We start from the raw sequence: 72,089 nt of genomic DNA on the forward strand, positions 1-72,089 counted from the left end.
GTGTATCTGCCTGCCTCTCTGCCATCTCCTCTTGGATGTCCTCACGCTTTCTCAAAATTAACATTGCTAAAACCGAACTTATTGTTTTCCCTCTGTCTCAGTCCCCATCCCACATGGATCTCTCCATCACTGTCAACAACTCCACTATCTCATCTGTCCCCACACTCCGCTGCCTGGGAGTCACCCTCGACTCCTCTCTCTCTTTTGCCCCCACATTCAATCCCTTGCCCAATCCTGTCGCTTCCAACTTCGCAACATTGCCTGCATCCGGCCCTTCCTATCTCATGAAGCATCCAAAACTATTAACCACGCGCTTATCATTTCCCGGCTGGACTACTGTAACCTTCTCCTCACTGGCCTCCCCCGCTCTCGCCTTGCCCCCCTTCGTTCTATACTCAATGCGGCTGCGAGGCTTATCTTCCTTTCTCGCCGTTCCTCTTCTGCCTCCCCTCTCTGCCTTGCCCTACACTGGCTCCCCTTCCCTTACAGAATCCTTTTTAAACTTCTTACCCTCACATACAAGGCTCTCTCCCACTCCACTGCCCCTTACATCTCCAATCTCCTCTCCATCCACACTCCCGCCCGGTCCCTGCGTTTAGCCAATGACCGTCGCCTCTCCTCCACTCTGATCACCTCATCCCACTCCAGAATTCAAGACTTCTCCCAAGCTGCCCCACTGCACTCGAATGACCTCCCTCGCTCCATCCGTTTGTCCCCTAACCTGTGCTCCTTCAAACGGGCACTCAAAACTCATCTCTTCCGCATTGCCTACCAGCCTTCCACCTAACCCTCTCTCCATGCTCACTCTCCTCACTTCACTCCTCCTCAGTAGAGGGGAGCGCCTCTGTGCCTGTCGTCTGTCTACCCTCCCTATAGGATGTAAGCTCGTATGAGCAGGGACCTCCTTCCTCCTGTCTCGCTACCTTCTCTTCTGCTCCAACCTCCATACATTTGCCTTGCCTGGAGCCTCTGAAGTCTTGGTACTACTCGTTTATTGTATTGTACGGTTATTCCCTGTACTGTCCATTGTTTGTATTGTGTATGGCGCTGCGGAAACCTTGTGGCGCCTTATAAATAAATGATGATAATAATAATAATATATTCCACAACACTTATCCCCAAGATGGCGCGCTTCCCCCTCCCCGGCGGGAACACCACACTAGACCTGCAGCAGCAGTCAGACACTTTTTCTTCACCCCCGAGCAGCCTCCTCACCAGCCAGATAGATACCTGATCAGCGCGGACCACAAGACCCAGGCACCACCGGAGAGAGAGAGCCCCTTCCTCCTTTCCGCGTGAACTCTGCTCCAGCACAGCTCTGGAAACCAGCACCAACCACAGCCTCCGCGACCCGCCGTTGGCAAACCCCGGGCACACCGACCACTTATGTCTGGCACGCCGTCGCTGCTGCTGTCAGACTAAAGAAGCAGCTCAGTTTTAAGTATCTTCGGCTCCTTTAGTGAAGCAGCTCCCGTGGGTGAAGATGCAGACTCCAAAGTTAGGTTTGAGGCCTAGCAGGAACTGACTGCGCAGCTCTTGTGCCTAGGAGGAACTGGCGGCGCAGCTATTGTGCCTAGGAGGAACTAGCGGTGCAGCTATTGTGCCTAGGAGGAACTAGCGGCGCAGCTATTGTGCCTGGGAGGAACTGGCGGCGCAGCTATTGTGCCTGGGAGGAACTGGCGGCGCAGCTATTGTGCCTGGGAGGAACTGGCGGAGCAGCTATTGTGCCTAGGAGGAACTGGCGGAGCAGCTATTGTGCCTAGGAGGAACTGGCGGCGCAGCTATTGTGCCTAGGAGGAACTGGCGGCGCAGCTATTGTGCCTGGGAGGAACTGGCGGCGCAGCTATTGTGCCTAGGAGGAACTGGCGGCGCAGCTATTGTGCCTGGGAGAAACTGGCGGCGCAGCTATTGTGCCTGGGAGGAACTGGTGGTGCAGCTATTGTGCCTGGGAGGAACTGGCGGCGCAGCTATTGTGCCTGGGAGGAACTGGTGGTGCAGCTATTGTGCCTGGGAGGAACTGGTGGTGCAGCTATTGTGCCTGGGAGGCATAACATGAATTGGGGGCACAGCTATGTGGAATAGAAAAAGATTGATATGTAGTGTAGTGGAGGCCATGTCAGGTGATTTGGGTGAACATAGTTGGATACATATACCAAAAATATATCTTTAGACACGTTTTCCGTGATTAATAGAGAACTCACTTCTTATGATCTCCTCTCGGAGCTCGCTGAGCAGTTGAGGCTGTCGGTGACGGAGGTCGCTCCAGCGCCTCTGTAATTGCACCACCGTCCGGCGGTTAAATCTGAGGCGTAGATGGCGATGGACTCGTAAATAAGCCCGCAGCTTAACTTCGTTGTTAATATATCTTCCGGAGGGCATGTTATCCATGCCCTCAGTCAGAACTCTTAGCTCTCTCCTAGAAAAGATAGCCGACCTCATGTTTTATCTTCTCTGCTACTCTGCAATATTCCGCGCTCTGATTGGTTCTCTGTCCAAAAGGGAATGTCAAAATGATGTGGAGACCAACTCCAACAGATGAACTTGCATCTGACGCAAATACCTTGGCCTTGAATATGTGGACTTTGTATGTAGCATTTGTCTGTGTACAAAACAGAAAGAAGGTTGTTAGCACTTATCCTTTAAACTGCATATCTGTGTGTGTCTAGCAAAATGAAAACATGAGGTATTAGTTCATATTTTGATCAAAAGACTTAAGCCTGCATCCCACGTCAAGGGTACCTCATTATATGCAGGTCCTACACTGACCTATATGCTTTAAACAATATTAAAATGCAGTTAAAATCAGATGCACTCACCTCCCAGGTATAGGGGTTTACAATCTAGCTAGATGTATACCGTATATATCAAGAAACAATTGGCACAGTGAATCTCACCATCTGCAGTGACTGTTTTTGCTCACCTGTGTGCTGAGTGGGTGTGTCAGCTGTGGGTGGCTGTGGGAATGTCAGTGATGTGGGCAGGGAAGGACATCACAGGTAGCTTCTATAGTGCACAAGGTGTAAGAATAAGCAAAACAACAATATACTTAAGACTAATTGGAAATGTAAATGCTACGTACTAGAATGGTTTCAGAAACGTACAATATGCAATAGGATTTTAAGAAAGAATATTACAAATCTTGACACTACTTGGCATTAACAAATGATTTAAGCAAGTGTGGTCAGGGGAGGATATTGAAGAATAAGCTGGTGGACAGGAGCAGGGTATGTGAGGAACAAGCTATTGGGTGGGCAGGATGGCATGTGAGGGCCAAGATAGTGGATATCAAACAGGTGATGGGGCAGGAGAGGGGCATGGGAGAGAGAGGGTGGTAAATGTCAGGAAGGGGCATATTAGGGATGGGCTGTTGGGTGCAGGGGCGGATCTAGAAAACTACTGTACCCGGGGCGATTTAGGCCCCGCCCCTTTCTAACAGTTTAGACTGCCGACGGCTGCACAGTATGTGCAGGTCCGTCCAGCCGTGACAGTGTTATGCCCGGCTGCTCTGATTGTCAGAGCAGCCGGGCAGAACACTGTCCCTGCCTGTCACGGCTGGACGGACCTGCACATACTGTGCAGCCGTCGGCAGCAAGTGTCTGCTAGGGGGGGGGGCGATCCGCCACTGGTTGGGTGCGCAGTAGTGCAGAATGTGCTGTACAAACTAGTGGGTGGGCATGAGAGAGAGCATGAGAAAGGCATGTGAGCAAGGGGGTGGATGGTGACATAAGGGGAGCATGTTTGGATCAAGAGCAGGTGGGTGGACATGAGAGCACTATGTGGGTGACTAGCCCGAGGGTGGGCAAGTGGGTACAATATGAGGGACTCGCTGGTAGGAGAGTACAATGCGAGGGAGAGTTCTAGTAGGTAGGCAGGATGGGATAAGTTGGTGGGTGGGCAGGAGAGGGCATATGAAGTATAAGTCGGTGGATGGGCATGAGAGTAAAAAGGGAGGGAGAAGCTAGTGATTTGGGAGGAGCGTTCATGAGCCAGACGAAAAAGTGAATGGACGGCAGCATACCATGTGAGGAACACGCCAATGAGGCGGCAAGCTGGTGGGTCTGCAGGATGGAGGCATGTGATGGAAAATCTTGTGGGTGGGTAGGAGGGGGGCATGTCAGGGATAAGCTGGTGGGTAGACAGTAGGTTACTATGTGAGGGAAAAGCCGGTAAGTTGGCAGGAGGTGGAATGTGAGGGACAAGCTAGTGGGTGGGCATGAGAATGAGAATGGCAGAAGGGGGGTATTTGAGGGACAAGTTGGTAAGGGGGCAGGAGGGGGGCATGTGAAGAACAAGCTAGTAGGTGGTCAGGATTGGAGCATGTGAGGGAAGGGCTGTGTTGGGTGGACAGTAGTGGGGGTATGTCATGGAAAAGCTGAGTGCATGCTCTCTGAAAGAAGCTGGTAGGAGGACAGGCGGTTACCATGTGAGGGACAAGTCAGTAGAAGGACAGGTTACCATCTGAGGGACAATTCAGTTGGTGGTCAGGATGTGAGGGATAAGCTAGTGGGTGGGCAGGGGTGTACCATGTGAGGGACAAGCTAGTGGGTGGGCAGGGGTGTACCATGTGAGGGACAAGCTAGTGGGTGGGCAGGGGTGTACCATGTGAGGACAAGCTAGTGGGTGGGCAGGGGTGTACCATGTGAGGGACAAGCTAGTGGGTGGGCAGGGGTGTACCATGTGAGGGACAAGCTAGTGGGTGGGCAGGGGTGTACCATGTGAGGACAAGCTAGTGGGTGGGCAGGGGTGTACCATGTGAGGACAAGCTAGTGGGTGGGCAGGGGTGTACCATGTGAGGACAAGCTAGTGGGTGGGCAGGGGTGTACCATGTGAGGGACAAGCTAGTGGGTGGGCAGGGGTGTACCATGTGAGGGACAAGCTAGTGGGTGGGCAGGGGTGTACCATGTGAGTGCGAAGCAGGGAACATTGTGAGAAAAAACCTGGTGACTGGCTTTGAGCGCAGCATGTGAGGGATAATTTGGTGGGTGGCAAGAAGGTAACATGCGAGTGACCAGAAGCTGGGTGAGCAGGATGGTACCATGTGAGGGAAAAACTGGTGGTATATAACAGACAAGCTGCTGGGTCGGCAGGAGGGGACATGTGAGGAAACGATGGTGGGTGCAGTATGTCCTCATGTCCCTTCCTAGTAACACCTGATTCTCCGCTAGTACCATCAGCAGCCGCCTACTGTACAGTAACACTACAGCTGTCACGTGACCCGGTGACGTCAGGAGAAACCGTGATCTCTGAGTCTTTTAGCAGAGTCTCCTCCCCCCAGTCACGTGTCCCCGCCCAGTCTCCTCCCCCGTCACGTGGTCTCCCCGCCCAGTCCCCTCCCCCGTCACGTGATCTCCCGGCCACAGACAAGACGCAGCTGGGAGAAGCCGGTAATTATACGGAGGGGAGTGTTGTGTCCGGTTATACAGCACCGTGTGTATATGTGGCCCCATCATCTGGTTATGGGGCCCCTGAGTGTCAGCAGTGCACGTCTGGGGGGCTGTGTTAGGAAGTAGTTGGGTCTATAGTGTTTGCAGTGGATGTGATGTGTAGGAGGAGGGGGGAGCACTGACCAGGAACTTATACACAAGATAACGGGGAAGAGAGAGAGTGCAGAGGGGGAGAGAAAGCAGCAGAGACGCTGGATGGTGATCACAGCTGAGGGCTCCTGTACACAGCAGAACAAGTGACTGTGTCACACACAGACTGATATTATTGTCTGTACAGCTGTATTCCTGCTCTGTATTCTTATTATTACACTCTTACTATAGTCACCTCTATCAGTGCTCTCCCCAAGACATACAGTCACCGGGTCACATGGTTAGGGATGGGGTCATACAGTCACCGGGTCACATGGTTAGGGATGGGGTCATATAGTCACCGGGTCACATGGTTAGGGATGGGGTCATATAGTCACCCGATCACATGGTTAGGGATGGGGTCATACAGTCACTGGGTCACATGGTTAGGGATGGGGTCATACAGTCACTGGGTCACATGGTTAGGGATGGGGTCATACAGTCACTGGGTCACATGGTTAGGGATGGGGTCATACAGTCACCGGGTCACATGGTTAGGGAGGGGGTCATACAGTCACCGGGTCACATGGTTACTGATGGGGTCATACAGTCACCGGGTCACATGGTTAGGGATGGAGTCATACAGTCACCGGGTCACACGGTTAGGGATGGGGTCATACAGTCACTGGGTCACATGGTTAGGGATGGGGTCATACAGTCACTGGGTCACATGGTTAGGGATGGGGTCATACAGTCACCGGGTCACATGGTTATGGATGGGGTCATACAGTCACCGGGTCACATGGTTAGGGATGGGGTCATACAGTCACCGGGTCACATGGTTAGGGATGGGGTCATACAGTCACCGGGTCACACGGTTAGGGATGGGGTCATACAGTCACTGGGTCACATGGTTAGGGATGGGGTCATACAGTCACCGGGTCACATGGTTAGGGATGGGGTCATACAGTCACCGGTTCACATGGTTAGGGATGGGGTCATACAGTCACCGGGTCACATGGTTAGGGATGGGGTCATACAGTCACCGGGTCACATGGTTAGGGATGGGGTCATACAGTCACCGGTTCACATGGTTAGGGATGGGGTCATACAGTCACCGGGTCACATGGTTAGGGATGGGGTCATACAGTCACCGGTTCACATGGTTAGGGATGGGGTCATACAGTCACCGGGTCACATGGTTAGGGATGGGGTCATACAGTCACCGGGTCACATGGTTAGGGATGGGGGTCATACAGTCACCGGGTCACATGGTTAGAGATGGGGTCATACGGTCACCGGGTCACACAGTTAGGGATGGGGTCATACGGTCACCGGGTCACACAGTTAGGGATGGGGTCACCTGGTCGTAAGGTCAGGGATTATAAAGTATTATAGCTAGTAAGCTGAAATTTAGCATGCCAATGAGAACCGTCCATGGGTCCCGCATGCCAATTATCAGGAAAAAAAAGTATAAAAAATAGCAAATTAGTGAAAATCTAAAGTTGAAAATCTCGCTGTTCAAAAAGTCACCGTTTTTCAGTTTGGGGAGAGCATAACTCAGTGTACAGAGCGTTTTAAGACTACGGGTTTGTTAGAAAGCTATTATGACTGAGGAGTGCCTTTGAGGGGTGACAGTTTTGAGAAAGTTACAGGTTTTTTTTACAATACGCTAACATTTGCCCCATTTTAAAGATGCTGGATTTCATAGAATTTTGGTAGCGTTTTGTATGTCAAATAGAGGTATGTGCTGGGTGTACTCAGACTGGCTTCACATGAGTACAAATATGGCTGACTTCTCTTGCTAAGAGATTTTTCATCTCTGCGCTGGAGAAATTATCCATATTTTCTATCTACAGGGGGGCTCGTTAGTGTTTTGGGGCTGGGAGGGGACACTGTAGTATTATTAGCACTGGAACTTCTCATTTCAAAGTTTAATCCCTCTAAGCGATGCGAGAGCGGCTGTAACAGAGCCCGTTTTAATCTTCCCGCCCCTCAGTGACATCAGTTAATTTATTCACTGCACTGATCTGGGGACGGGAAATTTTAAAGTGCTATGAGCTTCCTGCAGCGATCACCTACCTATCTTCTGTGTTCTGCGCCCAAAGCCAACGAGGTATGCAGCGCGTAACATAAGACAGCTCTCCTTATAGCAGCCCACATGCTTCCCTCCTGTCTGCCTCAGAACCTGAATTTGTGGAGCATATGATATTCACAAGCTTTGCTTTACAGGTGGAAAACATGAGCCACTTGGTGTATGCCATTGCGCGGCTCACTAACGTGTCACATACTCGCTGTCCTCATACTGCACTACCTGTCACTCACTGCCCTGGTATTGCACTGTTTTACAAATACTATAATAACATAATATTCTCTTTCATGTCGGACCTGTGTACGCCAATAGATGCACATTTGTAGACATGTTTACATATATTTACTATATCCTGTCTCAAGTTTAGTACGCGTTTATTATATTCACAAAACCTTTTTCTACACCGAAAATGGATTTCTTTTTCACTGAAACTCAAGAAAAATATATATGGTGTAGTATATTCTTATCAGGCAATTACACTTCCCAAATATATACACAGAAAAGTTCCATATAAGCACCATGTGATGGTAATAAATATAACACCAAAAAATAGGAACAGAGCTCCAAGTGTCTTCTAGTCCACCTTGTCCCCAAAAGACATAAGCTTACAAGATTTCCAATGGATGTGAGCCTTCAGATAAAATATCACACATTCTTTCTTCCTTCCCCAGAAGACTATCCTTTTCTCCATTCAAATGCAAAACAACAAAAGAAAGAGATCTAGTGCATTATCTCTTTAAACTTTACTTGTATGAAAGATTAAAAACAATACAATTGTAATGGAAACGATTCCACAATAAAATAGTGCAGGGACTCGTACCAGATTGTGTCAAAAAGCAGGCATAGATGTAATAATGCAGATCTATTACCAGTGAGGTCCAGTCCCCGCTATCGCCAACGCGTTTCAACTCCAAAGTGAGTCTTTTTCAAGGCTGATGGTATTCAATAGACTAATATCCTGGGCGCTTTAAATAGTATTCCTCAAGATGAAAACAAGGCTTGGATATGTTCCTTTCTTCCGCAAATGTTTTTCCTACTTCGCTAAACCGAATGTGACGCCATTCCACTTCCGGTTTGTGTACCCAGCCAAACGGACATGAGTAAAGTTGCCATCATTCAAAATGACAAAGATTTCATTCACAATACACAGCATAATTATCATCATAACAAAGCTCTTCATTGTCCATGATAAATATTCTGTGATCAGTATTCTCCGGTAATTGATGGCCATAGAAAAATAGAAAACTCAATAAAAAACAAGTGAAAAATGGAGTAAAATAACAGAAAAGAAAAAGGAAACAGAAAATAAAAACACTAATGTCAGAACATGCCATTTCCATGAAACAATTAGCAGTCTAACAACATTGCATATTCTTATCATATATTCAGAAGGCTAAGTAAGTGTGGCTGCTGATTAATTCTTGCCACATGTGATACCATATTCAATTACTAAAACCCTTATTTTACTTTTAATTCAAACAAGGAGCACAACTAAATGTGTGAAATTCTATGATCCTATGACAATGAGTCGTTCTATCTTCTGGTTTTATCATGTCAATTCCTTTTTGTTATAAAAACCACTTCAGTTCAAAGTCTAGATTTAACCCTGTAGGGGCCAGCGTGTTAAATTCAAAAATCCACTTCATTTCTGCTTTTGCTAATGAAGAGATTATATCTGTATTTCTCTCATCATTCTCAATGAGCTGTATTCCCCAAAATTTCTTAATTTTTTCAGGATTACTAGTGATGAACTTTAAAGTGGTTGGACAGTGAATGCGTCTCTAAACCCCTTTTTATATTATATACATGTTCTCGCAACCTGATTTTTAGTGGACGGGAGGTTCTACCTAAGTAAGATAGACCACATTCACACTGAATGACATATATAACATTTTTTGTGTGGCAAGTGATAAAGTGGCCTATCCTACATTTCTGTCCATTAATTTCTACTTCTGTACATTTAGTTTCCTTAGATCTACATGTGCGGCACGCAATGCATACCCATTGGTGGAATCCCTTAGTTCTTATAGATTTTCTTTGTTCCACGGGTATATGACTCCTAACCAAATGATTTCTTAAATTGGGTGCTTTTTTGTATGTAAATTGGGGCTTGTCCGGCATATTATTTCCTATGGTACCATCCTTTTTAAAAATATCCCAATATTTATTAAAAACTTTTTCAACATTTCTAAAATCCTTACTATATTGGGATACAAAAGCCCAATCGAACTTCTTCGATATGCCCCCATTAATATCTTCTTTAGGACCAAGAAGTTCCTTCCTATCTGTTTTTAATATCTTTTCTTCAATTTTTTTCTAAGGTATCCCTCCTGTATCCTTTACCTACATATTGTGTTTTCATATCTTGAAGTTGGTTGAAAAAAACATGTTCCTCTGTACAATTTCTCCTTAGTCTCTTCATTTGGCCGAACGGTATATTATCAAGCCAAACTTTGTGGTGATTACTATCATATTCTATATAACCTCCTTTATCCGTGGGTTTACTGTATGTTTTTGTTTGTATCCCTTCATCAGTGACATAAACTGTAATATCCAGAAAATTTCTAGTAATTTTACTGTAATCAAACGTAAGTTCAATGTGATAAGTATTCAAATTCAAATATGTAAAAAATTTCTGGAAAAAGTTCTGGAGAGTGGTTTCAGAGCCTCTTCAAACAAAAAATATGTCGTCAAAGTAGCGGCACCACGATACCAGGTCCGCCCCAAAGTCATGACCATTCCACACCCATAGCTCTTCACACTGAGCCATGAAAATGTTTGCACAACTTGGGGCGAACCTGGTACCCATCGCCGTGCCGACACACTTACTTAGCCTTCTGAATATATAATAAGAATATGCAATGTTGTTAGACTGCTAGTTTTTTCATGGAAATGGCATGTTCTGACATTAGTGTTTTTATTTTCTGTTTCCTTTTTGTTTTCCGTTATTTTACTCCGTTTTTTACTTGTTTTTTATTGAGTTTTCTATTTTTCTATGACCATCAATTACCGGAGAATACTGATCACAGAATATATATCATGGACAATGAAGAGCTTTGTTATGATGTTAATTATGCTGTGTATTGTGAATGAAATCTTTGTAATTTTGAATGATGGCAACTTTACTCATGTCCGTTTGGCTGGGTACACAAACCGGCAGTGGAATGGCGTCACATCCGGTTTCGCGATGTAGGAATAAAAAAAGACTCACTTTGGAGTTGAAACGCGTTGGCGATAGCGGGGACTGGACCTCACTGGTGATAGATCTGCATTATTACATCTATGCCTGCTTTTTGACACAATCTGGTACGAGTCCCTGCACTATTTTATTGTGGAATCATTTCCATTACAATTGTATTGTTTTTAATCTTTCATACAAGTAAAGTTTAAAGAGATAATGCACTAGATCTCTTTCTTTTGTTGTTTTGCATTTGAATGGAGAAAAGGATAGTCTTCTGGGGAAGGAAGAAAGAATATGTGTGATATTTTATCTGAAGGCTCACATCCATTGGAAATCTTGTAAGCTTATGTCTTTTTGGGACAAAGTGGACTAGTAGACACTTGGAGCCCTAGTTCCTATTTTTTGGTGTTATATTTATTACCATCACATGGTGCTTATATGGAACTTTTCTGTGTATATATTTGGGAAGTGTGATTGCCTGATAAGAATATACTACACCATATATATTTTTCTTGAGTTTCAGTGAAAAAGAAATCCATTTTCGGTGTAGAAAAAGGAATTGCCTCAGACTCTGATGTGCTTATAATTGGCACCTAATGTATGTACACCAATCTTTGTTTACAATCTGTGGTATATGGGAAAAGTAAGAACCCCTTTCTAGTGTGTAGATATTGGGAAGCAGATTATATTAGCGCCGATAGTATCCAATTTGCATCTATAGCATATATTCAGAAAACGTCTTGCTGTTTCTGCGAGATATGAAAGGATCAGTGGTAGTATATCTATTTTGTCTTCTTGGGTGGACTTGGATTAAAAGGAATAGAAGCACGTGTGCTTGACTTTGCCTTTGTTTTTGCAGAGATATGATGCTTTTGTTGTATGGTTCTATGTGCTGGGGCTACTTGTGTTCCCGAGCCCAGTTACGTTTGATCTCTGCTAGGAGGAAGCATACATTGTATGGAAATGTCTGGCCTTATAGGTGGATATACGCTTCAAGTTGTCACACGGGCTGCACTCTGGGGAGATGTGTCAGATAGTGTCCAGTATCGTACTGCCAATCTCGGTGCATTGCAGAGTGCATGTATATCTAGCCAAGCGCCCATCTCATTCACTGCAGGATCTGGAAGTAACGTTCCGCAGTGGAATGCATAGGGTATAGAGAGATGCACTCTGCCAGAGAAATACAGAAGTAAGTTGCAGCACGCGCACGTGAGGGAGAGATGGCAAACTGACTGTGATTATCTGATAGTGGAGACAACTTGGCAGCGTGCAGACACTGAGAACACTCGTGGAAGATCTCCATTGGAAACCACAAGATAAACATCTGTCCACTAGGTAAACCAACAATAGCTGAACTTTGGGTAAGACAGCACAATTTACGTTTGCAATTTAAGGAACTAATAGACATCAGCTTGTCTGATACAGATCCATTCATTCTCATTGTTTCCATGGAGATTCTCTGAGGTGATTCTATTCAGATTGTTCATATTGACAAGAACTTTTCTGCCTTTGGTTACTATACTATATTGGTCCTGGCTTGTAGTGTCTATAGCTTAGTGGCACTTGTTTGTACTGGTATTACTATACCCCCTAGGGAAAAGTCAGCAAACATACATAGTGACATTATTCATTTATATTTGTGTACACTTATTACCATTTCTATTTCATTCACACATGGTCTATATTTACCAACTGCCCCAGACACATGACTGAATATTTCTCTGGTTTTCTTACCAAATACACAGAGTGTAGAGCTAACTTGTTTTCTTTATAATTGTGGTAAAAAAGGATGCTGGATACTGGTGAGTAGGCAGTGACAATTGAGAGAAAAGCTGGTGTTAATGGGGATGAAAAAGCTGGTGTGAATGGGGATGGCAAGTGAGAGAAAAGCTGATGCACAAGGGGGTGATTGGTGATAAAAGCTGGGGCACAAATGTGATGTGATAAAAAAGGCTTGGCCACATAGGAGTGATGTGAGAGAAACTTTGGTGCGCAGTGGATAACGTGAGAGAAAAGCTAGCGCGCAAGGGGTGACATGTGAAAGAAAAGCTGGAGAGCAAGGGGTGACATGTGAAAGAAAAGTTAGAGCGCAAGGGGTGACATGTAAAATAAAAGCTGGCGCGCATGAGGTGACATGATTAAGAGCTTGAGCACATAAGAGTGATGTGAGAGAAAACTTGGTGCGCAGGGGTGACATGTAAGAAAAGCTGTAAAACATAGCCATTGGATGTTGTCGATGTAGATGAGGTTGAAGATTATCCTTCTTACTGGCCTTTCTTTATTCGAGATGCAGCAGCACTCTTTCTCTTCATTACATGTTCTTCACGAACAGCTAAGGTTTGATCAAGTCCTCCTATAGTGCCTCTGTGACCCTTCTCCGGCTGCTGGTCTTCAATTGTTAAGATAGACATGGAGTCACGGTGATCCACATCAAACTGATCATCCAAGAAGCTGTCCCTGTAAATTTGCTGATTTAACCTATTTCTTTAAGTCTGACGATTTATTAGCTTCTTTACCTCTTGCCAGTCAGAATGAAGCTTGCCTATATGTTCTACCACATGATTTGGAGCCTTCGTCGGAAGTCGAGCTTTCTCCCAGATTGGCAGTAACAGTTCGGCAGTCTTGTAAATGCTCGTCTTCAGACTCATGTGTTTTTCATTACGGTAATGAAATAGCACTCTCAGGACATCTCCACAAGATAGAAGTTTTGAGTGTCTAAAATTAGCTTCCATGCCTCCAATAAGCCAGATTGCAGTTGCAGAACGGGTAACTTTTGTAACCTTCATTGTTGTTGCGATCTGCTAAATTTGAATATAGAATTAGAAATGGATTATAATGAAAAATAAGATTATAAAAAAAAATGAAGACTGAAATACTAGTAAATAAACAGAATGAAGAATAGGATTTGGTACAAAGTTGATTGTTGAAATTCCCTTTATTTCTCTTTCTAGTGAACTTTGTTTAAATGACTTTACTAAACCTACCGTAATAACAATGAATATCTCCCATATTATCACTCATTGACATGACTGCAGTGCATTAGGTTATTAATGTTCCTGCAATTATACAGCATTAATAGAAATATTTATAATGCATATTCTTAACATAAATTGTGTATTGGCAAAGTCACTACGTCTGATATTGTGGAAAATCCTATAACATCAAACTTTGACCATCTTGTGCAAGTTAAAAATATGTTCTGAATAAAAAAAATATTTATGATTCAATGTCAGTATACCAAGTGGAACCGAATGATGGGTTGGAGAAGTATGAAGAGAAATAAATAAATTGGCCATTGGAAATGGAATCACCCTAATATTTATCTATCTATCTATCTATCTATCTATCTATCTATCTATCTATCTATCTATCTATCTATCTATCTCTCTTAGTAGTGCGGTGTTGTGTGCATTTTGTCTATGTATTCTTTATCAGTGCTGTAGTATTAAATGTATAATATTTATCGATGTATTCTCTACCAGTATTATGGGATTATAGAGGATATTTTCACCAGCACTTTTGCAAACCTTTTTCCGCACTATCGCATTGGTTTCATAGAGTTTAAAAATCATTCACTGAGTGAATGTTCAGTTATTGATACAAATATGACCATATTCTCACTGGTTGAGTCCCTATTTTGTCCTTAATATATTATCGTAATATATCTATAATATAAAAGCCTAGCGGCGTGTGTTAGTCTGTGTGTGGAAAAAACTACCGGGTGACAGAGTGCTCAAGCTGCAGCGCCACCTGCTGGGCGGAGTTATATACTACATTGACCTACTAAATTCTTAGCATTATCTAATATATAAAAGTAAAAGCCTAGCGGCGTGTGTTAGTGTGTGTGGAAAAAACTATTTTCTCAGAAAGGGCTCATCCAATTGACCTGAAATTTGGTATACTGACATTATTTGACAAAAAAATTAGAATAGTGAAGTCAGTTAACTTCCATCATCCCCTGTGGGAAGGGTAGTAAAGGCTAAACTCATTTTCGTGAGGTAATTTTACCTCATGAACACACATTAAAAGGGCGCTTGCATCGGGAAGTAACGCTCTTCCCCTGAGGAGGCCTGGGCTAGGCCCAAATGCATGACAAGAACCTTTTTTAAGACCTTAAGTAGCTTGATTTGACTAGAATGCATGAGTATCATGCACGGGTTAACTTGTATAACCATAATTTATAAATAATGTAAATTAAGTTATAATAGTATTACAACTTTTTCTTGTTTTATATGTATAATTGAAAATCATAATGTTATATTATTATATTTGATATTAACAATCATTTTAGCTGTCTTCTGTAGGAAGTGAGAGCACCCTTTATTTCTTTGTTTTGTTAGCATATATAAAGGTGATAATAGGTGTGCAGCTCCCTGAAACTATAGAAATATCTTAAATATTACTCTATGCATCAGTCTAGCATTTTTTTCTTTTTTATATAGAAATGATGAACTCAGACTGAGAGAAATAGTCACAGATATATTACCAGACACACCAATGGTTTATATTTCATTTTTTTTAGAAATTATTCTTTAATTTAATTTTCTTTTTCTTTTCTGATATAACCTAAACCCAAACACCAAACCTACCGACGTCTCTTTAATAGGATTTTCCAATAACCCTGTATAAGTAATTTTCTTTCTGTCTCTTTAAATAATAAATGAGATGAGCAGGTTTCCAAAATATAATATTTCTATAATTTATTAAAAAGATATAATACATAGATACAGCCATACTGGACGCAGCAGACTACGCCCAGGGTCTCAAATGCAAATTTACACCCTATATTTGATAAACTTATTCTTTTATAGGATATGAAACTCCTTCTTACTTTAAAACACACCTTCCCACCTTAAATCACTGCTGGCACATTCTTCATCATTAAAATAACATGTTCTATTGGACGGTCATTTATATGGACATATCCGGTGATAATGCTAAATACAATTATATGACCATGATCTAATCTGTTTTTCTCATGAATTGTGCAGTAATGGAAAATTACTAACATGTCTCTTGTTATGCAATATGTGTTTTTCTCCGTTCTCTTAAAGACACACAGAAACAAAATTCAAGTTCATTGGTTCACTCTATTGAACTAATTGGTAATATAGGGTTTTTGTTAATTATTACTTTGACAGTTTCCACCCTTTTGTATACACATAAAAGGTACTTTTTCATGTGACTATACTTAATTGAATAGGAGTATATATTTCTGCCAGCACTGATGTTCTCGGATTGGTTTGACTCTCGCAAATATTTGTATATAATACAAACTATACTTTAAACAAGTATACAGGAACAATATTGTCACAATTATTAGTACAATATATTTCATGTAAATATACATTTGGTTTGATAGCCACTTTTCAAGTCCAAAGAACCATATGCTTGGATATAACATGTCCATTTTAAAAGTCTTTATGATAATTTTGTCATCAAAATCCTTCATATTATAGGCGCTGTTTATATAACGTGTAATTATAGCTTCTGGATCGGAAATGTCGTTTATTAGGTAATAAACAATTTACTCCAAGTTCAGTCTCAAGGATTAAACTTTATCCTCCTGTTTGAGCTGTTAAATAGTCCAAAACTACTCAATGTTGTAAAAGTTCATATTTAAATACCTGTAATTCAAGTCCAACATAATGAAAGTAATCATGATAAATTTCAGTCTCATTATCAATTAAATCCTGGCATACGTTCAATTTCATAAATCCATAATTTCATAATTATACATATTATCAATATTTATTCCCATTTTATATCTTACTGACTTATTAATGAGTAGAACGTATTTTTATTAATAATATCTCTTTCAACTCATCGTTCAACACTGTATAAAACTGAGGAACCACACTTCTTAAACAGCATAATTCATAATTAATTAATAACCTTTTAAATGCATATTTTCAATATATGTTTATATAATAAATGTTTAGGATAAAAGAAATGAACCACAATATTCTAACACCATGGTTGAGATTATCATACCCACGTGACATTTTTTATCTAGTATCGTTTTCTCTTCGCCTAAGTCTGGTTCTGGTAGTGTATGCTTAAAAAGTTAATTATGCTAATACAAAGTGCATTGTGTACATATTTTACTCTTTAGTGCTTCGGTGTTATACCTTTCAAACTTGGTTACATCTGTTTGAAGTTCTATCTTTAATTTAGCTTTTTCAGTTTACGTAATTTCTAAATCTCTGTCTACATCAAACGTACAAGGTTCTTTACACTCGGACCCATATGGTTCGGCAACTGTAACCACTGTTACCCTTATTCATGCTAATTCTTACAACTTTGAAATACTTATTGTTTTACAGCAGCAATGGATATACTTGTTGCTGTCCTTTATCTGAGGTGTTATCGTTTTAACCTCATTTATTGCTTTATTAAACATAAAAAAATTTATTCAGTTATATGTGGTGCTAAACCCGGAGATTTAGTCAAGTTATATATATATTTTCAACAATTCGACCATAATCACTAAGATCTCACTTTTGTCCTTGACATATTATATTAGGACTAATGTGTGTCATTCTTCATAAGGTACTGGAAATGGTAACATTGGGATATTTTTACTCAATAAAAGAGTTTTAGTACATATCCAACAATTTGTAACGCCTAACTTTTCAATTAACATAACATGCTATCGATCAACTGGATATTCTCTCCAGCAATATTCATTATTATCAGACCACCATATTAACCACCTTTCTTTTGGTGGAGTACCACAATACTCACAAATACATTTTGGAATAGGTGGTAATCCTTTACAATTTCTGAATTCCCTGGTTTTCCTGTTTAGAAAAGAAGCAGAAATGGTCTTATTAAAATCAACCTAATCTAATATATCAGATGGGCTATCACCTTACCAACTTCTCCTCAATTCCTTTTCAAAATATATAAATAACGGGTTGAGGCTTCAAATATCGTTGTTCCTATAAGACAGGCAACAAGGTTGAAGGTTCTTTGCATCATAAGTCGATAACCTTGTAGCTGATTATACGTCATCACTTCCATCTTGATTGAAGAGTTCTTTAAAACATAACTCAGTCTCTTTATTTGTATTCAGTTCTGAGTCCTTTGGTTCCTCTAAACTTGGGTCTTTGACCTATTTGCAATGGGAACTATGGATCCAAATGGGTTTCTCTGCAACCTTTTCAGCAGTATCAGCCGTTATAGAACTTGTCTTTAGTAGGACCATCCAATCGATCTGTAAGGGAACCAGAGTGTAAGAGATGTCTTACCATAACATAGTCTCTAAGTTGTCTCTTCTGTGTGCAGACCCAAGAGCTGCTTCTGGTTGTCTTTGTTCAAGTGTTCTTCTGGACCTTCTGAAGTTTCTGCAACTGTTCAGACAACTGTATGACATATTGAGCAGTTAGATCATGATGCAGCTTGAAGTCTGTGGATTAATAACGTATCTTGGCTGAAGTCCAATAACAGCTCATATGGAGCTCACCTCCCACGCGCGTATCCAAGACTTTGCCCGCGCTGCCCCCCTCCACTGGAACAAGCTCCCTCCCTCCATCAGGACTTCCCCTAACCTGTCCAGTTTCAAACGGGCTTTAAAAACCCACCTTTTTCTTAAAGCCTTCCAGTCTCCCACTTAACTACCTACCTTATCCTCTGCCTCTCCCCCTTCTTTCCCCTTCCCTGCCTCCGTCCCTCTACTCTCCCTCTCTCCCCTGCGTTTCTCCGTCTGTCCACCCCTCCCCTTAGATTGTACGCTCCTCTGAGCAGGGCCATCTCTCCTCCTGTTTCCACCACGTCTAACTCTGCTCTCCAGCTACTTTGCCCTCCTCCTCGAGGGCCCTCCTCCCCCTCTGGGGGTCTCCCGGTCTTCTGCGCCCTCCTTTTGGGCCCCGTCATTTGCGGATACTCCCCCCGCCCTCACTAGCTGTGCATTGAGCTTACTGAGTTACTGTGCTTTATGTTTAATGTACTGTGCTGTCTCACCTTGTATTGTAATTCGTTTTTGTCCCTGTACGGCGCCACGGACACCTTGTGGCGCCCTATAAATAAAAATTAATAATAATTAATAAAAATATGGAGAGAGATTGAGAAGAGGTTTAGAAGTGTTTCTAATACCATGATAAACTAAAGAAGTGCCATTCCTGTTTCTTTAGTAAGCTTAGTTATTATTTAATTACTCCATTTATTATTTCAACTTTCTCTGAAGCTTGAGAATGATATAGTGTTTGAATATATTTCCATCATATTACACATTCTTTGGAACACAATTTCTCTGAAATGAGTTCACTCTCTGGGTAAACTACATCTACATACAAATTCTAGCAAAATCTTCTTAGCAATAAGTTGTACTATGTCTGCGGCAGTTAACTAGGCCTCATCCCACCAACACGTATCAATACCAACTAACACATACTGTAACCCTCTTAACTTTTTTTTCTCTTTATTAAATAAAATCAATACACTAATGTGTAACCTCTGAAAAGGTTATATTAGGCAAACTGTCTGACCTTAGTAGGCATTATCTTTCCTTCATTGTTCTTAAGACAAATTATCACATTTCACATTTAAACTTAGCATATGTAGTATGTCTGGGAATTCCAACAATATATAACAATTTTAATCTTGTTATCTGCTCCCATGTGTACTATCCCATGAGCACTTTCTGTAAAGCTAGTAACAACATTTTTTAATGCTACTGGTTTATTTTCTATATCTACCCAAATTTCATCCTTTGTTTCATAACATTGTTTCAAGTTCTCAAATGTGATATCACTAAAAATTATCAATTGGGTATGTGGCTGCCCTTTCTCGAGTTGCTGAGTCTGCTAGTTTGTATTCTGGCAGATCTGTTGCTGGCTATAGCAGTGTACTGGGAGATCTCTCTGTGTATTTGTTCCTTTAAGGATAACCCCTCCCTTTCAAGCACCTGCTATACTCTATAAATTAATTGAGCAAATTCCACTTTTTTATTATTATATTTTCTAGTAAGACTTTATCTGTCTGTTTGGTATGTGCCTGGCACTTGATGGCTTCAACCTCTTTTGGCAACTGTATAGCCTCTATCAGTTGCTTGATTGTTTGTGCAAGTGATACAGGTGTTCCTGTTGGTGTTAGGTAACCCCTATGTTTTCAAATAATTCCAAAATCAGAAACTACGGTGATCAGTTACTACGCGTAACGTAAATCTGTATAAATGTTTACTCGTTTTCCTTTACCTAACTGACATGCTCTGATGAGTGCTGTTATCTCATTATGTATAGTGATTGGACATCCTGTCACTGTCACTAGTGAGCTCATCATGCATTTATCTATAAAACATTTTCATCAGTAAAGAAACTTTAATCTAGATTCTTCAATGTAGTCTCAGAAATGTCTGGTAATACAGTAAAAACTTACACATTTAATTCAATAATGCTCATTGTCTTCCTTGTCATGTGAGGTTTCTAAGGCAATGATGTAGCAAAATTGAGATTCTGATATTTGCATATCGTATTATTAGAAGAATTAATGCAATTTAATTTAATTTTAATTTCCCATTGTATAAACCTTGCTACAGACACATGTCTAGTCTTGTGCATTATTCAGGAGTTATGTGACAACATGAGGGACAAACAAATGTAACTCACGCTGCAACACAATATCCTGTGTCTTTCCCACAATAATAGCTACTATGGCTATAAACCTTAAACATTAAGTTAATGCTTTTGTTACCTCTCTAATTGTACACTAATAATCTTTTAAATATCCTAAAACAGTATTCACTGGCTACAGAATTGTGACATATCAAGAAATAAATGTACTGCTTTTATTTCTTTTTTCTTTTCATTACTCTGAGGTAGAGGGTGTTCAAATATCAGGACCACCCTTTAGGAAATCTACGTATCTCTGGCCAGGTGTCCAACAATTTAATCTTTTTAATAGATAAATGAATTTTCTCCTTCTTGGATACTTCTGAAAGAAAACACAATAATTATTTAGTTTATTCACTGCAGTAAATCATTCACATATTCCGGTTTTCTGTGGGTACAAAAGATTGCAAATTATTCTGCACACATTATAACAAATAATTAGAACTGTCTATAAAACTTTATAAAGATTGAACCCCCCCTGTTGACAACATGCAAAAACAATATTCGAAATAATTCTTATTAGCATTAAAAATCATCGCTGCACAATCTATGACTGAGATCTGCATTGGTATGCAGGGCAGGGTCCAGTCATTTGTCCGTTCGATGATACAAAGCTCAGAACACAGAAAATTTTCCATATACTGAACTCTTCCTCTTGGCATGAACAATGAAAAATCCACCCATTCCTTAAGATGTGGGAGATGGGAGGAGAGACATCTTTTGCAAAATGGCGAAACCTCAAAAAAAAACAAATAGATCACTGACGCAGCTATTATTTCTCAATCTCCCTATGTAAATCACTACACAGATGCCATTTTCAAAGCAAACCACTATCTTTCAATGGAATTATTTTCTGATAAAGCTAACATAACACAGATATTGTTGCCGTATTTCAAATAACAATTATTTTACTTCAAAACAGCAAAGAATTCTCAGTTTAAACACCCACACATTGTTTTCTATGTGTAATCGGAGATTCGGTTCACACTACATGCCAAAAATATTATGCAATCGCTCTGAAAATATTTTAACATACATTTCATCTGCAAAATCACTATTTCACTATTTAACACACATTAAAGTCCTTATTTAAATATTCATCTCATGTCATTCTGCCAATTCAATCAACAAAGTCCCTTCCAATCTGGGTGTGATCTTGTCTTTTGCAGTTGCTCGCTGTAAAACTGACAAATACTATTTATTTACTTAATACCTACGTAGAAGTTATTTAAACATTAAACAAACTTATTTCATCTCAAGATGATAAAGAAATTACATGTCCAGCATTTACCGCAGTAGAACTGAGTATCAGTATAGATAACAAAAGTACGAGACAGATGTAAAAAAATCAGTGATCAAAAAAATACTCAACCCATTCAGTATTAACACTATACACTGCGCTGGCTGTATAATTATATATTTATTTTTGCTTTTAAGCATTTTTTTTTTACTGCTCATGTCACTTATTAACATCTAACAATTAAATAACATTTTAACGTCTAGGTTTAAAATTAAAATTTCACAATTAAAAAACACATTTTATAACTTCTTTTTGGTATTTTTTTTGCATTTCCCCTTCTTTAGAGTTTTAATGCAATCAGGATTTAAAACTCTATAGGCACTCTTACTTATTTGCCTGGGGATCACCACGCCCTTTCTGTCCTTATGAAAAGCAGACTTTACCCTGACTTAAAGTCTCAATTCATCAGGGATGCGTCCATCACGAGAATCGGGCCATTTCTACTCGTATTTTATAACTTATTGTTTTTTCCAAATAAGTCTACCGAGTAGATCACAAAACATCCCAATGCTTTCTGCCAAGTATAGGTCATCAGCCTATACTGCAAAAGCAGTTCATTTAACACATTAACTTTGCAAGTCACATCTCTTGCACTGTGTTAAACACTAAAATGTCTTTTGCCAGTTATGGGTGGCCAGTCCATACTGGAAAAAAAAGCACATTTTAGCAACATTTAAACCAACAATATTTTCTTAAGTTACTAAGTTTCTGCAGAAACACATTAAATTAACTACTACACATTTAGCAATAAGGTCCTAGGTTACTTTACATATCAGCATCCACCCCCACCCTCTCTTCACTGACTGCTTTGCAACCTCGATACACTTCGGAGCACAGATATATTTATATATAACACATCTGATAGCTCACCAGTTCAGGGGAGTGTAGGTCATGGTCATCCCCCTTGTCGAAGCAGTCATGAAGAGAGTAAGGTGTGGTATGTGCTACCCATAGGACCGAGCCCCCAGCTTGTATAAGTAATTTTCTTTCCGTCTCTTTAAATAATAAATGAGATGAGCAGGTTTCCAAAATATAATATTTCTATAATTTATTAAAAAGATATAAAACATAGATACAGCCATACTGGACGGAGCAGACATACGCCCAGGGTCTCAAATGCAAATTGACACCCTATATTTGATTAACTTATTCTTTTATAGGATATGAAACTCCTTACTTTAAAACACACCTTCCCACCTTAAATCACTGCTGGCACTCTATCATTAAAATAACATGTTCTATTGGACGGTCATTTATCTGGACATATCCGGTGATATTGCTAAATACAATTATATGACTATGATCTAATCTGTTTTTCTCATGAATTGTGCAGTAATGGAAAATTACTAACATGCCTCTTGTTATGCAATATGTGTTTTTCTCCGTTCTCTTAAAGACACACAGAAACAAAATTCAAGTTCATTGGTTCATTCTATTGAACTAATTTGTAATATAGGGTTTTTGTTAATTATTACTTCGACACCCCTTATAATCAATTGGTAGCATGTGCCACTGACTCTGAGATGAACACAGTCATCCAACCTGTAGCAATACTGCTGTTTCCTCTGCACACCTCACAGTGAGCAGAATGATAGGATCTCATTATCACAGATGTGTGCAGCGATAATGCCAGCATGCTGGTGCATCAGCTGACAACAGTTGTGAAATAATTGGTAGTACATGTTACCCATCAGGTCCGTGCAACAGGTGATGTAATGAGTGTTTTTATGTCAGAATAAAATGATTAAACAAATATTTACTAAAACATTATTAGCCATATAAGCTGGCTACTGGGCCTAGGTGGTGTTTTAGGGCGGAACCTGAGCAAATGATGCTAGGGTGTTCCCCCATTGCCCAAAAACACCATCCAGCCCCAGTAGTGAGCTTATATGGCTACATCTGGAAGCGGAGAAAAGTCAGCCATATTGTTGCACTACTGTGTGTACACTCAGATGACACTTGGCTCAGATCTTTACCAGACACGTACAATGTAAGGAAATTCCCTGTCTTTAAAATAGGGCAGATTTGACCAAAATTAGAAAAAAAAAAAAATTTCTCAAAAAACTCACCCCCCTAATGCTATCGACTGTAACATTAACATTCTAAAAAAAAGTCTTAAAACGTCCAGTACAATGAGTTAAACTTTTCCAAAGCAGCTTAACATGGTAGAAAAGCGATTTATTAGAGTCTGCATTAATGTAAGGGACGAAAGTGCCCTTATAATATTTTACTTACTGTTTAATAATATAACTGTGTGTAACAATACATATCTTTATATTATCTATCAGTAGTCTGGGATCTGATGTGTAATATATCAAATGTTTAAAATATCTATATATTCTCTATTAGTACAATGGGATAATAAATTATATTAATGTACATTAAGTTATAATAGGATTCCAACTTTTTCTTGTTTTATTTGTATATTTAAAAATCATAGTTATATTATATTTGATTTTAAAAATCATGTTCGCTTTCTTCTGTAGGACGTAAGGGCACCTTCTCTTTGTTTGTATTGTTAGCATATATAAAGCTGTATCTAAGTGTGCATCACCTTCAAACTATAGAAATAAATGAAATATCACTTTGTGCATCTGTTTAGCAATTTATCATTTTTATATAGATATAATGAACTCATAGAGAATCAGTCATACATACATTGCCAGGCAGACTCATTGTTTTATAGCTCAATTTTTGTGTAATTATTCTTTAATTTAATTTTATTAAGATTTTCTAATATAACCTAAACCCAAACACCAAACCTTCCCACATCTCTGAAATAGGATATTCTAATCTACCTCTAAAATCAAATGGAAGCATGTGCTACCAACCCTGAAATAAACACTGTCAGCAAATCTGTTGCAATACCACATGCAGAGAATATGGCAGCATTCTAGTGCATCAGCTGACAACAGGTGTGAAATGATTGATAGCAAATGTTTCCCATCAGGTCGGTGCAGGAGGTGAGTAACATATAATAGGAGTGTTCTGATGTCAGAATTACTATTGGTATTTGCTGCCGGTGGATAGAGTTCTCTTTACTGTACATTTCTTTCATAATTGGGTCCCAGCAATGTGGTAACATCCATAAAAATGTAAAGAATGGTTAATGACTGGGTCATATTTATTAGTGTGTATAAATGTACTTTTTGTCCCTTATACAACTAAACACTACTACTGTTGAAGTACATTCAGTGAAGTAATAACTATTTTTTTTTAAACATGATCATACTTTTTTATTACAGGTCAATTAATGAATCTTATTATCAGTATCGAACAGAAGGTATCTTAAAGAAGAACATTGTACTCTGAACATTTAAGTGTTCCAAAAAGGAGACTCACAAGTAATAAAGATTACAGAAATTAATTCTTCTTAAACTCTAGAGGATTCACACAAGCAAATTTATTATTTGAATAGGGCAAACCTTATCAACTAAGTTGTTACTCACCAAACGCATAATGAATCTCACAGGGGAGAAACCCTATCTATGCTCTGAATGTACAAAATGTTTTGCCAAAAAGTCAGTACTTGTTGTACATCAGAGGGTTCACACAGGAGAAAAACCATTTCAATGCTCTGAATGTAGAAAGTGTTTTACCCGCAAGGCAGAACTTGTTGCACATCAGAGGATTCACACAGGTGAGAAACCATTTCAATGCTCTGAATGTACAAAATGTTTTACCAAAAAGTCAGTACTTGTTGTACATCAGAGGGTTCACACAGGAGAAAAACCATTTCAATGCTCTGAATGTAGAAAGTGTTTTACCCGCAAGGCAGAACTTGTTGCACATCAGAGGATTCACACAGGTGAGAAACCATTTCAATGCTCTGAATGTACAAAATGTTTTACCAAAAAGTCAGTACTTGTTGTACATCAGAAGATTCACACAGGAGAAAAACCATTTCAATGCTCTGAATGTACAAAATGTTTTGCCGAAAAGTCAGTACTTGTTGTACATCGGAGGGTGCACACAGGAGGGAAACCATTTCAATGTTCTGAATGTACAAAATGTTTTACCCACAAGACAGTACTTGTTGCACATCAGAGGGTTCACACAGGAGAGAAACCGTTTCAATGCTCTGAATGTAGAAAGTGTTTTACCCGCAAGGCAGAACTTGTTGTGCATCAGAGGATTCACGCAGGAGAGAAACCATTTAATTGCTCTGAATGTAGAAAGTGTTTTACCCGCAAGGCAGAACTTGTTGTGCATCAGAGGATTCACACAGGAGAGAAACTATTTCATTGCTCTGAATGTAATAAATATTTTACCAAATTGTCTCATCTTCTTAGACATCAGAAGGTTCACACAGGAGAGAAACCATTTAAATGTTCTGAATGTACAAAATGTTTTATCGAAAAGAGAGGACTTGTTGAACATCAAAGGGTTCACACGGGAGAGAAACCATTTCAATGCTCTGAATGTAACAAATATTTTACCAAAAATTCTGATCTTGTACAACATAAGAGGATTCACACAGGAGAAAAACCATTTCAATGCTCTGAATGTACAAAATGTTTTACCAAAAAGTCAGCACTTGTTGTACATCAGAGGGTGCACACAGGAGAGAAACCATTTAAATGTTCTGAATGTACAAAATGTTTTACCCAAAAGACAGGACTTGTTGCACATCAGAGGGTGCACACAGGAGAGAAACCATTTAAATGTTCTGAATGCACAAAATGTTTTACCCATAAGTTTGGACTTGTTGCACATCAGAGGGTGCACACAGGAGAGAAACCATTTAAATTTGCTGAATGTACAAAAAGTTTTACCCATAAGTTTGGACTTGTTGAACATCAGAGGATTGACACAGGAGAGAACCATTTAAATGCTTTGAATGTTGCAAAGGTTTTATCCTCAAGTTAGATCTTGTAAAACATCAGGGGGTAAATGTATCATAACCCAGTTTTTGCAACTCCCGCGAGTTTGGCGTCTTCGCAGCTTAAATTTAAAGTGGCGCTGCCTTGTAAAGGGAAGTTTCCCTTTACAAGGTAGCGCTGCTTTAAATTTAAGCTGCAAAAACGCCGAACTCGCGGGAGTTGCAAAAACCGGGGTATGATACATTTACCCCCAGATATTTTACACAGGTGAAAACCATGGAAGTTATCTGAATGTAGCAAATGTTATAGCCTTAAGTAAGATGATCAACAACATCAGAGTATTCACATAGAATAAATATTAATTAAATGCTCTGGATGTAACAATTGTTTTAAATTGATGTCTCACCTTGTTAGCAGATGATTCACACAGGTGAGTGTTTTTTAATGATCTGAATATAGCAAGCATTGTTTACCAACAAATACAATGTATAAAAGAAAGAGCTTTCTATCCAGCAGTGAGTTCCAACTCATCTCAATAGTGGCATTTCTTTTTTTTTGCAATCAAAACTGTGAGTACTGACTATTTCATCAGGTACACTGTACACTGCACACTGCCCTGTTTCACACTTCAATGCTCCTATTGGTTATACCTCCCTTATTCTTTCCCCCATACCTTTCTATTGCTGTATTAGCTCCTATGAGTATTATGTACTGTTTAGTAAATTCTTGCAAGTAAAACACTCCTAACTGTATCCCATAGCAGTCAATCAGGTTGCCACATTTGTTGATATCTGGTTGCTATGGGTTACAGCACATCTCTGTGTTTCATGGCATATTATTAAATAGATTCCAAGGAGGGCACATTGTTTACCAGGCTACTAATAAAGATATTGCACATTCTTTTAAACTAGCAGTACATTACAATATATGAATCCATGACATAGTATATATTTATGTAAATCAGATAGGACTGTCCTGCATATAGACTAAATGACTTTCTTCAAATATTGGGGCATATTTAACAATATCGATGTTTAGAAATACATTAGAAACATTACTCTGAAAAAGTTTTTTGCAGATCCTTCCAGATCTTTGGCAAATAGCAGTACAGAGAAAGGTCATGACCCATTTACACATACCAATTTGAAAAATAGATCTACATTCTATCCTAGGTATGTTAAGGGTCCCTTTATCACTACATTTGAGAAACTCGTAGAGAAAGACCTGGAAAATATGAAGATCCAGAAAACTGGGAAGCACTCCAACACCACCCAGACAGATAGAACTGCCATTACACAATTAGCTAAAAATCCTGATATAACTATCAAACCAGCTGACAAGGGTGGTGGTATTACAATATTGAACACCGTGGATTATCAAAAAGAACTCCACAGACAATTATCAGATAACACCACTTATCAGCCCCTGAATGGAGATCCTACAACCCCATTCTTGAAAGATCTACAGGCATCCCTGAGTAAAGCTGCCCTCAGAGGCATCATTAATAAGGAAGAGTACCAGTTTCTGTCTGTAAAAAATCCTAGGATTCTTGTGATTTATCACATGCCCAAGATACACAAGACCCTTCACAATCCACCGGGCCGACCTATTGTGTCGGGCATCGGTTCCCTTACAACCAACTTGTCAAGTTACATAGATCATTTCCTTCAGCCGTTGGTTGTATTACAGAAAAGCTATCTGAGGGATACCGGCCATCTCATAGAACTGCTGGAAGGGGTTGTGTGGAAACCTGGCTATATTTTCCTTACATGTGATGTGGCTTCATTATATACTGTGATTGACCACCAAGCAGGTTGTGAGCATACGAGACAGATTCTGAATAAACTTTCAGATCTTCCATTGGAACAGATCGATTTCCTCATTGAGGGGATATCTTTCGTCCTGAATCACAATTATTTCTGTTCCAGTGGGACGTACTACAAGCAGGTTCGCGGGACTGCTATGGGTGCTAAATTTGCGCCCAGTTATGCGAACCTGTTTGTGGCCCACTGGGAAGAATTGTCTATTTGGCATAATAACCCATTTCTGGACCACATTGTGGTCTGGCAGAGATATATTGATGACGTGTTCTGTATATGGAGTGGAGAACGTACAGAATTGGACTCCTTCCTCACATGTATTAATCAGAACCAACTCAATTTATCCTTTACACATAAAACCAGTGAACAAAGGATTGAATTTCTGGATCTGGAGATCTATGTGGAGAATAACATCATCTCCACTAAGAATTTTTTCAAAAAAGTTGACTGTAATTCATATATCCATACCACCAGTAGTCATCATCCAAACTGGTTAAACAATATTTCTAAAGGTCAATTTTCCAGACTCAGGCGCAACTGTACACATCTAGAGCAATTTGATGAACAAGCCCTCATTCTGAAGGAGAGATTTTTGGAAAAAGACTATAATCAGGAGATTATAGATGCCGCTTATACCCAACTAAGAACTACAGATAGGAGCGTCGTGATAAGGAAAAAGGAGACCTCTATGGACCAAGACACTGCAACAAGACCCACACTTCCCTTTATCACCACATTCAGTAGGGACTTTAAGAATATTTAACGGATTTTTAAAAAGCATTGGCATATACTCCTAGGGGATAAAGATCTCCAATATATACTACCTCCTAAACCTGCCTTTGTTTATAAAAAATCAGAAAACCTGAAATTCAGGCTGGTTAAAAGTGGGGATGCCCCAATAACTGTCAGTAAAGGTACCTGGCTAAATGACAACACTGCAGGTTTCTATGATTGTAACCGCTGTGCGGCATGTAAAAGGTGCAAAACCAAACAGACTAAATCAGTCACCACCTTTGCCTCCAACACTACAGGAGAAGTTTTCTCAATTAAAGAAAGAATTACATGTGACACATCGGGTGTCATTTACCTACTTTCCTGTCCATGTGGCAAACAATATATAGGGCGTACCATCAGAAAACTGGCAGTGAGAATAGCGGAACACCAACGCAAAATTCTCAATGAGATCCAAACACAGCGTATCAGAACACTTTTCACTATGTCATGAACATGACCCCTCAGGATTGAGCTTTCTAGGTATACACAAAGTAAGGAAACCGTGCAGGGGAGGGGACTTCATTAGGTTGATTTCCCAACATGAATCCAGATATATATATACTTGAAAGACCCTGACCCCACGGGGTCTGAATATCGACTTTGAATTAAACCACTTTTTTTAACACCTCTTTTCTAACAATGAATAGTAACATATAACGACCATCTATATCATTTATGGCTGTTTTTAATTTTTAATCTTTATTTTATTTCATCTTATTTTAGTTTATTGAGGTCCATTTCTTATTTTTTAACACATTTTTTTACTTTATTTCCATCCCCCCTCTCTTTATTTCTACATGCATACAGTTTACATCAGTAAGTGGTTTTTATGAGTGTAGTGGTCTGGCTGTGCTATGGTGATTATTCACTCTTGGCTTTGAGAAGAGGCCTGGGGAGGGATTTACAACGTGACAGGCAGAAAACTCAACCAATGAGAGATACCTGTATTAAGTACTGGCCAGTATTTAAATACCCATTTATCTACTCCATACCATCACTCTTCATTTTCCCTGAAGAAGCCCCTAATGGGGTGAAACGCGTAGGATAACACTTTGACATTGTCTGCATACTTTTTCAATATACAGAACATTTTTTTCAATTCAGCAGTATCGCCGACGGTCCCAACGCGCATGCGCGGACCTCGTGTTTGCTTTCCGGCTGCTTGTGAGGATCACAACACCTAGGAGCGGGATCGCTGCCTGGAAGGTGATCCCCCACACGGAGGAACATCAGTCTGCCTACACACTTCTTGGTTTATTGTTTTGAGCACTACTGTTGGCCATTTTTGCGGGGACCTTGAGACTACTACTCGGTCATAACGTTAGGAGTACACACTCTCCAGGAGTGGGATCGCTGAGTGAAAGAAGGACCTCTTAAAGGATTATCTGGACACATCTTCTGGGGAGGGAGGTAAGTGCACTACCCACCCTTCCCAGACTCGTGCTTTAACATTCATTGTTTTTGTTATTTTTTGCATATAATATATTTTTTATTAGCGGCTGCCACTTTGGACTGAGAATTATTATTTAGTATTCTACTACAACTCCACATCATCAACGGATATTTATACCATATTGAGATATCTTTTTGTTGTCCGTATCAGTAAGTCCACATTTTTTTTTAACACTGCCACATTCATATACATATACCATATTGAGATGTCTTTATGTTGTCTGCATCAGTGAGTCCACGTTATTTACACTGTCACAATCATATACAAATTTACCATTCCTACTTTGCCTTTTCACCGACCAAACTTCCCCTCCCCCCTCTCTTTCTTTCCATCCCTCTATCGCGCTGGGGAATCCATTGTTGTTGTATCCCATAGGGGTTTGAGACCACCCCTTCTGTTTGTTCCTCTGGCTGCCCATTTCATCCCACACGTGGATAGCGCGGATCCCCCACTATTTGTTTTCATATTTAACAAATAATGATAGTGCACTATCGTGCACTTACCATTAAAAAAAGTCCCTCTGTGTCCCCCGCATATTTAAAAAGGGTGCATCGCAGCAGATATTGTGGATATCTGCTCATTTGCATTCCTTTTAGTTTTTGGGAGCAGTCGCCATTCTACAGTATGGGGACTGCTCCCGGCCGCAATCTAACAAGTTCTGAAAAAATGTTTTTTTCGGAAACTTGTCATGTTTCTTCGAACTGCACATGCGCAATTGATGTATGAAGAGCGAAGAACACCTGGAGGAGATTCAGAGACAGCGCATTCCGAAGAGGCAGGGTTAGTATGTTTTTTTTTATCACAGAAACAGCAGTTTATCGGAACTGCTGTTTCTGTGATCCGTTTTTCATAAATTTGAGAAATAGTTCAATCCTTATCCATGCGATAAGGATTGATTATAATTTTTTATTTTTGCCGAACATTGATAAATGTGCCCCATAATCTGTAATGTGTAAAAACACTTGGATGTTAAATAAAAACTGATATGGATAAATATGTGGCAGCACGGTGGCTAAGTGGATAGCACTTCTGCCTTACAGCGCTGGGGTCATGAGTTCAATTTCCAACCATGGCCTTATCTGTGTGGAGCTTGTATGTTCTCCCCGTGTTTGCGTGGGTTTCCTCCCACACTCCAAAACATACTGATAGGTTAATTGGCTGCTATCAAAATTTACCCTAGTCTCTCTCTCTGTCTGTGTGTATGTTAGGGAATTTAGACTGTAAGCTCCAATGGGGCAGGGACTGATGCAAATGAGTTCTCTGTACAGCACTGCGGAATCAATGGCGCTATATAAATAAATGGTGATGATGATGATTCTTGTCTTTAGTGGCTGAACACATGAAACCATTGTCCTTTGTATTTTTGAGGATCTTTCCTCAGCCTGTAACTGTAACCAGTCTTTCTCTGCAGGGAAAGGACATTTCACTTCAGTAGTGGACCTTTATCACTACAATTAGGTAATACAAAAGTTGGTCTTATATACACTATAAGTGGTACTAAAAATTATAAATTAAAGCCCTCAGCTGTGTGTACTTGGTGTAGCGCACACATCAATGAATGAGGAAGACAGTAAAAGTAACAAAGAAGTAATTCGAAACAACATATGTCTCCCTCTCCACACAATTTATACATGCTGTAGGAAAATAAGACTAGGTACACACTACAAAATTGTTAGACCAATTTGTTTTCTTTAACGATTTTATGAACGACAAGTATTTGTATGCTACATGAAAAAACAGACAGTATTTAACTTATGTGCAAAACAGAATACTAATTTGCACCCCTTGCATTGTAACATGGTTTTGTCCAGGAGACTGAAATAAGAAGTTTCTCAAGTTAAGATCCTTAATGAATCAGGCCTCAGGTTACATAATAGTGACCCTGCCAAGATGGAAAATAAACTTTACATATTATAGGGTGAGGATTCCCCTCTCTCCCCTTCATTCAACCTCCTGAGATTAGGTTCGGAGGACAGATAGGAGCTGTCACGGGCACTAGGAGTCTTTACCCAGGGATCACCAGGTGGTAAGCTTACCAGAGCAATGTAGATGGTAATAGTGTACTCTGGTAGCAGGGTGATCACGGAACAGGCAATAGTAGATGATGAGATGCTCAGGAAAGTCTATGACTAGCAGCACTGGTAATATGGAGGTAATAATACACGAGGAACTGTATGGACAAGGGCAAGTGGAGGTAGTCAGTGGTCTGCGTTAGCAAGTTGTACCACTGCTATAGTGAGGAGGAATGTCCAACAGAAACGAGGAGGTGATGAGAGTCAGCGGTCTGCGGATAGCAAGTGGTACCGCTGTCTGAGTGAAGGAATGGAATCCAAGTGGAGGTATCCGGGAAGTCAGTGGTCTGCGGTAGCAAGTTGTACCACTGCTATGTGAGAGGAATGGAACAGGTGATACCGGAACAGGAATCAGTGGTCTGCCTTCAGCAAGTTGTACCACTGAAAATATATGTGAGGAGGTGTACGGGGAGAGACTGCAACACAGGATGTACACGGGCACATTAAACACGATCCACAGTAATATGCACAATATATATAAATGACTGAATAGGTCTGCAAATGTAGGAAGTCTCTGAAGTAATCCAGCACAAGGTAACACAGTCAATGATGGCAAAAGACTCAGCGGATTGCAGACTCCAGAGGAGAACCAACACAGTCCAGCAAGATATGCAATACACCAGCACAGTCAATGAGAAGTATGCATACCGTGGTTCAGAAGGCAGTCAGACAGGAGTGCAGTGATACCTGGGCGGCAGGAGGCCGACAGGATGAGAAGTTCCTGGATGTAAGAAGCAGGAGTCTAGTAGGTGCAGCGCACAGGTAAGTAGACCAACAGGGACACGAATCCAATGCTGACAGGAGGGTAGCGACCAGGGGAACCAGGAAGGCGTGGAGAGCGGATCAACAGTAGATGGACGATAGGACTGGCAGCGGCAGCAGGACTCTGTGGACCCACGGGAGAGATGAGATGAGGCTGAGGTGCACAGGAGCAGCGGATAGGAATCAGCTAGCAGTCACGATGATGAACACGGGCGAGTTGCCAGCTGGAGGCTGTAGTGCACGGAGGCAGCGGATAGAAATCAGCTCACGGTCACGATGATGAACACAGGCGAGTTGCCAGCTGGAGGCTGTAGTGCACGGAGGCAGCGGATAGGAATCAGCTCACAGTCACGATGATGAACACAGGCGAGTTGCCAGCTGGAGGCTGTAGTGCACGGAGGCAGCGGATAGGAATCAGCTCACAGACTTGATGATGAACAGGTGAGTGGATAAGGAGAGAAGGCTGTAGTGCACGGAGGCAGCGGATAGGAATCAGCAAACAGTCACTATGGAATATAATAGCGTTGAAGTGGTATAGGAGACTGTAGTGCACGGAGGCAGCGGATAGGAATCAGCAAACAGTCACAATGGAATATAATAGCGTTGAAGTGGTATAGGAGACTGTAGTGCACGGAGGCAGCGGATAGGAATCAGCAAACAGTCACGATGATACAGTTGATGGTAGAAGTGGTATAGGAGACTGTAGTGCACGGAGGCAGCGGATAGGAATCAGCAAACAGTCACGATGATACAGTTGATGGTAGAAGTGGTATAGGAGACTGTAGTGCACGGAGGCAGCGGATAGGAATCAGCAAACAGTCACGATGATACAGTTGATGGTAGAAGTGGTATGGGAACCACAGTAGTAGAAGTGGTTAGGAAACCACAGAGGTAGAAGTGGTTTGGAAACCACAGGAATCAGCAGCGCTGAATACACGAGGAAACACAGGAACACCTTCAGAGGCTCATGGGGAATGAGACTCCAAGATCAGGCAACGTGGTGTTGACCACAGGTGCTTAATATAGGGAGTGTTGCCTGATCTGCCAATTGAGTTAAAGGGACATACACTGAAGTATAGGAGAGGGCTGCGCATGCGCAGACCCTCAGGATGGAGGACGGCCACGGTTCCTAAATGTCCGGGAAGAGGCACTCACGGTCCGGTGAGTGACAGGAGCGTTCCAGGAGAGAGGGGAGAGTACCAGGGGACAGGATGCTGGAGGAAAGGACAGGGTCCCAGGTATGAAGGAGCCAGGGAGAGAATAGAATAAATGTATAACCACATAATCTGTATCTACTATTGTAGTTTTCCAGCTTCTGTGTCATATTCTCCTTTATTATCTCCTCACTCTCTCCCTATTTCATCTACCCGTCTCATTGTTTCCTCTCACTATCCGATCTGCTAAGCAGATTATTATTATCCTTTATTTATTAGGCGCCACAAGAATTCTGCAGCGCCGTACAATGCACAAACAGTAGACAGTACAGGGTAAAACATTGCTGAACAGTAAACAAAAAATACTGACACTTCAGGAGCTCCAAGCGGGCTATTTCAGTAGAGATGGAGCAGAAGAGCAGGTGAGGGCACAAGAGGGAAGAGGGCCCTGCAAAATGAGCTTACATTCTAAGGGAGGGTGAACAAAACTCAGGTACAAAGGGAGTGAGTTGGCGTATCAGGGAGGGGAGGAGGGGTTAGGTGGAAGGTGGGTAGGTTTTTAGTGCCCGTTTAAAGGAGCTAAGTGGGAGAGAGACAGATGGAGCGAGGGAGGTCATTCCAGTGAAGGGGCAGCGCGATAGAAGTCTTGGATTCTGGAGTGGGAAGAGGTAATCAGAGTGGAGGAGAGGCGACGGTCATTGGCCGAGCACAGGGAGCGGGGCAGGAGTGTGAATGGAGAGGAGGTCAGAGATATAGGGGGCAGTGGACTAGGAGAGTGCCTTGTATGTTGTGGTCAGGAGTTTGAAAAGGATTCTGTTGGGTATGGGGAGCCAGTGTAGGGCAAGGCAGAGAGGGGATGCAGAGGAGGAGTGGCGAGAGAGGAAGATGAGTCTAGCAGCCACATTAAGAATAGAGCGGAGGTGGAAGAGGAGGAGGTTGCAGTAGTCGAGGCGGGAGATAATGAGTGCGTGGATGATAGTTTTTTTGGCATCCTGAGAGAGGAAGGGTCGGATGCGGGCAATGTTGCGAAGTTGGAATGTGGGGGGTGAAGGAGAGAGAAGAGTCGAAGGTACCGCCTAGGCAGCGAATTTGGGTGACAAGAGCTGGAGGTGTTATTAACAGTGATAGAGAGGTCATGGTGGGAGGGGAGCCTGGGGGTAGGAAAGACAATGAGTTCAGTTTTGGAGATGTTGATTTTGAGAAATCGCAAGGACATCCAACAGCTAAATCAATCTCTTCTCACCTCGGCCGGTAGATTTCACATTCCCAACAGTGAAAAGGATTTCAGAGCACAACTAATAAATCAGACATCTGATGGGGAGTGGGAATAGGTCAGAGGGTCCCAGGGAAGAGGGACCGATTATGAGGGAAAGGGTGCCAGTGTTCTACCCAGGACCTATTTCCAGGCTTTTCTTTACTTACCACCCGCCTTTCCAAATGACGGCGAACATCCGTTCTATGTCTGCATTACCACCTAACCTGGGGAGCCTGTGGAGGCAGCAGGCAGATGAGAGTCTGTGAAGATGGGGGGACTGTAGCTTATGGAGAGGGGTGGTTTTGGTTTGGAGGTTGTCTTAATGGATATGATTTATTTCTCAAGCCTCTAAACTGGGTGAATTTCAGTGTCACATCAGTATATGATGTAGCAGGAATAGGTTTCCTTTCAGAAATCCTTCAAATATATTGGCATCTAGAGAGGTTAGTAGAATATTATTTGGAATATTTCATTTTATACATAAAGCAAAAGTTTTGCTGGTGGAGTAAAGAAGAAAATGAGGTTATGGATAGTACAGATATGTTCAACTGCCATGTAAAAAAAGTTAGAATAGCAACCGTAACGCTTATCAGCTACTGATGGTGGTGGTGGGGGGAGGGCATGTGAGCTTTGGGAAGAAGTAGGGCTATTAATTAAATGGGGCAGTTTTTTGGGGGGGTATATTTATTAAATGTGAATAATATAAAGTTAATGTAAGGGCATATTAGGGGGAAATAGGTCTATTAAATGTGAATTATATTAATTTAATGACTGTGCTGAGTGCAGGTGGGGAAGCCTAATAAGTAAATGTGGGTGCTATTGACTTACAGTCGGGGCTGGTGTGGGAGAGGGAGGCTTAGAGTACACTCACTGCTAGACTTTCCTTATATCATGTACCTATTCTTTTTCCAAACTGGGACTCAACATTCCAGGATCCAGGCAAACAGTAACTGAGTAAAGACGTGAACAGCCACAAGAACAAGTAGGAGAGAGCTGGACAGTCTGCCAACTGTCCCATTTATGGTGAGGCAGTTCTGATTTTGGGTGACTGGCCCACTCAGTCAGGAATTTGTCCCCACTGCAGGGACAGTTGGGAGGTATTTCTCACTTCACACTGCTCTGCTCATGAATGGTCAGTTGTGTGCACCTTACAGTGTATGCAGCATTGCACATGTATTTCAACTTGGTGGGCAAGGGTTAGAGAGGGATCTCACACTGGAAAAGCCAGTAATAAAAATTAATTTATTATAAAGTAATATTAGGGTGTCCAGTCCAGTCAGCAAGAGGGCAATAACCACCAGAATTTTTATAAATAATGTAAGGGTGGACAATGTTTTCATTATTATTATTATTGCACGTAATTACACTGCCCCTACCCGGCTACTCCTTAATGCCACCTGGCTGGCAACATTTTCTTGGGATAACACTGGGTGCAATATTGATGATGGAGAGAGGAAAGGAGGTTAAAGACTATTAAGTAATAACAGTTAAGCCTGCAATGCCTATAGCACTTTCCCTGTATTTCTTAAATGTTGTCATGAGATGTTGTATTACTGTTGTAAAAATGTATAAATATTGTAAGATTATCCCTTACAATAGGCTCAAGTTACCAGTCGATGCAAGAACTGTCTTGAGCGCACCTTTGCCTCAAATGCACTATATACAGGCTCTTCCCTCCGCAGAGCCGGACAGTGGAGAAAGCCGGACATAAATAATGGACATACTAGGAAAAATAATAAATGATGACATGAAAACAAAGGGTATGGATGGCGCAACTCTTGAGAGAGCTAACATTCTAATTAGAAGAGGGCACCGCTGAAACAAGAGGAACGAGTGTGGGTCAGAGTGGAGATTGGGACAGTTGTGAGGGTGCATTAATTTGGGTAATACAGGTGGAACTAGGGTAAGCTCTAAAAAGATGGGTTTTGAGAGGGTGTTTAAACATTTAAAGGCTGTGTGACTAATCCATTATTCAGTAAAAATACAATACTTCACTCTGGTGAACTGTCGAAAATAAACGTAGTATTTTTCATTCAGTTATTTGAACGGGTGTGAAATACTTACCAACATAAACAGCACTGGGAATAAGACTGGAACACAGACCGATTGCGTGGATCTGGTGAGGAGACGTCTCCAGGTTCACTCTTAGCTGGTTAGCCCCAATATAGTGTGGCGCTCATGAATACAGGTACATCTGTAGAAAAGTTGAAACATGAAACCACAAAATTATACCTATACACAACTATTGCTTGTTTAGAAATAAGCCTTAATATTTAGAAACATAGAAACCAAAGTGTCACGAACACGCTCCCAGATGTTGTGACTTTGGGTGTTTGCTGTATGAGATTGCACACAATTCTACCTATCACACAGGTTATAGACTTACTGAATCGCCCCCAATGAGTGCTCACACCCCACACACTTCAGGTTTACCACCACCTATTGAATATGGGCAATAGGACCCCAATATACTGTCCCACACTGGCACACAAGGCTTCTAGCTACCCACAGACTAGCAAGACCAACACCAATGAACAAAGGGTTAACTCTTCACTCCTCCAGACTGTTACACAAATGTAAATACAAGCACACACTCAGCTTGTTAATCAAATGTATCAACAAATCACACACTGGCATTCAAAGGGTTAACTTGGTCGAGCTAATTCTTCTTAACAGGCTAATGGATCCGTTAGAGTATCAAGGACGCCACATATTAAATTATAGATTTAATATACAAAAGTACAGGGCATTCAGATATAAAGGAAACAATTAATAAAAAACTGATATAACATACACAAGCAAAGCAGTTAAAAAAAGGGGGTTACATTCAGAGTAGCACTTACATGAGTTGCATATTCTGGCCAAGGGAAATTGGCTTGGAAGATGGACAGCTTATCAATGTGAACTGATTTCCCACAAGTCTGACAATTTGTTGTACCTGGTCTCAGCCTTTTATAGACACTTCCACACCTCTTCCTTCCCCCAGCGGTTGTAGCCTGTGACACTTTTTTCAATTACCATTTGCATGTTGCCTGATTTACTACCCAATTCTACTATGGGACCTAACTTTTCTACAGAGCGTCACATAGACCCAATTTTATTATTAATAAATCCCCTATGAATTTGTCCATCTTTTGATACTAAACCCGATGAAATTATGACAATGTGATATGCCTTTTCCAAATATATGTGATTATAACTGTCCCCGGATACCGCCAGTACCTGACATTCACAACCCTTGTGTGATTTCTGCTCCTCAGTATGCAGGACACTCAGATTTCCCAAAATATGAACTATGAAGACATTTTCCTTTGAAGCTCATATTTCTATATATCTGTATCGGCATTCTTCTAATGCTGTCTTTGTATACAAGGATCTCATCTAGGCGTATGGCTCTGTAATTCACACCTAGTGATTCTTTTGAGTTTACAATACCTATTGAAAGGAAGTCAATTAGCAAGTGGAATGCATGACCAAAATCAATGGATGTCTAGGATCTGCATATCTTAAGCTGATCTCCTCACAGATGGTTTCCTCAACCTAATTACCTTCTACTGGGCTAATTGTTTCATTTTTAAAACATTTGGTGAAACATTTATCTGAGTTGAAAATTAGGTCCACTTCTATGTATCAATACAATATTTTATTTGGGCCCTGACATTCAATATTCTATTTCATCATATCAGATTTATGCTCTCATCCTGACACGAAGAAATATAGAAGCCAACTGTCCACCTAGCCTGCCCATTTTACTTATTTAATGGTTTAGTCAGTAATACATGCCAAAATGTTACATTTTAATCTGAGCCAATTGTGAACTGCTAAACATGGATTTAAGAGTGCAGGTGTTTCTTCTCTTTTTTCAAGACTGTACTATGTCTATCTTTGATGTTACAATTGTAAACTGAAACTTCTGAGTGTACTGTATCTATGTCTGATGTCACTACTGTGAGTTACACCCATTATTATATAAATTGTCAGGCACTGCTGTTGGGGGCAGAGCATTCTGAATTGAAGCCACATTTGTTTCTTTTTTCTACCACTCACATTCATACCATTTCAAGCTAAAATTGCAGTTTCTCTGGCTATTATCTAAACCTCTTAACTCTCATATCATTAGGCATACCATTGTTCAGGTTATTTCATTCCCATATCATTACTGAATACTGAGATAATCTGGTAGTAATTATTCTATAGAGATTTCATTCATCCACCATGTATTCAGTAGTTATTGAGAACCCTGTACTTACACTTTTCATGTTAGTGAAATGGAGCCAAACAAACATTAGTGGAAATGATGATGCATCTATCACAAGGTAAGTTTTGCATCTCTTTCAGGGGGGTTCAAAAGGATTTTAGGAGAACTGTTAAACAGCACTGATCTATGGTGTTACCCTTAATATCACTGTAAACACTTTGAACATGCAGGAATAGACTGGAACACAGTGTGATATTCTGAACCTGCAGATAGAAACTATAATCTATCACAAGTGAATGCTATGTCATTATATATTTACCCTATGACTATCCATGGGAGTATAGGAGAGCTATTGGAAATTCTCCATAAGCAGTTAAATCATATATGTAACAAAGTATTGCCAAGGTTAAGAGATATAAGTGAAAATAAATGGGATCACACAGAGTTATAGGATTTGAGTTGTACTAAATTCAGAAGCTATACAGTGTATATTATATATATGTTTGTAAAAACATTTATTGCAGAAAACAAATTAGTATGCTATATATGGATACAGTACACCCAGAAGCAGAGCCGGATTTAGACCTCATAAGGCCCTCGGCAGGATACTGGTTTGGTGCCCCCCTCCGTGAAACAATATTAACTTTTAATACGTTCTAGAAAAGATAGTGCAGACAATGTTATACCAATAAATATTGACTTTTAATTAAATCCTTACATAAAACAGAGTGCAAATGATGTTGTATATAGCTTCAAATGCTAAGAATTCTTACCCCAAACTTTTTTTTGTAAGTATACACTTGATATAAAACATACTGCAAACAATCTTCTATTCCAATTTTTGTTGTTAAATAGAATATATTAACTTTAAACGTCTGATATCAGAGAAAATGTCAACTATGTCCTAGGAAAAAATCCCTAATCACTAGACACAGTTTTATTCAATAACTTTTAACAAATAAAACATCCCTTTACAATTCTACAGTGCTATTCTGCGTGTTTTTTTTTGGGCAAAATCATCCACTAGGTCATTGAAGTCCAGTTGTTTAACAAGACCTGATTCCACAGATAGCAAAGATAGTGTTGATAGACGATCTTGGTCCATGGTGGTTCTTCTTTCGTTTTTAATTCTTTTTAGACAGGAAAATGACCTCTCTCCACTGGCATTAGCAATAGGCATACATAAAAAAATACGTAGCATGATTTCTGTATTGGGGAATGTATCCATAAGATCACGGTCAATTATATACTGCCTCATTGCCAATGGGTTACTCTCCTCAGACAACATTGAAGAAAATTGGATAAATTCTTCACTAAAAGAATCTTCAATATCGTCTGGATAATTGTTCTGCAGATTATCTGCCAAACTTCGCAGCTCATTTATCGGTATTCTAGATGAATTTAGAATTGCAAATCGCCTATTGATGTTTTCATAGGACTTATTTTGTTTATTCAGCTCCACAGTAAGATGATCAATTATTACATTGATGGTATTGAAAATGAATTTTTCTCTTGCTGTAAAAGGTGGTTCAGTGCTGCTCTCTCCCTCATCATGAAAAAGTTTCCTTTTCTTTGTGCGCTTTCCTTCACCTCGATAAAAATGGTTGGATGTCATTTGTTTAGCTTCAGTTTCAAAAGTGTCAAACAAATCTCTAATTTTTTGCACGTAATTCTCTAGTGAACTGTAGAGTTTCACTACTTCATCAATACAGACATTTGTTTTTTGCAAAGTCTTACTTGTTGCATCCAACCTTTCAAGAATGTTTCCCCATAAAACAAGCAAGATGGCAGTTTCAAATCTGTTAAGTTGCTCTTCCAGAGCTTTTGCTTCTCCTCGAGCATTCGCAGGTTGTTTTTCTGCATTCTTCAATTCATTGAGTGCATCACCAACATGCTTGTAGCCTCGTCTTAATGCTTTTGTAGCATCAGCACGAGCTGACCATCTTGTGCTTGACAATCTCTTTATGGAAAGATGTCCAGATGCTTGGCTAAGATGATTAGTGAGTATTTCCCATCGATGAGTTGATGAAGAAAAAAAGGTGTAAAGGCACTCTAAGAAATTAAAGAACGACACAGCTGTTACACAAGAATCAGCAGCACATGCTCCAACTAGATTGAGTGAGTGAGCAGAACAAGGTACATACAGTGCTAAAGGATTTATTGCACAAATTCTTGCTTGCAAGCCACTGTATTTGCCAGACATATTGCTGGCATTGTCATAGCTTTGACCTCAACAGTTGCAAATGTCAATATCTTTTTCAGAAAGCACTGATAGTAATGTGCTTTCAAGATGCTCTCCAGTATGGGAATGTATTGGAACAAATCCTAGAAATCGCTCCACTGGTCTATCCTTGTTCACATATCTCACAACTATTGCTAGTTGATCAACATGACTTAGATCTGGAGTAGAGTCCACAATAACCGAAAAATATTTAGCCTTTTTGAGTTCATGGACTATTGTATGTAAAACTTTAGCTCCCATAAGCTCAATAAATTCTTCAACTGTGGTAGAGGACATGTAATTGCTTACTCCACTTACTGCTCCTCCATATTGCTTGATATGATTTTCAAGAAATGGATCAAATTGTGCGATCAGTTCTAGACATCCAAGGAAACATCCATTCTGTGGAGAACCAAATAACTCATTAGTTCCACGAAAGGGTAAACCATGTCCCCCTAGGAACTTGATAACGGCAATAACTCTCTTTAAAACTTCTCTCCAGTAATTTTGTTCTTTACCCATTTGTAAAGCAAGGGTGTTGTCTATCCGACAAACAAATATGGCTCGTTGTGTAAATTTCATTACACAGCTGCGATGATCACTTGAGATTTCATGGTCCTTAAACCTTGCTCCAGCATTTTTCCAATCATTAAATCCGGATGTTACAAGGACATGTGATATACTGCTGTATAGTTTACAAGGGATGCAAAATACAGTGCCTTTTGAATCAGAGTATATAAGCCAATCCCGATGAACAATTTCGCCATTAATTTTTTTTCTCCAAAAGAGATCTGGAGTCAGAAGTCTTGCGCAGTCAGAATAGATTCTCCTGAATGCTGAAAAATCTGTCAAAGTATTTTTTAATGGATTGCATGAAAAATACTCTCTAATGGATTCGGTTGTGTTATTACCCAGTACCCAGTCAGCGGGATCATGAGAATAACTTACAACGATATTATCCTCCATCGTTTTTATGGATGTATCTTGTGATCTTGACAAGGGAGTAGACAATTTCTGAATGCTCTCAGTCTGAAGATCTGCAATTTCTTCACAGAAAGCAGAAGAGGTCTGTTGTATATTTGCTTCTATGTCATGGGATGGTCCAGACATCAGGCTTGTGGTATTGGAGGTTTCCTCCAAGCTGGCAGGGAAAGTATCCTGCTGTTCACCTGTATCCATGTGTGCAGTCAAACTGCACTGCGAAGTTCCTGGTCTATCAAAATCTGGTTCAGGATCCTCAGAAGACACTGTAGGAATCTTCGGGGTTAAGAAAAGCTGCATCATTTGTTTTTGTTTCAGTGCTTCCTTTTCCATCTCTCTCTTCTTCTTTCGTTTGGCAGACCCAGATGGTTGCTTATGCATGTTATCTTGTAGTTTTTTTACAGAATAAGAAAAGTTAATAGCAATTGTATTACCTATACGATACCTTACATTATATTTTCCTGCTGAAAATGTCATCATTATGTATTCAGCTACATCCAAACAAAACTGCAAAGTCAATAATCTTACACAATTGACCCCAAATAAAATTGGCATTGCAACAGTCATGCCTAAATATACAATAAATTACATAGTTGATTAGTGTTGTCCCAAAACCTTCAATATGTTAAACATATTATAATTTCCAAAATCAGTTCTGCACTTTCTCTACCAGCTGACTGCAGCTGTTGACTAACTACAAGCCCCTAAAAAAGACCAAACACCCCCTTTAAACATAAAGACATTATTTGTTCTTTCACATACAGATTTCTCTACCGATACAGAAATACATATAATCGTAAAAGAGGACTATGAACCATATCCAGATTGAAGGAAGCTCCGCCACATAGGTCTATTTATAACCTATTGCCTTTCCCATGCAGAAAAAGCACTAAGCATATGGACATGTTTGAACCTCCCATTTGTGTTTGCATATTCTTGTAGTATCCATCATGTCACATATCAATACTTTAATGTATGGTAGAATTTGATCACTTTATTTGCATGTGATATTTATACAAGATTTAACCCAGTAGGTGTAAAGTCTGTGATCATATAACATTCAGAGGTCAGCAGCCTTATACACACTTAACCAATTAATTTTCATGTGCATGTAAATATAATTTACTACTGTGTGTAACACACACTCCCAGAGAAGACATGCTCCCCCCATGATTTCGCACTATATAAAGACTTGTAGTGTAATCAGCGGAATAGGTACTATCTCCTGGGTGAGCAGCAGCAGTAAAACACACAAGTCCAGACATTTCACCATAGCAACCACAGACAGTTTATTCACCAGCTTGTAAATAAAACAATATAATCAAAATCCTAGCCGTCTGGCTACTAGATATTACATTTAGCAGGACCTTTTCTCAGAACTACAACATATTATTGCTCACTGCAGCAGAGTGTCTAAGGACTGAGGCAGCTCATCTCCTCCCCAGGTCTAAGACACTGGATGCATATCCCAGCTGCCTTTTCACAGGCACCTCCCATCTCTTGATCAGTCTGTTTTAAAGTACAACCGACAGGAACCTGGGACTTATGTACCTGCTATTTACCACTTGCCCAGAGCTTCTGTCACAGACTGAAGAGTGCACATTATTACAATAGAGATAATTACATTTTAATAATAGGATTTTTACAATAATCGTTTAGATTGATAACTTTTCATTACTCATGTTTGCTGACGAAAAGAAAGGTTATTTCAGTCCCTGCAGGTTGATATTATTGGTCCAACTCTGCGCACTGTACCTTGATCCTCCGTATGATGTCACTTCAGTCCCTGCATGCCCAGACCAAGCACACTGGGCCTGTGTAAGCTCTCACAGCTCCCTCCTAAAAAAAATGTATTTGGGCAAATAAGTTGAAGTACAGAAGAGAAAAAAATGTCCCCTACTTCATCACTTTGATCACTTTTGCTCCTCCTTCACACTGTTTCCCCTTTAGTACACTGTACTCCCTTCATCATCACACTGTGCCCTCTATCATGCTTTTTCCCTTTAATCATCACACTGTGCACCCTTCACCATCACACTGTGCCCTCCATATTTTTGCTCCCCTTGTTTATTTCCACATTTGTGTCATCATGCCTCTCTGCTACATATTTTTGCCATTATGCCCCTCATGCCCCTCTGATACTTATTATTGCAATCATGCCCCCTCATGCCCCTCTGATACTTATTATTGCCATCATGCCCCCTCATGCCCCTCTGATACTTATTATTGCCATCATGCCCCTCTGATACTTAATATTGCCATCATGCCCCCTCATGCCCCTATAATACTTATTATTGCCATCATGCCCACTCATGCCCCTCTAATACTTATTATTGCCATCATGCCCCCTAATGCCCCTCTGATACTTATTATTGCCATCATGCCCTCTCATGCCTCTCTGATACTGATTATTGCAATCATGCCCCCTCATGCCCCTCTGATACTTATTATTGCCATCATGCCCCTCTGATACTTAATATTGCCATCATGCCCCTCTAATACTTATTATTGCCATCATGCCCCCTCATGCCCCTCTGATACTTATTATTGCCATCATGCCCCCTCATGCCCCTCTAATACTTTTTATTGCCATCATGCCCCCTCATGCCCCTCTGATACTTATTATTGCCATCATGCCCCCTCATGCCTCTCTGATACTTATTATTGCAATCATGCCCCCTCATGCCCCTCTGATACTTATTATTGCCATCATGCCCCTCTGATACTTAATATTGCCATCATGCCCCCTCATGCCCCTCTGATACTTATTATTGCCATCATGCCCCCTCATGCCCCTCTAATACTTATTATTGCCATCATGCCCCCTCATGCCCCTCTGATACTTATTATTGCCATCATGCCCTCTCATGCCTCTCTGATACTTATTATTGCAATCATGCCCCCTCATGCCCCTCTGATACTTATTATTGCCATCATGCCCCTCTGATACTTAATATTGCCATCATGCCCCCTCATGCCCCTCTAATACTTATTATTGCCATCATGCCCCCTCATGCCCCTCTAATACTTATTATTGCCATCATGCCCCCTCATGCCCCTCTGATACTTATTATTGCCATCATGCCCCCTCATGCCCCTCTAATACTTATTATTGCCATCATGCCCCCTCATGCCCCTCTGATACTTATTATTGCCATCATGCCCCCTCATGCCTCTCTGATACTTATTATTGCCATCATGCCCCCTCATGCCCCTCTGATACTTATTATTGCCATCATGCCCCCTCATGCCCCTCTAATACTTTTTATTGCCATCATGCCCCCTCATGCCCCTCTGATACTTATTATTGCCATCATGCCCCCTCATGCCTCTCTGATACTTATTATTGCCATCATGCCCCCTCATGCCCCTCTGATACTTATTATTGCCATCATGCCCCCTCATGCCCCTCTAATACTTATTATTGCCATCATGCCCCCTCATGCCCCTCTGATACTTATTATTGCCATCATGCCCCCTCATGCCCCTCTGATACTTATTATTGCCATCATGCCCCCTCATGCCCCTCTAATACTTATTATTGCCATCATGCCCCCTCATGACCCTCTGATACTTATTGCCATCATGCCCCTCTGATACTTAATATTGCCATCATGCCCCCTCATGCCCCCTGATACTTAATATTGCCATCATGCCCCCTCATGCCCCTCTTATACTTATTATTGCCATCATGCCCCCTCATGCCCCTCTGATACTTATTATTGCCATCATGCCCCCTCATGTCCCTCTAATACTTATTATTGCCATCATGCCCCCTCATGCCCCTCTGATACTTATTATTGCCATCATGCCCCCTCATGCCTCTCTGATACTTATTATTGCCATCATGCCCCCTCATGCCCCTCTGATACTTATTATTGCCATCATGCCCCCTCATGCCCCTCTGATACTTATTATTGCCATCATGCCCCTCTGATACTTAATATTGCCATCATGCCCCCTCATGCCCCCTGATACTTAATATTGCCATCATGCCCCCTCATGCCCCTCTAATACTTATTATTGCCATCATGCCCCCTCATGCCCCTCTAATACTTATTATTGCCATCATGCCCCCTCATGCCCCTCTGATACTTATTATTGCCATCATGCCCCCTCATGCCCCTCTGATACTTATTATTGCCATCATGCCCCCTCATGCCTTTCTGATACTTATTATTGCCATCATGCCCCTCTGATACTTAATATTGCCATCATGCCCCCTCATGCCCCTCTGATACTTATTATTGCCATCATGCCCCCTCATGCCCCTCTAATACTTATTATTGCCATCATGCCCCCTCATGCCCCTCTGATACTTATTATTGCCATCATGCCCCCTCATGCCCCTCTAATACTTATTATTGCCATCATGCCCCCTCATGCCCCTCTGATACTTATTATTGCCATCATGCCCCCTCATGCCCCTCTAATACTTATTATTGCCATCATGCCCCCTCATGCCCCTCTAATACTTATTATTGCCATCATGCCCCCTCATGCCCCTCTAATACTTATTATTGCCATCATGCCCCCTCATGCCCCTCTAATACTTATTATTGCCATCATGCCCCCTCATGCCCCTCTGATACTTATTATTGCCATCATGCCCCCTCATGCCCCTCTAATACTTATTATTGCCATCATGCCCCCTCATGCCCCTCTGATACTTATTATTGCCATCATGCCCCCTCATGCCTCTCTGATACTTATTATTGCCATCATGCCCCCTCATGCCCCTCTGATACTTATTATTGCCATCATGCCCCCTCATGCCCCTCTAATACTTTTTATTGCCATCATGCCCCCTCATGCCCCTCTGATACTTATTATTGCCATCATGCCCCCTCATGCCTCTCTGATACTTATTATTGCCATCATGCCCCCTCATGCCCCTCTGATACTTATTATTGCCATCATGCCCCCTCATGCCCCTCTAATACTTATTATTGCCATCATGCCCCCTCATGCCCCTCTGATACTTATTATTGCCATCATGTCCCCTCATGCCCCTCTGATACTTATTATTGCCATCATGCCCCCTCATGCCCCTCTAATACTTATTATTGCCATCATGCCCCCTCATGACCCTCTGATACTTATTATTGCCATCATGCCCCTCTTATACTTATTATTGCCATCATGCCCCCTCATGCCCCTCTTATACTTATTATTGCCATCATGCCCCCTCATGCCCCTCTGATACTTATTATTGCCATCATGCCCCCTCATGCCCCTCTGATACTTATTATTGCCATCATGCCCCTCTGATACTTAATATTGCCATCATGCCCCTCTGATACTTATTATTGCCATCATGCCCCCTCATGCCCCTCTTATACTTATTGCCATCATGCCCCCTCATGCCCCTCTGATACTTATTATTGCCATCATGCCCCCTCATGCCCCTCTGATACTTATTGCCATCATGCCCCTCTGATACTTATTATTGCCATCATGCACCTTCATTTAATACCTGTTCCAAATTTCTCTGACATGGCCCCTCCGTTAGTTAACTTACCTTCTATTTAGCTTGTTTACTTCTTTGTCCGATGTCGCACTGCCGCTGCTCCTCCTCTCTGCTCGGCCACTACTCCTCGCCGACTTCTCACTGAAAATCACGTCGGGAGTGACCTCATCACGTAATTTTCAGTAGGAGAGGAGACTGCCGGGTCCCGACGGTCAGCTGACTTTTTTTTTTTTTTACCTTCTTTATTTTCTCCGTTATGCCGGCGGACAGAGGGGGGTGGCAGGCGGAGGGGAGCTCACCGTTGGCTCTGACAGGGCCCTCTAGGTACCGCTGGGCCCTAGGCGGTTGCCTAGGGTGCCTAGCGGGAAATCCGGCCCTGCCCAGAAGTAGCAGTGTACAGTTGTGACATCATACATTGATATATAGCTGTGATCACCATCCAGCGTCTCTGCTGCTTTCTCTCCCCCTCTGCACTCTCTCTCTTCCCCGTTATCTTGTGTATAAGTTCCTGGTCAGTGCTCCCCCCTCCTCCTACACATCACATCCACTGCAAACACTATAGACCCAACTACTTCCTAACACAGCCCCCCCCCCCCAGATTTAAGCTGTACTAAAATAAAAATAAAGTAAAAATTTCTAAATAACGTATACATTTCTGGTTCTCATACCATTCTCTCATTTGCAAGCAGAATCATTCAGAAGCTATACAGTGTATATTATATATACTTGTAAAAACACATTTATTGCAGAAAACAAATTATTATCCTATATGGATACAGTACACCCAGATGTAGCAGTGAAAAATTGTGACATCATACATAGATTCAGTGCACACAGGCACTGGTTACAAGATCATGCATGGATTTAAACCTTTTCCACTTCTTTTGAGAGATTTTCTTGCAACTCCAGTTTTTCTACTTATGTAATTTAACAATCTGTGACCTTGAATATGTTTATAAGTAAACTATCTGTATTATTTTTCTTTATGTTGTTTACTAGACAACAGTGGTCAAAGTGGAAATTCCGAAGTGACGGTATGAAAAATATAATGGGAATTTGATAGTTTTACAATGAAGGCGGAAGGAGAATTGGCGGTATGGCATACCACTTCCACCACTGTATATATAGCATTAGTCTATACATTTAATTTATTATAATTATTTAGGGAAAAAAGAAAACAATGGAATTGTCTTCTCAGAATATATCTAGAACATTTTCCGTCTAGAAAAATGGGATATTGTGTATTTATAATGATATAAGTTATCAAATATAATATCAACAACTACTATGTATTCATTAATGAGAAACTATTCCCTCATTCAAGATGCATTACGAATATCTAGACTAAATTAATATAAAAAATATTCATTTTGTAATTACGATTTTTGTACAAGTATTTGAATATATAAAATGTATGTTCAGGTGATATTATTAACATAACATAAAACAGATTATTTTGGTGAATATTTACCATTTATAAAAACATGTCTATAATATTTTATATTAAAGTGATATTATTGTGAAATATTAAATTATAGTTATACATGGAATTAAGTGAATAGAAAGGTTTGTGTTGCTACTAAAATCAAGTAAGTGAACAAAAGGAGCGTGAATGAGCCAATAACTATTACATAAAATTATTTAGTATTTTAATAAAATATAATTAAAGAATGTATGTGATTATAAATGAGGTGTGAATGTAAATCAACATGTGCTTTGTAAAAGAGATAAGACTTGGAAACGAAATATATTACAGTATATAAGTGTAATAAGCTATTTATACTCGTGATAAATATATATTGGTGGATATGTCAAAAAGACAACCTATCTGTGCTTCACTAAAGTAGATATTAATTTAGATTGTCCAGAGTGAAAGTAAAAGTGAATAAATCTTATAACATGCCTAAATGCAGCTATACATAATCACATTATGTAATAGCCTGGCCAGTCCTCCCCCTCCTCCTACACATCACATCCAATGCAAACACTATAGACCAAACTACTTCCTAACACAGCCCCCCAGACGTGCACTGCTGACAATCAGGGGCCCCATAACCAGATGATGGGGCCACATATACATATGCTACTGTATAACCGGACACAACACTCCCCTCCGTATAATTGCCGACTTCTCCCTGCATGCGTCTTGTCTCTGGCAGAGAGAGGGACCGGGAGACTGGACGGGGTCAAGGGAGAGGACTGGGTGGGGTCGGGAGAGGGGACTGGGTGGGGACACGGGGGGAGGAGGAGACTCTATTAACTTGACAGATGGCATCTCGCCGTACCAGAGTTTATCCTGACGTCACCGGATCACGTGACTGTGATGGTCTGTGACATGGTACAGACGTTAGGCGGTAACCGGCAGGGTTATGACTAGTTCCTCTTCGCCGTAAGGATCTGGTCCTTTCGGTGAAGGGGATCTAGCTAACTTAGTACAAACTGGCTAGTTCCCCTTTGCCGAAAGGACCTTTTTGCCTCATAGTGGTCAGGTCCTGCATATGAAGGGGATCTAGCTAACTTTAGTATGAGCAGGCTAGTTCTCCTTCGCCCGAAAGGACCTTTTTTCCCCCTACAGGTCAGCTGTGTAGAATATTAATGTGAAATAAGCAGTACAATGGTAAAGTTAGTGTAGTACAATTAAGGGAAAATTAAGAGGGGTAAGTAAGGAAGGTTTAAAAATTTTTTGTATTTTAATATTTTAAATAGTATGGAAGGACAGAACGGTAAAGGATCGTAAATTCTGAATATCACTGACCATAGTTAAGACTGTTCCTTGTATCCTTAAGGAGTGGTGTTGTGACGAAAGAAAGAGTTAATTTCACCTCAAGCAGCACCACATTTTTCACATAAATAGGGAGTGCCATCAACATACCTTTTACCTATATGGTTCGCTCCCTGGTAGTTGTGTTGTACCACGTACTATTATGGTGTAATAATATGCTTGGTTTTATTATTTTTAACCAAATGCTTTATTTGAATGCACTGTATGCTGAACCAAAGTCCTTTTACTTTCCAAAAAGAGTTGGTGTAGAACTACTGCACAGAGCAAGAAGTTAATTACCTAAACAATGCTCTTGCCAAATTAATAGTGATTTCACTATTCAGCAGGGAGGTCTATTGTCCATGAACAATGGCCTGCTAATTGCACCTCCTGCGATTGGCCTGGCCACAGCAAACTGTAAGGGGATTATCCAATCTGGATGATGCCTTGCATATATGGAACATGTATTTTTTCGATAGGAAAAATGTGTTCTTACTCATGTACTGTACAATTGTATTAATACTTTACCTTTAAGTACTGCATCGCATATGTGCTTACTGGTTATCCTACTTAAATATATACCTGCAGCCAGGGAGCCATGCTCTGTTGTACAACCACTTTTCCTTCATTAGCGGGCCTAGTTTTTTTTTTAGAGGTGGGGACGATTTAGTCCCTGACACCTTTTTTACTTCTGTATGTAGTGTGTGGTCTGCAGGAGCACACTACATACATGTACTTTTCAACAGAGAGGCAGACAGAGTGTGCTTCCAGGCTGCTGCGATTGTGTTTAAAAACACAATCTGAACGGCCAGGCAAGATTATCTATCTGCCTCTCAGCCAACATAGAGTGCAGCTGCTAGGGGTGGGGTGGGGGGAATGCCTCAATCGCCCCCCCGGATCCGCCACTTCTTTCCATAATTAATCAGAAGTGACTCATCCCTGTGCCATTGTCAGCTTCTAAGCATAGCAGACAAAATTGAAGAATTCGCAGCCAGGATCTGCATAGCTAAAAGTAAAGTGCCAGCTTGGAAAAGCACCAATCAGGGAAGAGAAGTGCAGCCCCAGTCTCCTAATCTCCAATCAGCTTCAAGGTTAGCAAAGAGAAGGTGCAATCTGCCAAGACCAGGACACTGCAGAGGGCCAAGTTGGTCCGTTTCGTTCGTTGGTGGGGGGAGCTGAAAAAAAAAGAAAATACATACCACGTGATTGCGGCGCCGCGTCCCTCCTCTCCTGTCTTCTCCATTCACACTGACTGTCGGGCGTGACGTCATCAAGTCACGCCCGACAGTCAGTCAGTGAGGAGCGCCGCAGACAGTCCCAGACCAAGCAAGCAGCATGAAGAAAGAAAAGAAGACAGAAGAGAAGAAAAGAAAAGAAAGAAGCTTACAAAAGGTAAGTAAAGAAACGGAGAGGCAAGGGGAGGAAAGGGACAGTGCTATAAAGAAGTGGGAGAGAGGCGCAGATTAAAAAAAGTATGGGGAGAGAGCAACATGGAGGGCACAGTGTAGTTTTGAAGAAGGGGCACAGTAATGTGTGTGTAATGGCACAGGGGGCTTGTTGCAATGTAGTGTGTGTGAGGTAGGTGGTGGCTAATTAATGGGTGCTATTTTATTTGTAGGGTGATGGTGAGGCAATTTAATAGTGGGGACTATTAATTTAAGATGGGGTGGTTTTGGGGCTATTGAATGTGGGGGTGAGTTTGGGGAGAATGAGGTCTATTTACTAAATGTGACTATGAATTATTTAATGGCAGTGATGGTTGCGGGAAATAGGTATTGCTAGACTGTTTGCAGGAAGGGAAATAGGTTTATTTATTAAATGTGAATACTATGATTTTAATGTTGGGGCTGGAGGAAGGCCTAATTATCAATCGTGGGTGCTATTGATTTAACGCCGGGTCTGGCTGTAATTTTCTAAATGTAGCCATTTTTTTTTTCCAAATAGGTCCTCCAACATTCCAGGATCCAGACAAGCCGCAACTAAAGAAAGCAGCAGTCACAGGTGGTGAAAGTGAGAAGAACAGGTAGGAGAGAGCAGCAGAGTGTGTGAAATGTTGTGATTCTAGTAGGGACAATGGCAATTTTTGGTGAGTGTTGTGCCCAATGTAAGGTGCAGGTAAAGACTGAACTCTTCGTGTACACACTGCATTCTTTCTATACTCCACTGTGGTGCTAGATGTCTTAAAAGTCAGGAGTGCTGGGACATATGTCACGCTCTGGTGAATTCAGGACCTAGAGATTTTGATGTGCTAGCCACACCCCAATAGCGCATTGCCACGCCCCCAAATGTATGACCACACCCTTGAAAAAAAATTGCGCCGCCGTTAGGCTAGCCACGCCCCAATGGCACATTGACATGTCCCTGGATGTATGACCACACCCCTTACATTTTTTGCACCGCCGTTAGGCTAGCCACGCCCCATTGACACGCCCCCAAATATATGACCACGCCCCTTAAATTTTTTGCAACGCCGTTAGGCTAGCTACGCCCCAACGGCACATTGACACGCCCCCAAATGTATGACCACAACCCTTAAATGATGCAAAAGTTTTTCAGCTTACTCGACTATGAGGGGGGCCCCATGAATTTGTTGTACCGGGGCCCTGAATTCCTCTTGGCAGCCCTGGTGGTACCAATACTTATGGGCTCAGGCTCAGCCTCCTTCACTCCCCTCCCACTCTTTCTGTGGACTGGTAGTCACTCTTACCTCTTTGCCTTTGCACCTGCTCTCTGCTGAGTTTTTTAATTTTTGTACCTCTTGTAATTTTTGCACCTTGTAATGCCTGTATGCAAAGTACTGTTACCCTGTACTGTTGTCCCTTGCTCTATATATGGCGATGTGGACCCTTTGTGGCGCCTCATAAATAAACAATATTAATAATAAAATAATGACCACTTACAAATAAGTATTTAGATAAAATTACTTTAAATGAATAAATACCAGGCCAAACATTTTATAACAAGCGTATTTAATATTTTCAAAACATCATTACAGACAAAGTTATACAATTATATTTAGAACAAAATAATAAACTACAGGGGCTTGCAAATGTATTCAACACCCTAAAAAGTCAACAGTTTTGTCAGTATTACAAATGATAGACAACTTGCCATATGTTGCATCACTGCAGGTAATATTTACGTTTTTTCAGGGATGGACAACTTGGCGTTGTTGTGTCATTGCATGTAATATTATTATTATTTATTTATAAGGTGCCACAGATTCCGTAGCACCAGATACAGAAGCAAGTAACAAATAGATGAGGTAATACATATAATTAGCACAGATGAGTGTGAGTAATGCTATGGGGACTCACACAGAGTGCAGCAAAAGATGTGATTAGACGTACGAGGGAATCAGACAGAAGTGGAACAATAGGTAAAGAGGACCCTGCTCGCAAGAGCTTACATTCTAGAGGGAGGGGTGGTGAGAAACAGTAGGACCAACTGGGAGAAAATGGAGATGGCAGGCGAGGAAGAGGAGGTGATGAATTGCTAGGTAGTAAGATAGACGAGCTTGAAAAGGTGAGTTTTGAGTGAGCGTTTGAAGGACTGAAAGTTGAGGGAGAGTCGAGTGAGACATGGTAGGGAGTTCAAAAGATTAGGGGCAGCATGGCAGAAATCCTGGAAGCGAGCATGGGAGGAGGAATTGAGAGGTGAATTGAGGCGGAGGCCAGAGGCAGAGCGAAAAGGCTGGGTAAGTATGTACCTCGAAACAAAGTCAGAGATCTAAAGTGTAAGGGGGAGAAGTGTCAGTAAGGGCTTTGTAAGTGAGGGTAAGGAGCTTGAACTGAATTCTGAAACGGATAGGGAGCCAATGAAGGGATTTACGCAGAGGAAAAGCGGAAGAGGTGCAGTGGGAGAGGAAGACGAGCCTAGCCGCAACATTCTGTATGGTTTGAAGGTCAGAAATGTGAGAGTCAGGAAGGCCAGTGAGGAGGTTGCATAGTCGAGACGAGAAATGATGAGTGAATGGTCCAGGATTTTGGTTGCTTCCTTAGAGAGGAAGGAACAGATTTTCATGATGTTACGGAGGAGGAAGTGGTAGGATTTCGTGAGGGACTGGATATGAGGGGTAAAGCTAAGGGCTGAGTCAAGTGTGACTCCAAGACAGTGGGATTGGGTGACAGGAGAAAGAGTGATATTGTCAACCAAGAGGGAGATATTGGGAGGGACAACATTGGCAGGAGGAAAGATGATGATCTCGGATTTGGAGATGTTGATTTTCAGGAAGCACTTAGTTGAGTAAGTCGTTTGTTAATTTAGTAAGGACAGTTTCATTTGAGTGAAGGGGATGGTAGCCAGACTGGAGCGGGTCAAAAAGAGAGTTGGAAGAGAGAAAGTGGGCTAGACAATTGAAGACAAGTCATTCGAGAATTTTAGAAGCAAAGGAAAGCAGAGATATGGTGCGATAGTTGAAGAGAGAGAGAGAGGATGGGTCAAGGGAGGGTTTCTTGAGAATAGGGGAGCAGAAAGCATGCTTAAAGGCCGAGGGGAAGATACAAGTGGAGAGAGGTTAAAGAAGTGAGCAAGGTGACAACATGCATTGAGGGAGCAGAGGAACTTGGAGGGGACAGGTTCGAGAGGACAGGTTGTAGAAGAAGAGGAGAGAAGAGAGAGGATCTCAGGCACAGCTACAGGAGGGTAGAATGCAAGGGTGGAAGAGTGAGTGATAGAGAAGAAAAATGGGGGTGAGTCAAGTCTGACGCGAACAGATATCATTGTGGATGCAGTCAATTTTTTCTTTGAAGTAGGTGGCAAAGTCAAGAGCGGTGTCATATGCCGTCCCCGCGCCTCCTCGCTGGCAGGGGACGGACGTCTTCTCCCTGCCGTGCACCCCGTTGGCTCCTTCCGGCAGTCACAAGGTGCATGCGCGCCCGTTGCCACATCAACGGGACGCACTCCCTGGCTTCCTGTCGGCAGTCAGTGTGTCTGACCGACACCCACTGTGCACCAATAATGAGCTTCCTCCCACTATTTATGGCTGGCTCTGACACCATTAGGGTGCCAGAGCAACTAGTTTTTCTAGCCTCCAGCATTCTTTGTTTCCTAACATCCTGTCTGATATCCTGTGTACCGACCCGGCTCCCATTGACCTTGATTTGGATTTCCCTCTGGATTTGTACCGCACTCTCTGGATTTGACCATTGGCTTGCTGACTACTCTTTGGTTCCTGATTCTGTACGTTATTCGCCCGCACGGTTCCTGACCTCAGCCTGTACAACTACGATTCTCACCGCCATCTCGCGGATAGCTTCCTGGGAGGGCCGCGACCTGCACGTCGTTTGCCGCAAAATCCAAACTCCCTTGCGGAAGTCCCTGGTGAAGACCGGCGGCGTGTTAGACTCCGCGCCTTCTAGTGTAGCAGTGTCAATATCCGCAGGTAGCCGCATTCCTATATCATGACAGTTTGCTCTGGCCATGTCTACAGAAACGCCAGGTGAACCATGGGACCAGGACCTACTTCTCCATCTTGCTCACAAAGTAGAGAAACAGGAATCCGAACAGGCGCAGCTGCTCCAATGCATCCAAGGAGTCGTTGCACGACTTGAGTCTCTTTAAGCTTCTGTGACCTCCTCTCAGGCCATACCAGTGACTACCTCCGGAGTCGCGGCCACCTTCTCTTCTTCCTTAGTGGTTTCCACCACTTCTCTAAGTCTTTCCCCGCCGGACAAGTTTGTCGGAGAATCTAAGAAATGCAGAGGATTTCTAAACCAGTGTTTAATTCACTTCGAGTGTAATCCTGCATCCTTTCCCTCTGAACGGGTACAAGCGGCCTTCATCATTTCTCCCTTGCCTGGGCCTCTCCCCTGTGGGAACGGAACGACCCTCTTCTCTAAAAATGTGTCTTCCTTTATTGAGGCATTTCGGAGACTTTTTGATGAGCCCGGCCGGGTATCCTCTGCCGCTTCCAGTCTTCTGAATCTTCGTCAGGGGTCTCTGACAGTTGGTCAGTATGCAATTCAATTTCGCACGCTCTCCTCCGAACTCAAGTGAAACAACGAGGCGTTGGTGGCAACATTCTGGCAAGGACTGGCGGACCGCGTCAAGGATGAATTAGTGTCACGCGAACTCCCTGCAGATCTGGATTCTCTGATTTCCTTGTGTAACCACATTGATCTGCGCTTTCGGGAGCGGACTCAAGAGCGTTCTGCTACCAGACGGCTCTCTCCACGTCTCGCTCCTCTCTTCCAGAATCCTGGACCCTTGGAGGAACCCATGCAGATTGGCCGTTCTCGTTTATCCCCCTGAAGAACGTCAGAGACGTTTCAAGCAAAATCTTTGCCTGCATTGCGGGGAACCTGGTCATGTCTTATCCTCCTGCATCAAGAGACCGGGAAACGCCTCCTCCTAGTTGGTGACAGGGAGGCCAACTTAGGAGTTAGGTTTACCACTCCCTATACCAAGTCCGGTTCAGATTTCCTTATGCCCATCTCTCTGAATACTCCTGTCAGCCCCTATGAGACCTCAGCCTTTGTGGATTCCAGCTCCTCCAGCAACTCCAATTATCTACCCGAAAATTGCCTCAGCCGCTCTTCCTCACCACTGTGGATGGGAATCGAATTTCCAACAGTTCCGTTTCCCACATCTCCTCTGCTATTCGGCTGACGGTAGGGGTGCTACATTCTGAAGATATTGAGTTCTTGGTTCTTCCTCGGTCTGTGAAATCCGTTATTCTAGGATTACCTTGGTTCAAGCTTCATTTTCCCCAGTTCGATTGGAATCGTGCTATGGTTACCTCATGGGGCTCCCGATGCTTTGAGTCTTGCCTTTCAGGAGTAAAACACAGACAACCATCTCTTCCTTGTCGCCTGTTGTCTTCTCAGGTTGACTTGCCTTCCCCCTACATCTCCTTCCAAGACGTGTTCTGCAAGATCGCTGCCGAGTCTTCCTCCTCACCGCCCCTGGGACTGTGCCATCGAATTACTGCTGGACAAACCACTTCCTAAAGGCAGAATCTACCCGTTATCTCTTCCTGAGAATTTGGCAATGTCCACTTACATCTCTGAGAATCTCCATCGAGGCTTCATCAGGAAGTTTACATCACCCGCAGGCGCGGGTTTCTTTTTTGTCAAGAAGAAGGATGGTACCTTACGGCCTTGTATTGATTACCGGCGACTGAATGCCATCACCGTCAAGAACAGGTATCCTCTGCCGCTTATCTCTGAACTCTTTGACAGGATTAGTGGATCTAGGATCTTTACTAAGTTGGATCTAAGTGGGGCTCATAACCTCATACGCATACCACCGGGAGACGAGTGGAAGACTGCCTTCAGTACTCGAGAAGGACACATTGAATACCTTGTCATGTCCTTCGGCCTTTGCAATGCCCCAGCAGTTTTTCAGTCGTTCATCAACGAGATTTTCCAAGATTTCTACATCTTCGTTGTTGCCTACCTTGACGACATTCTAATATTCTCTTCTGACTTGACCTCCCACCGTCTCCATGTCAAAGAGGTCCTATCACGTCTACGTTCTAATCATTTGTACTGTAAACTTGAGAAGTGTGTGTTCGAAGTTCCACATATCCCTTTCCTGGGCTACATTGTTTCTGGAGCCAACCTCCTGATGGATCCAGAGAAATTATCTGCTATACTCAATTGGCCTAGACCGTTAGGATTAAAGGCGGTTCAGAGATTTATAGGCTTTGCCAATTATTACCGGCAGTTTATTCCGCAATTCTCCTCCATAATTGCTCCCATCACTGCGCTCACTCGAAGGTTGGCCGATCCCCGGAACTGATCTCCAGAAGCCATCTCTGCTTTTGAATCACTTAAGGCCTTCTTCTCGGCTCCTGTGCTCGCTCAGCCGGATCAAAACAGACCCTTCTTCTTAGAAGATGATGCAACCTCCGTTGGTGTTGGGGCAGTGCTATCTCAAGAATCCATCTCTGGTAGCCTCCTGCCCTGTGGCTTCTTCTCTAGGAAACTTTCCCCCTCTGAAATGAATTATGGCATCGGTGATAAAGAATTACTTGCAGTAAAGTCTGCGCTTGAGGAATGGCGTCACCTCCTCGAGGGCGCTCTCTACACTGTTACAGTCTTTACCGATCATAAAAATCTAATTTATATTCGGGATTCCTGTTGTTTGAATCCCCGCCAAGCCAAATGGACTTCATTTTTTGCCAGATTTGATCTCAAACTTACCTACCGTGCTGGTTCCTTGAACTTCAAGACAGATGCTCTCTCCCGGTCTTTCGACATCTCCGATGTTCCACCCATTGTTGAACCCCACCTGTGATTGAACCTTCTTGCATTGTGGCTATCACTCATACCCCCCTGTCGGTTGTTCTTTCCTGGAACCCCACCTCCGTCTGAATGCTTTTCGTTGGGCGCATACTTCCAAGTTTGCTGGACATGCCGGGGTTGAGAAGACTCTCTCGCTATTGTATCGATACTGGTGGCCTACTGTCCGTACGGACGTCCGGGACTTCATAGCCTCTTGTGCCATTTGTGCCCAAAATAAGGTTCCTAGGCAACTCCCCACTGGCTTGCTGCAACCTCTTCCTATTCCTGACCATCCGTGGTTAAGTATCTCTAAGGATTTCATCACAGACTTAGCCCCTAGCTGTGGCTTCAACACCATCTGGGTAACAGTGGACAGGTTTTCGAAGATGGCCCATTTTGTCCCTCTGAAAGAACTTCCCTCTGCCTCCAAATTGGCACAAGCTTTTGTCAAGGAGATCTTTCGCCTCCACGGGTGTTCTCAGGAGATAATCTTTGACCGTGGTGTTCAGTTCATATCCCGCTTTTGGAGGGCCTTTTACAAGGGTTTAGATGTTGCCCTTAAATTTTCTTCTGGTTATCACCCACAAACCAATGGGCAGCCGGAATGGGTGAATCAAGACCTGGAATTGTTCATCCGCTGTTTATCATCCCATAATCAGTCCAATTGGAGTCTCCTGCTGCCTTGGGCTGAATTTGCCCACAACAATCATAAACATTCTTCCTCAGGATCCTTTCCTTTCTTTGCTGTTTATGGTATTCATCCTATTCTCCCCATGTTTTCCTCACTGTCTCCTACGGTTCCTGCTGCCCACTCCATGACTCGAGATATCACCAAACTCTTCCACGAGAGAATCTACTGAAGTCTGGACTTCAATATAAATCCTCTGCTGATCTTCACAGGAGACTGGTACCTGTCCTCTAGGTTGGAGACAAAGTGTGGTTGTCCACTCGGAAACTCAGACTTTGGGTTCATTCTATGAAGTTGGCACCTCATTGGTCCTTTTCCGGTAATTCAAGTTGTTAACCCGGTTACCTTTAAACTCCGACTCCCTCCTACCCTAAAGGTCCATAATACCTTCCATATCTCTCTGCCTAAACCCTTGATACTCAACAAATTCTCTCATACTACTCCTGTCCCTCAGGCCATTCCAACCACCACTGGTGATGAATATGAGGTCAGCCAAATCCTGGCAGAACGCAAACTTTGGGGACGTTTTCAGTACCTGGTTCATTGGAAGGGCTTCAGGCCTGAGGAGAGGTCTTGGGTCTTTAAAGAGGACTTGCATGCTCCACGATTGTTGACCGCCTTCTTGAAGAGGCAATGGGTTATCTTCTGATTCCCCCAATAGAGAGGGGGGGTACTGTCAGATGCCGTCCCCGCACCTTCTCGCTGGCCGGGGACGGACGTCTTCTCCCTGCCGAGTGCCCCGTGTCCTTCCGGTGGTCAAAAGGTGCATGTGCGCCCGTTGCCACGGTAATGGGACGCACTCCCCGGCTTCCTGTCGGCGGTCAGCGCGTCTGACCACTGCCCAACAATGATCAGTTTCCTCCCACTATTTGAGGCTGGCTCTGACACCATTAGGGTGCCAGAGCAACTAGTTTTCCTAGCCTCCAGCACTCTTTATGTTTCCTAACATCCTGTCTGATATCTTGTGTACCGACCCGGCTCCCATTGACCTTGATTTGGATTTCCTTCTGGATTTGTACCGCACTCTCTGGATTTGACCATTGGCTTGCTGACTACTCTTTGGTTCCTGATTCTGTACCTTATTCGCCCACACGGTTCCTGACCTTAGCCTGTAAGACCACGATCCTCACCGCCATCTCGCGGATAGCTTCCAGGGAGTGCCGTGACCTACGCGTCATTTGCGGCAAAATCCAAACTCCCTTGCGGGGGTCCCTGGTGAAGACCGGCGGCGTGTTAGACTCCGCGCCTCCTAGTGTAGCAGTGTCAATATCCGCAGGTAGCCGCATTACTATATCGTGACAAACGGTGATGGACAATGGATTAGGAGACAGCCGAGAATTAATGGTAGCAAAGAGGCATCTGGGTTTATTGAACAGAGAGAAGTTGAGGGATGTGAAATAGATTTGTTAGGCAAGAGAGAGGGCAGAATAGTAGGATGAATTTAAAGTGGATGAAGTCAGCAATACAGCGGAATTTCATCCATTGGCGTTCAGAGGAGAGGGGTCACTTTTGGAGGAGACGAGCAAGTGCCAGGGTGGGTAACTTGCCATGTGTTGTGTCATTGCATGTAATATTTACCTGTTTTTTAGGGGAGGAAAACTTGGCATGTGTTGTGTCAATACCAGGCAGCGCAGCACCCTCTTCACATGCCTCCACTGCACACCAGCGATACCTTCACATGCCCCCCAACTGCACACCATTGTTCCCCTCGCATGCCCCCCTCTGTACACCAGCGTTCCCCTCACATGCCCCCCCTGTACACCAGCGCTCTACTCAACTGCATACCAGCGTTCACTTCACATGCCCACCCCTCCTGCACACCAGCGTTCCCCTCACATGTCCCCCCGTACACCAGCGTTCCCCTCGCATGCCCCCCTCTGTACACCAGTGTTCCCCTCACATACCCCCCCGTACACCAGCGTTCCCCTCACCTGCATACCAGCTTTGCCTTCACATGCCCGCCCCCCCTGCACACCAGCGTTTCCCTCACATGTCCCCCTGTACACCAGCGTTCCCCTCGCATGCCCCCCTCTGTACACCAGCGTTCCCCTCACATGCCCCCCCTGTACACCAGCATCCCCCTCACTATACGCCAGCGGTTCCCCTCCCTGCACACCAGCATTCCCCTCACATGCCCCCCTGCACACCAGCATTCCCCTCACATGCCCCCCCTGCACACCAGCATTCCCCTCACATGCCCCCCTTGTACACCAGTGTTCCCCTCACATGTCCCCCGGACACCAGCGTTCCCCTCGAATGCCCCCCCGTACACCAGCGTTCCCCTCACATGCCCCCCTGTACACCAGCGTCCCCCTCCCTGTACGCCAGCATTCCCCTCCCTGTACACCAGCGTTCCCCTCCCTGTACACCAGCGTTCCCCCCTGCACACCGGCATTCCCCTGACATGTCCCTCCCCCCGCATACCAGCATTCCGCTAACATGTCCACCCTCTGTACACCAGCGTTCCCCTCACTTGCCCGCGCCCCCCCTGCAGACTAGCATTCCCCTCTCATGCCCCGCCTGTAAAACAGCGTTCCCCTCACATTCCCCTGACATGTCCCTCCCCCCGCATACCAGCATTCCGCTAACATGTCCACCCTCTGTACACCAGCGTTCCCCTCACCTGCATACCAGCATTCCCCTCACATGCCCGCCCCCACCTGCACACTAGCGTTCCCCTCTCATGCCCCGCCTGTAAAACAGCGTTCCCCTCACATGCCCCCCCTGTACACCAGCGTCCCCCTCCCTATACACTAGCGTTCCTCTCACATTGCCCCCCCATACACTGCGTTCCCCTCACATGTCCCCCCTATCAGCAAAGGCTCATGTGAGACAGAGGCTGGTGGGTGGCAGGAGGGGATTATGTGGGTACATGATGCAGGGTGAGCAGAGAGAGGTATGTGAGGGAGATACAGAATGGTGGCATATGACAGACAAGCTGCTGGGTCGGCAGGAGGGGGGCATGTGAGGAAACGATGGTGGTGGGTGCAGTATGTGCTCATGTCCCTTCCTAGTAACACCTGATTCTCCGCTAGTACCATCAGCAGCCGCCTACTGTACAGTAACACTACAGCTGTCACGTGACCCGGTGACGTCAGGAGAAGCTGTGATCTCTGACGTCTTTTAGCAGAGTCTCCTCCCCCCAGTCACGTGTCCCCGCCCAGTCCCCCTCCCCCGTCACGTGGTCTCCCGGTCCTTATCTCAGCTTGAGACAAGATGCATGCTGGGAGAACCCGGTAATTATACGGAGGGGAGTGTTGTGTCCGGTTATACAGCACCGTGTGTATATGTGGCCCCATCATCTGGTTATGGGGCCCCTGATTGTCGGCAGTGCACGTCTGGGGGGCTGTGTTAGGAAGTAGTTGGGTCTATAGTGTTTGCAGTGGATGTGATGTGTAGGAGGAGGGGGGAGCACTGACCAGGAACTTATACACAAGATAACGGGGAAGAGAGAGAGTGCAGAGGGGGAGAGAAAGCAGCAGAGACGCTGGATGGTGATCACAGCTATATATCTATGTATGATGTCACAACTGTACACTGCTACTTCTGGGTGTACTGTATCCATATAGTATAGTAACTTGTTTTCTGCAATAAATGTGTTTTTACAAATATATATAATATACACTGTATAGCTTCTGAATTTTAGTACAACTCAAATACTATAACTCTGTGTGATTTAATGCTTATGGAGAATTTCCAATAGCTCTCCTATACTCCCATTGATAGTCATAGGGTAAATATATAATGACATAGCATTCACTTGTGATAGATTATAGTTTCTATCTGCAGGTTCAGAATATCACACTGTGTTCCAGTCTATCCCTGCATGTACAAAGTGTTTACAATTAGATTAAGGGTAACACCATAGATCAGTGCTGTTTAACAGTTCTCCTAAAATCCTATTGAACCCCCCTGAAAGAGTTGCAAAACTTACCTTGTGATAGACGCATCATCATGACCACTAATGTTTGTTTGGCTCCGTTTCACTAACATGAAAAGTGTAAATACAGGGTTCTCAATGACTACTGAATACATGGTGGATGTATGAAATCTCAATACAATAATTACTACCAGATTATCTCACTATGCAGTAATGATATGGGAATGAAATAACCTGAACAATGGTATACCTAATGATATGAGAGTTAATAGGTTTAGATAATAGCCAGAGAAACTGCAATTTTAGCTTAAAATGGTATGAATGAGATTGATAGACAAAAGAAACAAATGTGGGTTTAATTCAGAGTGCTCTGCCCCCAGTCACAGTAGTGATGTCACACATGGATACAGTACACTCAGAAGTTGCAGTTTACAATTGTAACATTATACATAGATACAGTATATTCTGGAAAAAAAGAGAAGAAACATCTGCACTCTTAAATCCGTGTTCAGTAGTCCACAATTGGCTCAGATTAAAATGTAACATTTTGGCATGTATTACCGAGACTAAACCATTAAATAAGTAAAATAAGCAGGCTAGGTGGACAATTTGCTTCTATATTTCTTTGGTTTCTATGTTTCTAAATATTAACGTTTATTCATAAACATGCAAGAGTTCTGTGTTAGGTATAATTTTGTGACTTCATGTTCCAACTTTTCTACAGATGCACCTGTATTCATGAGTGTCACACTATATTGGGGCTATCCAGCTAAGAGTGTACCGGGAGACATCTCCCCTCCACGCAAGTGGCCTGTGCTACTGTCTTGTTCCCAGTACTGCATATGTTGGTAAGTATTTCACACCCGTTCAAATACTTGAATGAAAAATACTAGGTTTATTTTTGACAGTTCACCAGAATGAAGTATTGTATGTTTACTGAATAATGGATTAGTCACACAGCCTTCAAATGTTTAAACACCCTCTCAAAACCCATCTTTTTACTAGAGCTTACCCTAGTTCCACCTGTATTACCCAAATGAATGCACCCTCACAACTGTCCCAACCTGCACTCTGACCCACACTCATTCCTCTTGTTTCAGCGCTGGGCTCATCTAATTAGAATGTTAGCTCTCTCAAGAGTTGGGCCATCCATACCCTTTGTTTCCGTGTCTTCATTTATTATTTTTACCTAGTATGTCCCTGTTTTATGAACCCCTACAATCTATTTTGCACGTTGCGGCTAGATTGATTTTCCTTACTAACCGTCATTCCTCTGCTGAACCACTCTGTCAGTCTCTACACTGGCTGCCTGTATTTCAACGAATCCAATATAAAATTCTTCTACTAACATACAAGGCCATCAACAAAATTGCACAGACATACATTTCCTCACTTGTCTCGAAATATCTCCCTACTCGACACCTCCGTTCTGCACAAGATCTACGTTTCTCCTCCACTCTCATCACATCCTCCCATTCTCGGTTACAGGATTTTTTCCGGGCTGCACCCACTTTGTGGAATTCCCTACCATACACAATAAGACTTTCCTCTAGTCTTCAAACCTTCAAGCGTTCACTGAAAACCCACCTCTTCAGACAATGTTATGATATTCCTCAACCACCATCTTAATTTCCCTAGATTACCCTATTACCATCCTCTACACTGCTAACGCAAGACAACAACCCTCTGACCAACATTGCAACACACACAGCCCACTCAATACTTTTACCTTTGCGTTCTAGCTGGCCCATTGTGCAATATGATGTAGCACATGCCCTTGTGTTTCAAACTCCCATTGTCCTATAGATTGTAAGCTTGCGAGCAGGGTTCTCTTACCTCTCTGTCTGTATGTATTACGCAGTTTTGTCTTATTAATGTTTGTTCCCAATTGTAAAGCGCTGCGGAATTTGCTGGCGCTATATAAATAAATGTTGATGATGATATAGTGCATATGTGGCAAATGTGCACTCAAGACAGTTCTTGCAAGACTGGAAACTTGAGCCTATTGTAAGGGATAATCTTACAATATTTATACATTTTACATCGTAATACAACATCCACATGACAACATTTAAGAAATACAGGGAAAGTGCCATAGGCATTGCTCCCAATAATCCCTGGCAGGCTTAACTGTTATTGTTTAACGGCCTTCCACCGCCTTTCCTTACTCTATCATCAATATTGCACCCAGTGTTATCCCCAGAAATTTTTGTCAGCCAGGTGGCATTAAGGAGCAGTCGGGTAGGGGCAGTGTAATTACTTGCAATAATAATGAAAACATTGTCCACTCTTATATTATTTATAAAAGCCCTGGTGATTATTGCCCACTTGCTGGCTGGACTGGACACCCTAGTATTACTTTATAATTAATGAATTCATTTTTTTTATTCCTGGCATTTCCAGTGCGAGGTTGCTCTCTAACCCTTGCCCACCAAGTTGAAATACATGTGCAATGCTGCATACACTATAAGGTGCACACAACTGACCATTCATGAGCAGAGCAGTGTGAAGTGAGACATACCTCCCAACTGTCCCTGCAGTGGGGACAAAGTCCTGACTGAGTGGGACAGTCACCCAAAATCAGAACTGCCTCACCATAAATGGGACAGTTGGCAGACTGTCCTGCTCTCTCCTACCTGTTCTTGTGGCTGCTCACGTCTTTACTCAGTTGTTGTTTGCCTGGATCCTGGAATGTTGGATCACAGTTTAAAAAAGAATAGGTACATGATATATGTAAAGTCTAGCAGTGAGTGTACTCTAAGCCTCCCTCTCCCACACCAGCCCCGACTGTAAGTCAATAGCACCCACATTTACTAATTAGGCCCCCCCACCTGCAATCAGCACAGTCATTAAATTAATAGCATTCACATTTAATAGACCTATTTCCCCCCACAACGTGCCCTGACATTATCTTCATAGTATTCACATTTAATAAATAAATCCCCCCCCCCCAAAAAAGAAAAAACTGCCCCATTTAATAAATAGCCCTACTTCTTCCCAAAGCCCCCCCCCCCACCACCACCACCACCAGTAGCTGATTGTCATGAAAGCCAGATAATAGGAATGGTCCTGATCATCATCATCATCATCATCATTTATTTATATAGCGCCACTAATTCCGCAGCGCTGTACAGAGAACTCATTCACATCAGTCCCTGCCCCATTGATCGCGGCTAGAGTGACAGCTTACCCCAGGTAAGAGGTGTTCACCAGGGATTCCTGCAAGGGAATATGGGCTTTGGCTGCTCTCCACCGCAGGTCGCGGTCCTCTAGGGGGCGCAGAGCAGATAATGTGCAGAACCACCAGGTAACTGTTAGGCAGAACAGAAGAAGTAGTGAAGAGATGCACTTCAGAGAGCAATAGCACTGAGATCCACACAGGTGTTATAACGCTGGAACAGGACCACTGATGAGCGATGTTCTGCGGCGATAATGCTGGGAAGCAATGAGCTGCACAGGTAAATGCTGAGAAGCGATGAGCTGCACAGGTAATTGTTGGGAAGCAGTAAGCAGCACAGTTGTTGCTGAGTAGTGGTGAGCTGCACAGATAATTGCTGGGAAGCAGTAAGCAGCGCAGGTATTGCTGAGAAGCGATGAGCTGCACAGGTAATTGCTGGGAAGCAGTAAGCAGCACAGGGCAAGATGGCGTCCGATGATAGAGGTACTCCAGGCTGAACAGCATATAGCGGTAACCAAGGGAAACCAAAGCACACAATGAACCACACGGAGTAAAACTGGTGAGATGCGTGATAGTGATAAACCTTACGGTTGCTATTCTAAAGTTTTTTTTACATGGCAGTTGAACATATCTGTAATATCCATAACCTCATTTTCTTCTTTACTCCACCAGCAAAGCTTTTACTTTATGTATAATATGAAATATTCCAAATAATATTCTACTAACCTCTCTAGATGACAATATATTTGAAATATTTCTGAAAGGAAACCTATTCCTGCTACATCATATACTGATGTGACACTAAAATTCACCCAGTTTAGGGGCTTGAGAAATAAATCATGTCCATTAAGACAACGCCCAACCAACACCCCCCCTCTCATAGCGGCGTCGCTTTTTGATCCTTCAATGTCGGCTCTTCCTATCATTGTGAAGCAGAATTCACCAAGCGTTGGATTGTTCACCCACTAATAGGGAACGTGAGCTGGTTTTAGACCGTCGTGAGACAGGTTAGTTTTACCCTACTGATGATGTGTTGTCGCCATAGTAATCCTCCCCCATCTCCACAGACTCTCATCTGCCTGCTGCCTCCACAGTCTCCTCAGGTTAGGTGGTAATGCAGACGTAGAGCGGATGTTCACCGTCTGGTAGAGAGATGGGTGGTAAGTAAAGAGAGCCAGGAAATAGGTCCTGGGGAGAACACTGGCACCCTTTCCCTCGTAGTCGGATCCTCTTCCCTGAGACCCTCTGACCTATTCCCACTCCCCGTCAGATGTCTGATTTATTAGTTGTTCGCTGAAATCCCTTTCACTGTTGGGAATGGGAAATCCACCGGCCGGGGTGAGAGGGGACTGATTTATCTGCTTAGCAGAGCGGATGGTGAGATGAAACAGCCCCACATGGGTAAAGAATGAGATGGGTAGATGAAATGGGGAGAGAGAGTGAGGAGAAAATAAAGGAGAATATGACACAGAAGCTGGAAAACTACAATAGTAGATACAGATTGTGGTTATACAGTTATTTTATTCTATCCCTGACCCTCCAGCCCCCCCTAACTCCTTCATACCTAGGGCCCTGTCCTTTCCTTCAGCATCCTGTCCCCTGGTACTCTCCCCTCTCTCCTGGAATCCTCCTATCTGTCCTCCAAACCTAATCTCAGGCAGTTGAATGAAGGGGAGAGAGGGGAATCCTCACCCTATAATATGTAAAGTTTATTTTCCATCTTGGCAGGGTCACTATTATGTAACCTGGTTATTAATCCTGTAACGCAGTTACTTCCCTCTTCTGGTCCGTTACCTGAACCTGCGGGTGACACCAGGAGGTATGGGGTAAAGACCTCCACCTTCAGAGAATACAATCTTCCATACAGACTTCTCTATTTCCGCTACTCTGAGATGACAACAGATCTAATCATATGTGTTGTGTTCACAGACAATGAGAAGCACATCTGCCTGGAAGATAAACGTTGTTATAGAGGTGAAGTGTAAGCAGAAGCATAACTGAGGGGAGAGTCCCATATTACACAGCACAGTAACTGTGTTACCAATGCACAAGAGGCTTGTACAACAGATTGGTGACATGGCCAATGATCCACTTTGTGATTGTAGGGATCAGTGTGTGTTCTTGCCATATCAGGTCCCAATAATGGGTAGATATGTCATTGTTACTTTATGTATGTGTGTGCATAGTTCCTTACTTATCCATATCATTTCATGCACAGTACATCATTTCCCAGAATGTACTGCTGAACACAGTGGTAGCACTTACCTCTGATCTCCTCCTGCAGAGAAACTGAACATACACTCACTTGTCTAAAAGTTTTGAGAATGACACAAGTATTGGTTTTTACAAAGTTTGCTGCTTCAGTGTTTTTAGACCTTTTTGTCAGATGTTGCTATGGTATACTGAAGTAAAATTACAAGCTTTTCATAAGTTTCAAAGGTTTTAATTGACAATTACATTAAGTTTATGCAAAGAGTCAGTATTTGCAGTGTTGACCCTTCTTTTTAAAGACCTCTGCAATTCGCCCTGGCATGCTGTCAATCAACTTCTGGGCCACATACCGACTGATGGCCGCCCATTCTTTTATTATTATTATTATTAATTTTTATTTATAAGGCGCCACTAGGTGTCCGTAGCGCCGTACAGGGACAAACGAAAATACAATACGAGGTGAGACAGCACAGTACAGTAAACAATAAGCACAGTAACTCAGTGAGCTCAAGGCACAGCTGGAGGGGAGCGGAGAGGGGAAGGTCCGCCAAGAGGGAGGGCACAGATGATGGGGAGACCCCCAGTGGGGGAGAGGAGGGAGCGAGAGGGGACGGGGGGAAGAGGGTCCTCAAGGAGGAAGGCTAGGTAGCTGGAGAGCAGAGTTAAAAGTGGCGAAGACAGGAGGAGAGATGACCCTGTACAATCTAAGGGGTGAGGAAGACAGACAGAGAGACACGAGGGAGAGAAGCAGGATAAGGAGAAGTGAAGGGGTAGAGGCAGAAGAAAAGGTAGGAAGTTAAGTTGGAGACTGGAAGGCTTTGAGAGAAAGGTGGGTTTTCAAAGCCCGTTTGAAACTGAACAGATTAGGGGAAGTTCTGATGGAGGGAGGGAGCTTGTTCCAGTGGAGGGGGGTAGCGCAGGCGAAGTCTTGGATACTCGCGTGGGAGGAGGTGATCAGGGGGGAAGAGAGGCGACGGTCATTGGCCGATCGGAGAGGGCGGGATGGAGCATGAATGGAGAGGAGGGTGGAGATTTAGGGTGCTGTGGAGTTGGCGAGGGCCTTGTATGTGAGAGTGAGGAGCTTGAACAGGATTCTGTAGGGAAAGGGGAGCCAGTGAAGGGATTGGTAGAGGGGGGAGACAGAAGAGGAGCAGCGAGAAAGGAAGATAAGCCTAGCGGCTGCGTTAAGTACAGATCGATGGGGAGTGAGATGAGAGTGGGGGAGGCCAGTAAGGAGGAGGTTGCAGTAGTCCAAGCAGGAGATGATCAGAGAGTGAATAAGACATTTAGTGGCCTCTTGGGAAAGGAAGGGCCGGATGCGAGCGATGTTACGCAGCTGGAAGCGGCAGGATTTAGCAAGAGAGAGAATGTGGGGGCCAAAGGAGAGAGAGGAGTCGAGGATGACCACGAGGCAGCGAAGTTGGGGGACAGGGGAGATAGAGGTGGTGTCGACAGTGATAGAGAGGTCAGAAGGGGGCGAGGGGGAGGAAAGACTATGAACTCGGTTTTGGCGAGGTTAAGTTTAAGGAATCGAGAGGACATCCAGGAGGAGATGGCAGAGAGGCAGCTGGACACCCTAGAGAGGAGAGAGGGAGAGAGATTAGGAGAGGAGAGGTAAAGTTGAGTGTCGTCAGCGTAGAGATGGTAGTTGAGGCCGTAGGAGCTGATGAGTTCACCCAGGGAAGAGGTGTTTAGAGAGAAGAGTAAGGGTCCCAAAACAGACCCCTGAGGGACCCCGACTGGGAGGATTCTTGCCTAATCATTGCTTGGAGTTTCAGAATTTGTGGGTTTTTGTTTGTCCACCGCCTCTTGTGGATTGACCACAAGTTCTCAATGGGATTAAGGTCTGGGGAGTTTCCCGGCCATGGACCCAAAATTTCAATGTTTTGATCCCTGAGCCACTTGGTTATCACTTTTGCCTTATGGCAAGGTGCTCCATCATGCTGGAAAAGGAATTCTTCCTTACCAAACTGTTCTTGGATGGTTGGGAGAAGTTGCTCTTGGAGGATGTTTTGGTACCATTCTATATTCATGGCTGTGTTCTTAGGCAAAATTGTGCGTGAGCCCACTCCCTTGGCTGAGAAGCAACCCCACACATGAATGGTATCAGGATGCTTTACTTTTGGCATGACACAGGAGTGATGGTAGTGCTCACCTTTCCTTCTCCAGACAAGTGTTTTTCCAGATGCCCCAAACAATCTGAAAGGGGATTCATCAGAGAAAATGACTTTACTCCAGTCTTCAGCAGTCCATTCCCTGTACCTTTTGCAGATTATCAGTCTGTCCCTGATGTTTTTCCTGGAGAGAAGTGGCTTATTTGCTGGCCTTCTTGACACCAGGCCATCCACATAAATCTTCGCCTCACTGTGCGTGCAGACGCACTCGCACCAGCCTGCTGCCATTCCTGAGCAAGCTCTGCACAGGTTGTGCCCCGATCCCGCAACTGAATCAAAGGAGATGGTT

The 72,089-nt window shown here is 42.6% G+C and overlaps 1 protein-coding gene across 1 annotated transcript; it reads left to right on the plus strand.

Annotated features, from left to right (window-relative positions):
• Positions 1–5,344: 5,344 nt before the first annotated feature.
• Positions 5,345–27,408, plus strand: LOC142151197 (uncharacterized). The gene is made up of 2 exons (XM_075206564.1): positions 5,345–5,384; positions 24,943–27,408. The coding sequence occupies exon 2, from the start codon at positions 25,157–25,159 to the stop codon at positions 26,564–26,566; it is 1,410 nt and encodes a 469-aa protein (XP_075062665.1). The 5' UTR covers positions 5,345–5,384; positions 24,943–25,156; the 3' UTR covers positions 26,567–27,408.
• Positions 27,409–72,089: the final 44,681 nt, after the last annotated feature.

This window comes from Mixophyes fleayi, chromosome 4 (assembly GCF_038048845.1).
Source record: "Mixophyes fleayi isolate aMixFle1 chromosome 4, aMixFle1.hap1, whole genome shotgun sequence".
Classification (NCBI taxonomy): domain Eukaryota; kingdom Metazoa; phylum Chordata; class Amphibia; order Anura; family Limnodynastidae; genus Mixophyes; species Mixophyes fleayi.

What these genes read in the sequence shown, in the direction of transcription:
- LOC142151197 (XM_075206564.1), top strand. Translation starts at nt 25,157, where the DNA reads ATGAATCTCACAGGGGAGAAACCCTATCTATGCTCTGAATGTACAAAA.